The sequence below is a fragment of the Camellia sinensis genome, chromosome 10 (assembly GCF_055761805.1).
Source record: "Camellia sinensis isolate YWXY chromosome 10, ASM5576180v1, whole genome shotgun sequence".
NCBI classification, from domain to species: Eukaryota; Viridiplantae; Streptophyta; class Magnoliopsida; order Ericales; family Theaceae; genus Camellia; species Camellia sinensis.
This window is the reverse complement of record NC_138970.1, coordinates 120,670,616-120,742,704: the sequence shown is the minus strand read 5'-3', so window position 1 is coordinate 120,742,704 and position 72,089 is coordinate 120,670,616. Positions and strand designations below refer to the sequence as shown.

General features: G+C 34.9%; 1 protein-coding gene across 1 annotated transcript; it reads right to left on the bottom strand.

The window, feature by feature from the left end:
• Positions 1-12,027: 12,027 nt before the first annotated feature.
• On the bottom strand, positions 12,028-40,208 carry LOC114275511 (F-box/LRR-repeat protein 15). The gene is made up of 17 exons (XM_028217553.2): positions 39,235-40,208; positions 31,066-31,318; positions 30,839-30,971; positions 19,679-19,778; positions 19,407-19,604; positions 19,054-19,324; positions 18,870-18,968; positions 18,686-18,774; positions 18,482-18,581; positions 18,205-18,375; positions 17,151-17,303; positions 16,803-16,963; positions 16,522-16,720; positions 15,369-15,826; positions 15,183-15,246; positions 12,463-12,549; positions 12,028-12,323 (listed from the first exon to the last, which is right to left on the bottom strand). The coding sequence occupies exons 1-17, from the start codon at positions 39,663-39,665 to the stop codon at positions 12,243-12,245; spliced, it is 3,048 nt and encodes a 1,015-aa protein (XP_028073354.2). The 5' UTR covers positions 39,666-40,208; the 3' UTR covers positions 12,028-12,242.
• Positions 40,209-72,089: the final 31,881 nt, after the last annotated feature.

The following is a 72,089-nucleotide window of genomic DNA, read 5'->3' as shown; positions in this document are numbered from 1 at the left end:
ACCGAAATTGAAACTGAATTGAATGAATACATCTGTTTGAATTGCATTCTATCTGTTGATTGTTTATTTTATCTGTTCATGTTTGAGCGTTCAATTGAAGGCCATATCGGCGGCCGAATTAGAAACCGATTGATGTTCCTTGACCCTCATAATTAATGTAATTTTATGGTATATTTATTTGAAAATTGATTAGGTATGATTAGATTAGATTAAAATAAGCTAATTAAAGAGTTAGGCTTAATTACCTTAATGCCACTTAAGTGGCCCACTACTTGAATCATCTTTGAGCCTCATTACACTCATTCATACACATTCCATCAGCTCATTCCTTAGACTCAACCGACCAAGATAGAGAGTGAGAGAGAATTGAGTGGATCTTGAGTTCATTGGTAGAATTGCTTGAAGATTGAAGTATGGATTGTTAATTTGAACCTCTAGACTTGCATTCAAGGAACCTAGGTATGAATTTCATCCTTTTGACTTGTGTTTAAGTTGATTCATGCATGGTTCATGTCCAATTGTAGAGCTAAGTCATGAATTGGTTCATTAATGGTGAATTGAAGCCCAATCTTTGCATGCATGGTAGTATTGTTGGATTTTGAGTTGTTTTCATGGCAAAATGTTACATGCATGTTCATGTCTTGAGTGTAGTCCATGATTTCATCATGTTTTGAAAAGAATTGGCTCTTTAGAGCATCAAATCGAAGCTTTGAAATGGTTTGAATTCATGCATGTTTGCATGTTCATCTTGTGCTTGAAAAATGGTTTAAATTGAGTTTGAATTAAACACCCTTGGGCTTTGATTTCTTAAAATTGAGCTTTGAAACATGTTATTCTATGTATTTATAAATGTTTTCCAGAAAATGGGCCCAAGAGGATTGGTTTTGATGCATTTAAACTTGAGTTTGAGCTTGGAGGTGCAATCTGGGTTTTCCAGATTTCGCACTTCCGCTCGAGCGGGGAAAGTTACGCTCGAGCGTGGAATCCGAGCAACCAGCATCTCTCTGCACTGTTTTGCAGTCCGCTCGAGCGGAGGATTGGGCGCTCGAGCGGAGTCATGTCTCAAGCTCGAGCGGGCGTCGAGCGGAGATTTCACCCATCCAGTACTTTTACAGTACGCTCGAGCGGAAAAGTTTACGCTCGAGCGTGTACCTTTGTTGCATGTCCGCTCGAGCGGGGAAACCTGAGCTCGAGCGGAACTCTGTTTTTCTGAAAATGCTTTTAAATGTACATCTTTGCATCCTCATTCCATTCTAGGCATTCTTAGGCCTAGTTTAAGGCATCTTGTTGATGATATAGATGTAGAACACACCGAGGCATTAGGAATTAAGTTATTACCGTTCCCAATTGGGTAGCTTAGTGTGTGTTCAACCTGTGAACTGTGTAGGGTTGGCGACTGGGGAGGCACGCTCTAGCATACCGTAGCCCAAACTCTGTGAGTAACAATTGTGTAAAGATATGTTCAACTGATATCTTTTGAATACTGAACTGAACTGTTTACTGAACTGGTATTACTGAATGAATGTATGTCCTTTATTTCTGAACTGTACTGTGGCATCCTTAGTACCTACTGTTTACTGTTACTGTTACTGTTACAGAGATCTCTGTCGGTTCCCTCGTGGAGCCACTACTGTTTACTGACTGATGGCCATCATTACTGTTCGGTCTGTTAAGACCTACTGTTACTGTTATGCTAATGGATGTACCACATATGACTGTTTACTGTACTGAACAACTGAAATACTGATTGAATTGAACTGTTTTCATTACTGTAAGGACATTCATTCTAAACCCCTTTACGCTTTATGTTATTCACTGGGCTTTAGCTCACTGTTTATATATATATATGTAGGTGCTCAGCCACCAGATCGGAGCTAGGAGCGTGGGTTAGACTCCAGTTTTGTCAAGCCAGCCTTTGTGCCTCACTGCGAGGTTCCGAGTTGCCATGCTATGGCTTTGGGGTGTTTTGTTTGTTTTCCCCTGTCTGTCTCCATACTGTTTGGATTACTGTATAGACTGTCAGTTGCTAACTGTACTGTTATCAAGGGATTAGGTCCCTGTACTGTGTGACTGTAAATTTTGTATAGACTGTACTATTTGTATATGTATGAATGCATGAAAAATCTTTTTGGCATACAGACTGTCACAGCTCATTGAACATTGTTTAATCACTGTATTGACTTCCGCCAGGCCCTGTACTCTGCTTTACTGTATTACTGTTAAGCAGGCCTTCGGTAATCTCGGATTACTGGCCGGTTACGGTGCTAAACCCATAGGGCTGGGTTTGGGTCGTGACAGAGTGGTATCAGAGCGATACTTACCACGAGTTATACCGCACACACGTGTCCAAATGAGCTATAGGGTGTCCTAGAGAAGTGATTAGGGCATCTCATGAGCATGATAAGTGTGTGGTTATGTTATGACTGAATACATACTAATGTGGTAAACTGTTAAACAAATGACTGCTTATGTTTAAAACTGTTATAACTGCTTATAGTGAAATGGACAATGCAAATGAACCTGAGTCCTCATCTACTGAGGCAAGAATGGAAAGAATGGAAAGAATGATGGAACTGATAACTGCTAGACTTGAGCAACAGAACCAACAGCCTCCTCCTCCTCCGGTTCAGCCGGAACCTAATGTGAATGTGAATGATGGGGATATAATTGCTCTGACCCAGAAGTTCAGCAAAATGAAACCACCATCCTTTCAGGGAGGCCTTGAACCGTTAAAAGCTGAAGCTTGGGTTCTGGAAACAGAAAAATTATTCGAAGTGTTTCCGTGCTCAGAAGCGAACAAAGTATTGTTAGCTACCTTCACCCTACAAGAAGAGGCTAGAAGGTGGTGGATGTTGATCCGTGATACAAATACTGTTATGACTTGGGCTCAGTTCAAGGAGTCCTTCTTTGAAAAGTACTTCCCACAATGTGTCAGGGATAGGAAAGTAACTGAGTTTGAACAACTGAAACAGGGCACCACGTCGGTTGCCGAATACGAAACAAAATTTACTGAACTTGCCCGTTATGCACCGCATATGGTGGATACTGAGTATAAGAAGGCTAGGAAATTCGAAGGTGGCCTTAATGTTGCAATCCTTGATCGAATAAATGTCTTGAAACTACCGACTTTTGTGGGTGTTCTCGACCGGGCATTGATGGCCGAGTCGAACATTGCAGCAGTGAAACAATCTGAAACACCAACAACTGAATGGCATGGTAAAAGGCAGGGTTTCAAATTCAAGAAACGCAAGCACAACCCAGCCAACAAGAAACAGAATACGGGGTCGACAACTAGCCCCAGCCAAGGGAGTGGGTTCATACCACCCTGTCCTGAGTGTGGCAAGAAGCACAAGGGGGTCTGCTACAGAATATCTGGAGCCTGTTACAGGTGTGGCAAGGTGGGCCACATGGTTAAAGACTGCCCCTCTGCTCCACAAGCCAGTAGTAAAGCTGCACCAAGCGCAGCAGCATCAACTGTAGCACCAAAGCCTAACCCCAGAGCTACCGGGAAAGAGCCCATGAGGCAGGGCCGAGTGTTCGCCCTAGTACCGGGAGACGTGCAAAATACTGAGACCGTTGTGTCAGGTATTCTCTCTATTTGTACACAAAATGCATATGTATTGATTGATTCGGGGTCTACACATTCTTATGTATCGCATGCTTTCTCACGGAAATTGAATAGACCCTTAGAACCTATGAACTATCTGCTAGCCGTATCATCACCCGTAGGGGGATCCATGACATGTGCTTATATGTACCCCGCATGTGAAATCATTGTTGGGGATATGCATCTGTTTATTGATTTACTACCATTGAACATTGATCATTTTGATGTAATATTGGGGATGGATTGGTTACAAAAATACCATGCCACTATTGATTGTGTGACCAAGCAAGTTGTTTTCCGTCCACCTGGTTTGCCTGAATTCGTGTTTAATGGGAGTGGAGTAGTACCTCCTCCGTATTTGATTTCGTCAGTAAAAGCTGTTAAACTAATTAGAAAGGGGTGTAAGGGATATCTGTGCTCTGTACTGACTGTATCTACTGATGATAATGCTAATGTGAACTGTGTTCCTATAGTCAGAGAATTCCCAGACGTCTTTCCAGACAATTTGCCAGGTGATTTGATTGACAGGGAGATTGAGTTTACTATTGATGTGGTTCCCGGAACACAGCCGGTTTCTAAAGCTCCGTACCGAATGGCTCCAACTGAATTGAAAGAACTGAAAGTGCAACTGCAAGAGCTGTTAGACAAAAAGTTCATCAGACCCAGTACCTCACCATGGGGTGCGCCTGTTTTGTTTGTCAAGAAGAAAGATGGCTCGTTGAGATTGTGTATAGACTACCGTGAACTGAATAAGGTAACTGTAAAGAATAAATACCCATTACCGCGTATTGATGATTTATTTGATCAGTTACAGGGTGCACAAGTGTTTTCCAAAATCGATCTCCGATCGGGGTATCATCAACTGAAGGTTAAACCAGAAGACATTGATAAAACTGCTTTTAGAACAAGGTATGGCCATTATGAATTTTTAGTTATGCCATTCGGAGTCACGAATGCCCCTGCTGCTTTTATGGACCTCATGAACAGAATTTTTAAACCATACCTTGATGACTTTATTGTTGTATTTATCGATGACATATTGATTTACTCCAAAAGTATAGAACAGCATGAACATCATCTGAGACTTGCCCTACAAACCTTAAGAGAACAGAAACTGTATGCTAAACTGTCTAAATGTGAATTCTGGCTTGACCATGTTATGTTTTTGGGGCATGTTGTTAGCAAAAATGGAATTTCTGTTGATCCGCAGAAAATTGAAGCTGTAGTGAACTGGCCTAGACCGACAAATGTGACTGAAGTCCGAAGCTTTTTGGGACTGGCTGGATATTACAGAAGATTTGTCAAAGATTTCTCCAAAATTGCCCTACCATTGACTCAGTTAACTCAAAAGGGGACATCATTTGACTGGATTGACCAAAGAGAATCTGCTTTCCAGGAGCTGAAAACTCGATTAGTGACTGCACCAGTTCTTACCTTACCTTCAGGTACGGATGGCTATACTGTATTTAGTGATGCTTCTCATAAGGGTTTGGGGTGTGTTTTAATGCAGAATGGGAGAGTTATTGCTTATGCTTCCCGACAGTTGAGACCACATGAAAAGAACTACCCGACCCATGACCTGGAACTTGCTGCAGTGGTGTTTGCACTGAAAATCTGGCGTCACTATCTGTATGGGGTGACATGTGAAGTATACACCGACCACAAGAGCTTAAAGTATTTCTTCATACAGAAAGAACTGAACATGAGACAGCGGAGATGGGTGGAACTGATTAAAGACTATGACCTACAGATATTGTACCATCCGGGAAAAGCCAATACCGTTGCCGATGCATTGAGCCGGAAATCGATTGGAAACTTAGCCTGTTTGCTTACAGGACAGAAAGAGTTGCTTTGTGACCTTGAAAAATCTGAAATCGAAATTGTTTTACGAGAACAAGGTGGAATCTTAGCGGCTATTGCTGCTCAACCGGCGCTGATTGAGGAGATTAAAGAGAAACAACAACTGGATGACTTCTTGAAAAAGATCATCGAAGAAAGAGAATCTAAACCGAGACCGGGATTCAAATTTGAGAACAATGTACTGAAATTTCATGAAAGACTGTGTGTACCGAATGATACTGAACTAAAAAGAAGAGTTCTGCAAGAAGGCCACAATTCGAAATTGTCTATCTATCCGGGGAATACGAAGATGTACCAAGATCTGAAACAAAATTTCTGGTGGCCGGGAATGAAGAAAGAAATTGCTGATTTTGTATCCAAATGTCTTCATTGCCAACAGGTCAAAGCTGAACATCAACGACCTGCCGGATTATTGCAACCCTTACCCATACCAGAGTGGAAATGGGAGCATATCACGATGGATTTTATCGTTGGGTTACCTCGCTCCAGAAAAGGTATAGATTCAATTTGGGTTATTGTTGATAGACTGACTAAATCTGCTCACTTCTTACCTGTCAAAACAATTTATAATGCGGATAAATTGGCCGTGATTTATATTGATGAGATTGTGAGACTGCATGGAGTGCCTGTGTCTATTGTTTCTGACAGGGATTCGAAGTTTACATCGAGGTTTTGGCAAAGTCTACAGACTGCATTGGGTACTGATTTGAGGCTGAGTAGTGCCTATCATCCTCAGACAGATAGCCAATCAGAAAGGACCATCCAAACTCTGGAGGATTTACTGAGAATGTGTGTCCTTGATTTTCAGGGAGACTGGGAAAGTCATCTGCCATTAGTTGAATTCGCCTACAATAACAGCTATCATTCGAGTATTGGTATGGCGCCCTTCGAGGCATTGTATGGCAGAAGATGTAGATCTCCGATTTGCTGGGCAGAAGTTGGAGATGGGCCTTTGCTTGGGCCCGAGATTGTTTATGAAACAACTGAGAAAGTGAAACTGATACAACAGAGACTGAAAACTGCACAGAGTAGACAGAAAAGTTATGCAGATGTTAGAAGACGGGACAGAGAGTATGAAGTGGGTGATCACGTTTTTGTGAAAGTGACACCAATGAAGGGCCAGACTCGTTTTGGAGTCAAAGGCAAGTTAGCACCGAGATACGTCGGACCATACGAGATCGTGGAGAAAATCAATCCGGTGGCGTATCAAGTTGCGCTTCCTCCTGAAATGGAACACATGCATAATGTTTTCCACATTTCTATGTTAAGAGATTATCTTCGGGATCCTTTCCATGTAATAGAGCCTACTCGTGTAGTGTTGAGTGATGACTACACTTACGAGGAACGGCCTATACAGATTGTAACAGACGAATCAAGAAACTGAGGAACAAAGAGATCCCGTTAGTGAAAGTTGACTGGCAAAACCACGGTGGCGTGTATGCCACTTGGGAAAGGGAAGATGACATGGCTAAAAGATATCCTGAACTGTTTCCACTGAACCCTGTTTTCTTCCAGACTGAAGGTAACTCGAGTTTAAAGGACTAAACTCTTTATAAGGAGGGGAGACTGTAACAACCCTCATACTGTTTACCGATTAATGACTGATTAACTGCTAATTACTGTTAACCGAGACTGATTATGACTGATAGTTGAACTGATTAAAGTACTGAACTGACTGACCGAAATTGAAACTGAATTGAATGAATACATCTGTTTGAATTGCATTCTATCTGTTGATTGTTTATTTTATCTGTTCATGTTTGAGCGTTTAATTGAAGGCCATATCGGCGGCCGAATTAGAAACCGATTGATGTTCCTTGACCCTCATAATTAATGTAATTTTATGGTATATTTATTTGAAAATTGATTAGGTATGATTAGATTAGATTAAAATAAGCTAATTAAAGAGTTAGGCTTAATTACCTTAATGCCACTTAAGTGGCCCACTACTTGAATCATCTTTGAGCCTCATTACACTCATTCATACACATTCCATCAGCTCATTCCTTAGACTCAACCGACCAAGATAGAGAGTGAGAGAGAATTGAGTGGATCTTGAGTTCATTGGTAGAATTGCTTGAAGATTGAAGTGTGGATTGTTAATTTGAACCTCTAGACTTGCATTCAAGGAACCTAGGTATGAATTTCATCCTTTTGACTTGTGTTTAAGTTGATTCATGCATGGTTCATGTCCAATTGTAGAGCTAAGTCATGAATTGGTTCATTAATGGTGAATTGAAGCCCAATCTTTGCATACATGGTAGTATTGTTGGATTTTGAGTTGTTTTCATGGCAAAATGTTACATGCATGTTCATGTCTTGAGTGTAGTCCATGATTTCATCATGTTTTGAAAAGAATTGGCTCTTTAGAGCATCAAATCGAAGCTTTGAAATGGTTTGAATTCATGCATGTTTGCATGTTCATCTTGTGCTTGAAAAATGGTTTAAATTGAGTTTGAATTAAACACCCTTGGGCTTTGATTTCTTAAAATTGAGCTTTGAAACATGTTATTCTATGTATTTATAAATGTTTTCCAGAAAATGGGCCCAAGAGGATTGGTTTTGATGCATTTAAACTTGAGTTTGAGCTTGGAGGTGCAATCTGGGTTTTCCAGATTTCGCACTTCCGCTCGAGCGGGGAAAGTTACGCTCGAGCGTGGAATCCGAGCAACCAGCATCTCTCTGCACTGTTTTGCAGTCCGCTCGAGCGGAGGATTGGGCGCTCGAGCGGAGTCATGTCTCAAGCTCGAGCGGGCGTCGAGCGGAGATTTCACCCATCCAGTACTTTTACAGTACGCTCGAGCGGAAAAGTTTACGCTCGAGCGTGTACCTTTGTTGCATGTCCGCTCGAGCGGGGAAACCTGAGCTCGAGCGGAACTCTGTTTTTCTGAAAATGCTTTTAAATGTACATCTTTGCATCCTCATTCCATTCTAGGCATTCTTAGGCCTAGTTTAAGGCATCTTGTTGAGGATATAGATGTAGAACACACCGAGGCATTAGGAATTAAGTTATTACCGTTCCCAATTGGGTAGCTTAGTGTGTGTTCAACCTGTGAACTGTGTAGGGTTGGCGACTGGGGAGGCACGCTCTAGCATACCGTAGCCCAAACTCTGTGAGTAACAATTGTGTAAAGATATGTTCAACTGATATCTTTTGAATACTGAACTGAACTGTTTACTGAACTGGTATTACTGAATGAATGTATGTCCTTTATTTCTGAACTGTACTGTGGCATCCTTAGTACCTACTGTTTACTGTTACTGTTACTGTTACAGAGATCTCTGTCGGTTCCCTCGTGGAGCCACTAATGTTTACTGACTGATGGCCATCATTACTGTTCGGTCTGTTAAGACCTACTGTTACTGTTATGCTAATGGATGTACCACATATGACTGTTTACTGTACTGAACAACTGAAATACTGATTGAATTGAACTGTTTTCATTACTGTAAGGACATTCATTCTAAACCCCTTTACGCTTTATGTTATTCACTGGGCTTTAACTCACTGTTTATATATATATATGTAGGTGCTCAGCCACCAGATCGGAGCTAGGAGCGTGGGTTAGACTCCAGTTTTGTCAAGCCAGCCTTTGTGCCTCACTGCGAGGTTCCGAGTTGCCATGCTATGGCTTTGGGGTGTTTTGTTTGTTTTCCCCCGTCTGTCTCCATACTGTTTGGATTACTGTATAGACTGTCAGTTGCTAACTGTACTGTTATCAAGGGATTAGGTCCCTGTACTGTGTGACTGTAAATTTTGTATAGACTGTACTGTTTGTATATGTATGAATGCATGAAAAATCTTTTTGGCATACAGACTGTCACAGCTCATTGGACATTGTTTAATCACTGTATTGGCTCCCGCCAGGCCCTGTACTCTGCTTTACTGTATTACTGTTAAGCAGGCCTTCGGTAATCTCGGATTACTGGCCGGTTACGGTGCTAAACCCATAGGGCCGGGTTTGGGTCGTGACATGATGCGTCAACCTTGCCGGAGCTGGATTTGATCCTGAAGGAAGGCGCCTGGGTGAACATGTCGTTCACATCGCTGTTGTTGATGCAAGATCCATATGTTCTCCACAGAGTTCTAGAAACTTCTTTGTAACAGCTTCAACGAGAATGGAGATGGAATCGGTCGCAACAACAGTGAGAAGATCTTTAGCAGGAGTGTTGGTGATCGTCGCCGTCGAGCCAAACCCCTAATCTCTCTGCCATGGATGTAACGAAGAAAGAAGAGAGACGAAGGGTTTGACGAGAGAGAGACAGAGAGAGAGAGTGAATGAGAGACTCAGCGTGATATATGAAGGGACCTTAGACTATAAAAAAAAAATCGTGGACCTTTCTCATTACTAAAAGTGGGAGAGGGACCTTAGACTAATTTTCCCATTTTAAAAACTGTCATAAAAACTTGTTTAATAATTTTTTTTTGATTTATAAATGGTTGTCTCAGTTTATAAATTTGAAGAAAAAACGTAAACTCAAAAATTTCAGTTTTCAATTTTTTTTTTCAATTAAATTTTTTTTTTCAAATATTTTGTTTTTCAAAATTATTTTTTTTCAATTAATTTTTTTTTCAAATTAAATTTTTTTTCAATTAATTTTTTTCAATTATTATTTTTAATTAATTTTTTTCAATTATAATGTGTGATCCTATTGTTATAAATAATAAAAATAAATATAAATATTTTAGGTCTGAACAAACATAATTTTTAGTTTACGTTTTTAAATTTTTTTAAATATTTTGTTCAAATCAAACGCGTTTGTAATTTATGTTTTTCTAAAAATAAACAAAAATCAGTTTTATAAAATTTTTGTAAACATAAACAAAAAGCGTAAATGTTACCAAATGCTACCAACATTAATGTCTTTTGTAACAAATTTTTTACTTTTTAATCTCTAAAAACCCTTATATGTTGTAGTATATTTTAATTTCATTTTTGATTTTTTGGTGTGTGCATAGAACTCTCTTTCATTGTTTCCTTTGCTTTATTAGATGAATTTGAGAAGAAAACTGTATCCAATCATGCTTGTAATTTAGGAATTTAGTAACATAAATAACAATATAATAAGAATGATTTATACGTGAGTAACACGGGGGCAACATCAATAAAGTATAATGGAAAAAACATAAATATATTTTTCAAATGATGGCAATAAAAAGATAAAATACATTAGCTGATATTAAATGAAGATAATTTTATTATAATAAAAAGACATTATAATATAAATATATAATTTTTTTTAATTTTTAATTTTTTTTTTAATTTTTTATATTTGTCTAGTTGGGAATAATATAAATATATATATATATTTTTAGCAAACAGGTAAAAAAATGTCACAAAAGACAAAAAATAAACAAAAATAAAATTTAAAAAAACTTATATCCAAACAACACCTGTAAACTTAGAGGGAAAGTTGGTTGAGATTTGCCAAAAATGGCAAATGGCCATTGGAGCATCATTACTATAATTTGGCAAAATAACACTATTCATTACCAAATTATAGCAATAGCAATAGCAATATAGCAACCACCATTGGAGATGCTCTAAGATCAGATTTTCTTACCACAAAATAATAATTAAAAAAAAAAGAAAAAGAAATTACAGAGGTCACGGCGGTGGGTAAATAAAAAATTAATTTTAAAAATTGGCTCTTATAATTAAAAAAAAATTATAAATATTTTAAAAATAAAAAAATTATAATTAAAATACAAATTGGCTCTTATAATTAAAAATTATAAATTGGCTCTTATAATTTTAAAAATTATAAATCTTTTATTGTTATAATTTTTTATTTAACAAAATTAATAAAAAAATTAAAATACCCAATTACTCTCTTCTATATCAATAAAATTATTTGAATTGTGAGTTAAAATATTTTTTTAATATCATTAAAAATTGTCACACCAAAGATTCACTTAAATTATAAATTGACTCTTATGATTTTAAAAACTACAAATACTTTATTGTTATAATTTTTTATTTAATAAAATTAATAAAAAGAATAAAATACCAAATTACCCTCTTCTATAACAATAAAATTATTTGAATTGTGAATTAAAATATTTTTTTAATATCATTAAAAATTGTCAAGTCAAAAAGGGCAATCTATATTTTAGGAAAATTTCAAAAAATATATTTGTAATTTACCCAAGATTAATTGAATTTTTAATTCTGAATTAATTTGTTAAATCTGTTGAAATTGAAAAATTAAAAAACCCTGACAATTTTGATTTAGATTTAAAAAAAAAAAAAAAATTTAACATCTGTTGAAATTAAAAATTAAAAAATAAAAAAAAACCCTGAATTTTGATTTAAATTTAAAAAAAAAAAAAATTAACATGGACTGTTTGGCATACTTGGACAAAAACTATTTCTCGAAAAAGATGAACATTATATGAACAAACAAATTTTACAAAACTTTCTTACATTAGTTGTTTCTATCACAATATTCTACCAAGGCCCGTTTCAAATATTGAAGTAATATTACTGCTTGCCACATATGTGAGCCAAGTAAAGTTTGTAAATTTGTGTAGCATTTTTTTAAATAAAAAACAATAATTTATAAGTAATGGAGAAAATTTATTGCACCACATATATTAGACCAGAACATGTAGCAGTCATAGAACATGGAGTAGTCATACAAGCCAAACACCACAACAAAATGGAGGCCACAAATTTACAAGACAGAGTTAAGAGCATGCAAAACAAAACAAAGCAAATAATGATATACGAAAGCATTGTCTTAGATCACACCATCATCATCGTCATCATCATCATGTGGGTGAGAGACTGCTGTAGATGCGCTTCAAACTTGAGCATGCTGCCCGTATCCTCCCCATGCTCTCATGGCATATCTATACACAACATCACAATATTCATTTATTTATTTAATAATAAAAATAAATAATAAAAAAAAAGGAACTTTTCATGTAAGCAAAATATAACACCAAAAAAAAAATGAGAATCATTGAAATTGTAATTGATTTTTCTCACCTTTGAACAAAAGCGGACATCAAGGGTCTCCAGCATGTTACATTGTGATACAGCAGCTTCAACCATTGCTTTATCGATGTTGCACGACTAAGGGTTGACCAGATGGATAATAGATAGTGCAGCCACCAAAGTTTAAAAAGAAAATTAGAAAGCAACACAAAAACAAGTAGTAGATTCCAAGGCCATGTGTTACAGAGTCCTATAAAATGTCCTGTGAAAAATCAGTTGTGAAAGTATGCTTGCATTGAATAACAAAATACACAACATCATGCCAATTTTGGTGGTCCAAACATAATGATATGGGACTTTCCACCGAGGAAGAAGTTTAACTAGTGTATGTTGGTCCAAACATAATGACAAGGGTCTTTCTACCAAGGAAGAAGTTAAACTTGTGTATGAAAGTCATACCGCGGAAACATATGCAACAACCACCGTGTGAGCGGGAGAGAAACCTTTAAAGAGGAGTCTCCAGAAAAGCAAGTGGAAGGTAAGATACAAGTGCGCACAATATAAGGGATTAAAAAAAAACTACTATCATATAGTTATGGCTGTGCAAAACCCTGCCTGGCCCGCTTTTTCTCGCCGGCCCCACCAGTTTGGGAGGGTTGGTCATGCAGATTGGGCAGTTTTGATCTATTTTTCAGCATGTTTGTTGAACATGCAGTTAAAAATAGCGTAACACGTGCCGACCCCCCTTGCTATATTTGTACTACGTCTTGTATATATATTTTTTAAACCATCCTAACACCCAATTACTCCTCACTCCAAAACCAAAACCCAAACCCTATCATTTAAACTTCAAAGATCATTTAGATCATTCTAGATACAACTCAGACTCGATCACAGCCTAAAAAGCACCAACAGTTATAAGAAGGTGACGTGTCTATGTTGGACACGTGTCGGAAACCAACACTCCGTGGACACTCTCGGACAAGTGTCGGATATTCTTTTTTCTGTGTCCATAATTAAAAATAAAAATATAAGTTTCAGACCATTTTGCAATGAATCTGTCACTTCTTGGCCATGTGCATCACTAAAAAAGAAACATGAGACCAACATTTCTTGGACATTACTAGCGTACAATTTTCAAAGTTCTGAGAATTTCACATAAATATCTTATATCCTTAAAAAAAATTATAATTATTAAGAATAATTCTATAGAAGTTTCACAAAAAATTAAATGAAAAATGCAAAAGGAAGCATAAATGTCATAGTAGATGGCTGAGGATGAGGCAAAAGTCACAATTATATATGTTTGCTATAGTTCAAAAACTCATGCAAGAGAATTAGATACAACATTTAATATAAAGTAATTATTTAATTCTGTATATATTATGCACATATACAACTATATAATATCAAGATAAAAAAAAAAAAAAAAAAATTGGCGTGCCCAAACTGTGTTTGTATCCTACGTTTTTGGAATTTGCCGTGTCGACATGTCCGTGTCAAGCCATGTCATATCCATGTCCCGTGTCCCATGTCCATGTGATGAAGAATATAAGAAGCTCAAGGATGAATAAATTCAAAGAAGCGGCAATATTTGAAAATTGTCATGATTTCAAAGAAAAACCAATAGGAACTATACATAATTATATTTCTAGTATTATTAGTCTTAATTTTTGATCATTTTTATGCTTTCTACTATTTTTAGGTTAGGTATTTTGGTAATTTTCATATTTGCTAACATGGGTTGTAAGGATCACCCATGAGTTGTCTTGGGAGTTAAGTTATTTAATTGATTTTTACTTAGATTTTTTTATTTGGTCTTAAATTGGTTTTGGAAGTCAAAGTATTTATGTAGTTTTCTTTTTTGGTTCTAGTTGAATAGTCAGTCTCTTAAGTCCATATAAAGTCATATAATGATTATAATTCAATAGAATTGATGTTTTGGAGAATTTCAAAAGCTTTGATGCTTTTTTATAAATGGTGTGATACAATCAAACCTAACTGTGATGCTTAAGAGATTCTAAGAGTGATTCCTATAACTATTTTCTTCTTTCTTTATTTATTAAATTTCAACACTTCCACAACCCCTGTTTTGATCTCTTTCCTTTCCTTTCATCAACCCTAAACCTAGTTCATTTCATTCATTAATTGAAACACTAAATTCCCGCGTTGTCCTACATATAGTGTCTATGCTTCATAGATCACAGGTACTCTCTAAGTCTATCTCATACTCTGATCTCTCTCCATTGTCACAAATCAACGGTGGGTCTACCCCCTCCAGCTCCCACTAGCTCCCCATTGCAATTGACCATCACCCCTCCCCACACCACTGCCCCTGCACCATCACCCCCTCCCCACACCACCAGTGGCAACTCCAGAAAATTTTATAGGTGGGGTCCCTCAAAAAAATTAAGTTCATAAACTTTATTAAAAAAAAGGCTAATTAATATTTGAACTTCTCCACCTTCAAGTAAAATTTTTTTTAATAAAATACTATCGTTTTAACAAAAGAAAAGATATATATAAACTTTTACAATCGTATTCAACGAGGTGTCATTTTTTGGAATTATTACATAATAACCTCATTGTCCAACACATCATTTTCTATATAGTTGATCAAGCAACTATTTAACCATTGATCTCTCATTTGGTTTGAGTTTAATAAAGAATGACTAGGTTCTTACACTCCATTTGTTTCGGCAAAAATATTTTCTGCACAATTATTTAAACAGCCAAATCCAGTAAAATAATAATAACCGGAAAAAGCATACCTGAAGAAAGAGGCTAGTTAACTTTGGACACTTGAGTTTCAAAATTTCCAAGGAGCAACAATTGCTGACAACATAACATAAAAATAAAAAATAAAAAAATTAGAAAAAAAGTAAAAAGAAAAAAAAGGGTCTAACAGTATTTAAAAATAAGAAATTAAAAAAAGAAATAAAAAAGAGAAATTGTACCTCAAATTAAGAAAGCATAAATTGAGACAAACAACATCAACTTCTTTCAAATTTGCAGACAGAGAAAGGTTAAGTGATAACAATTGGAAGCACCCTGCTGCTGGAGGAATAAGAACTTTTTTAATGTTTGGACAACCAACACAATTGAGGTTCTGCAACAAACGATTAGGCTGCTCCATTGGAAGGTGGGCATCATCTTGAGAAAACAAGTCAGCTGAACCACAAATGCTAGAAAGCCGATCACTACTAAAACCCCAATCTAGGTCATGCATATTCACACATCCATTCAAGCTCACATGAGTTAGATGAGTACAGCAAGCCAGAAGTTCCTCTATGGCAGACTGACTGAGGCTTCCATATGAGAGGTCCAACTCATAAAGGTCTGGGAGAGCACCTTCTTTGTAAAGAGGCTCCAGTGATGAGTCATCAAGATATTTGCATGCCTGCAACTTTATAACCTTGCAGAAGACAAGAAAAGAAGCAGTTGAAGTGAAAATAACAAAGAAAAGGCATTCTAACCTTGGAAGAAAAATTAACTGGTTGAGATTAACAAGCTGTATTAATCTATTAATATTACTTATTTGTTGTGTTTGGTAGGGAGGATATGCAGGCTAGAAAAACAATTCCCCATAACATAACGTCAATGGTGAGACCCATCAGCTCAGTAATGAACCATATGGCTGTTTCTCTTTTGTTCCTTTCCCAGATATCAACTTTAAGGTGCCAATCCCCATCAATTTGCTCAGAGCTAATCATTGGGAACGGAATTTTGCACACTGCCAATCACTAGTTGACAGCCTTACACGAAACCAACCCCCCCCGGGGGCGGCAAATTTATCTATCAGCCAGTGGTTCAGATGGAAACCACAGATCAACCCAACCATGGGTGATCGTATTCCATGAAATGTGCCATCTTCGGACTCACTTGTTAATGCTCATTGCTCAGAAAGATGTAAGAAAACCAACCAATTATAAGCCCTAATGAAGGTCCACTAGCAGTATAGTATGAATGAAATATGACCACTATAACATTAAAGCAATTAAAAACTCTCAGAACAATGCATATTGATCTAGATATTTATGCATGCGTGTCGGCATAAAACTCAAAACCCATCCATGTTTATGGTTCATATACTTGGATGATGAAATTCACCTTCAACTGCAAACAGGACTCAAAAACAGGCTGCAAGTTCATCAAAAAGGTATAAGATAAATCAAGTGAGGTCAAATTTGGAAGCCGCCGCAAAGAAGAGAGTCCTTCAGGACCAACGGATGGACATGACATTAATATTAGTGATTCAATACACGGGCATGAAGCAGTTGTTGCAGATAAGCAGTCATCTTTCAGTTGGCTGTGCATGTGAAATAGAATAATGTTAGCTTGAGGAGACATAGACAGGGAGAGAAAAAAAGAAGGGAAGAAAGAAGTTAGACCTGCAAAAGGAAGCATCCAGAGAAGTTAGAAGAGGACAATTAATAGATGCCTCAGATAATACGCCACATCCTTTCAACTCAAGCAACTTCATATGTGGTGCTTCAATATGGAGTACACTTAGTTTAGGACATATTCCCAAATTAAGAGACTGAAGACCAACCTGAATTAAAAACAATCACTTTGAGCTTGAAAGGTTGATGCAAAAGCATCTCAATGTATAAAATCAAAGGCATAAAAGGATGGACTGCAGTGATAGTGACTTTTATGCCCCAACTAACTCATATATAATAGTCAACAATAATACAGCATTCTAATTTCAAGAGAGAGATGCAATTGTTTCCACTCACAGTGCAAAATGATGCTCTTTCAAGATGATCACAGCCATCCAAAGAAACACTCTCAAGATAAGGACATGTGAGTTCAAGAGAAGTAACAGCACGACAACCAGCAAGAGAAAGACTGACTAAAGAATTACTACATAATCCCACAGCCGTTAAGCTCTGAAAAAGGAAAATTAACCACATTCAGTCATCATAACATAAATTGAAAAAAGAGCGCATATTGCAGTATACGTATCAAGCAGTTAACAGAACACCATGTGGTGCAGCAACCACACAGGCTTAAACAAAAATAATAAATAAACAAATAAAAGAAGCATCTGGTAGAACTGAGAACTCAAATTCAGTAAACACATACGAAAGGAAATCTTCCCATATATGCTTATGAAGTACATCCATAACCATTTTGCATCTGTCTGGTTTAGTTTTTTAAAGTGTTTACAATTGTTGAAAACATAAAAATGAATATGAGACACATGTGAGTAGAAATATCTACCTCAAAATTTCTACAGAGTGGTGCATAAGCAGCTTCCATTGCTTTTTAATTTTCTTTGTTTTTTTTTTAAAAAGGGTGGTCCATTAAGAAACAAAAACAATCCAAAAAGAAAAGAAAAAAATGCTTTTCAAAATTTTCATTGATCCCATTTTCCAAAATTAGAAATGAGAAACTCCAATTCAGTAAACACACATGAAAGGAAATCTTTCCAGATATGCTAACGTAGTACATCTACATCCACAACCTTTTTGCACAATGTTCACTGCTCTTGGAAACAGAAAAAATGAATATGTGACACATGTCCAAAGAAGTATCTCCAACAAAATTTCCTCAAAGTGGCTGGCTTAATTGTTTACCAAAAAAAAAAGTTCCATTAAGAAACAAAAACAATTACATTTCATAAATTAGAAATGAAAACTTAAGACGAGAATGAAAGGAAAAAAAACAGTCACAGCAAGATATGAAAACCCAACAAATCATATAAAGCTACATCCTCAATTGAACATGCAAAGGACTTCAACTAAACTACAGAAACAGAAAAATGCAAAGAACTATGTTCACACACACCTTGCAGTTGTCAAGAACTAATGATTTTAGCATAGGGCATCCACCACCATCACTGAAAACTTCGCAGATAGAATTTGTTAGAGATTCACAATCTGCAAGGTCCACCGCTTGCAAACATTGGCATTGGAATCCCAAAGTTGTCAAGCTTTCTTGCTTTTGCAGCACTAATTTCTGCATAAACATAAAACCAACCATACCTTCAGGATTCATACCTCTCTGAAAACAAAGGACAACATGGAGAAAAAGAAAATAATAAACAATTTAATGAAAGACATACTTGTAGTGAATTTGATGTGATGTTAATTCGCAAGAGAGAAGGGCAATTTGACACTGCAATAGATGACAGCATGATACTTCGTAAATTTAAATCAACAAACCTGCAGGCATTATAATAACATGAGTTACTGTCCACAACAGTGTACCAAAAATTTAACTAAGCAGTTCCCCTGCCACAATATGAGGTTAGAGCAGCAAAATATACTTGCGACAATGGACGAGTCTTATATTCTGCAGGCGTGGAAGATCCAACGACACTGCTGCCAATAAGCTGCAATTGTCAAGCTCCAAGACCTACATCGCAACAAAATTTTGATTTCATTTACTATTCACACATTGAATAACGCCTGGGCAATGCTAACTTATGAGACAATTAAGAGGCTTCAAACCTCCAACATGTAACTATGAGATATTGCCGCCATTGAAGCTGAAGTTATGCCCTCACAGCTGTGAAGCTTGAGAACTGTCAACATTGGTAGTCTCACAGACTTCAACAAAAGCAACAAATCGTGTCAATTTAAGGCATATCCAAACATAACCAGCACAGGAATAGTCAAAAGTAAGATCACTGACCTCAAGAGAGATGTTTGGGCAGTATGACGCATTAAGAACATGGAGATTACCACAAGTAAGGGCTATTTCACGTAGCGTTTCATCACTCACACATGAACAATTTGACATATCCAAAGACTCTAAAAGCGGGCATGATGTTGCTGCTGAACGAATTGCAGCATCTGAAAACTTGTGGCAAGAGGCTACATCAAGATCATGCAAAAGAGGGCAGTTGAGCACTGCGTGAGCCATACTACTGCGCTTCAAAGACAAAGTTTCAAGTTGTGGGCACCTGCATAGCATGAAACTTAGCAAAAAATTGAACAGGTTAACTAAACATTACACTTCTGTCCGATTAATTACTACTGTGTCACCTGACGGAAATACGGAGCACTCTGCATTTCACAATTTGAAGTTGTCTCAATCTATCATGGTATACAGGTATATCTTGAATACCATTACCAAGGGTAGCATCAATAATAGCAAGACTCTTTAACAGTTGGCAATCTGTTAGGGCTTGAAAAAAAGTTTCCCCTAGTTGTCCTTTTCCCAAAGTTAGAGCCTCAAGATTCCTGAAAAACATCAGATATATCAGCAGCGGTCCTAACAAAATTATCTGTCTTCAACAAGATGAAAGACCATATACCTTAATGATGAAACTGCTTTCATAACAAGCAAATGAATAGCAGGAGCACCATATACGTTCACTTCAATTGCATTTGGATACCGCTGACACATATCCTCAACTGCAGGTGCACATAAACGGTGAACATTACTGTATCCATTTGGTTATATTGGAAACTAAATAACCCATAAATATGTATTGTCCCTAAAGTTCAAGATAGAAGGACTCAATACAATGCATAAATGCTTTCCAGATTCCCATGGTCTGAAAACTCAGTGTATTAAAGAAAACAAACACAAGTTTTCTTGCCTAAACTTAGGGGATGTTAATTAATTCAACTCCATCATGGTGTGGCAATTGCATAAGCTGTTGGTTGTATATTAGGTAGAAGGTTAGTTTTGTAATTTTTTATAGATAAGTATAATATAAGAAATTAAGGGAGAAAACCCTAATGTTATCATTCTCTCCTATTTTCATACAACATTATCTCTTCTCTTTTTCATTCTTATTTTATTCTCTTCAAATCTGATAAAACTTTCTGTGATCGACTAGGAGAGCTCACTCACCCAATATTTTTTGTGTTTCCATTGGACAGGCCTTACTATGGGTTTCCCAATTTTTTCTTACTTTTAGCAAAAAAAAAATATTGAGTATTTTCAGATCTGTCTATTGAAGCATTCTAGGAACAATTTTATTGGTTCTTCAATAAGAGAAGGGCCCGACTTACACTCTAGAAGCATTACCAAGGGTTCTTGAGAAGTGTTGACTGACTTTTGAGGATTTGAAGGTGTTTTGAGGCATTTGGCTGTTGGTCTAAGGCTTCTTGTGCAATGTAACAGTGAACTATTTTTTTGTTTGTTTTTTTTTTTTTTTTGGTACACTAACCTTCCCAGCAGCAACTTCTTTTTATTGGCCCTCTTCTTTGGTTTGGCACACAACAGGTCTCTCCTGAACCTTTTAGTTTGGTAAACTTGTGATAATTTGTTGGGCCGCTAAAAAATGTCAGAATGAAGTGTGGTTTCTCAACAGTCAACAATCATTGGCTACTTCTCTCCAAACTGTAACGCATAATCCTACCTTACAAAGTACCATGGTGAAGCTTAATGGGCGCAATTATTTGTCTTGGTTTCAATCAGCCAAGTTGTTTATCAAAAGTAGAGAGAAAATACGGTACGTAACTCGACAAATTGTGTAACCAAGGGACAACAACCCACGTTATGATTAGTGGGACTTCCCGAATTCCGCTGCCATATCATGGCATCTCAACTCTATAGAGCCTGAAATCAATTGCAGGCATTTTTTCATGGATACCACAAAGGAGATTTGGGATGCAGCTGCACAGACCTACCCAAAGGAAGGGACTATGGCACAAGTGTATGAATTGAAGTGCAGGATTCACAATACTAAGCACAGTTTTTAAAGGCGAAAGTGCAAGGTGAGGCATTTTACACCTGAAGATGCAAGGCATAAACCTTCTGAATTCTGTTTCTTTTTTTTTAATAAAATATAAACATAAATAAATAGGGAATAAAAAATAGGGAATAACAAACAAAATTCATAAAAACCATTTCATACATATACATAAAAGCAAAAAGAATTAACAAATCAGCCAATATGCGAGACAATAACACTAAAAAATAAATAAATAAAAAAGAGACCAGTTATGCAACAAATACAAGAGTCCAACCAAGGTCATTTAGGCAAAATAAATACTCCACCAGATACGGAGAATGTCATGTCACAAAAATAGTTTGAAGACTATTCAACCAAAATAGAGAGAGAGAGAGAGAGAGAGATTATGTGAAAAACCTACTTCGTTGAAGAAGAAGACATGTCAATGTCGAAGTCAAAGTAATTTGGACTATAAAGAAGGTCAATAGCATTAATGGCATTTGTATCTTCCTCTTATTCGAATTTGTACGCTTCATTCGTTGATGTGTGGAAAGTGCAAAAACCGTTCCAGATGCAAATGCCTCTGAGGTGTTGAGTTGCACATAACTAGTGCTTCGCCTAAAAATCAACGCACAAGTGTGTTTTCTTCACGCCTTCGATGTGACATTTTGGCTATTTTTGGATTTTTTGGCCAAAAAGTTGGCTGCCAAATGGGGCCTGAGTTTGTGGTTCTTACCAAGGACGAAGTGGAAACCTTCGTCACCTTATGCCACAAATGGGTATCTTATCCTCTACATCTGTTTTTTTCCCACTCAGGTAATGCTTCTATGAAAAATGCTTGGGAGCACTAATTAGTGCTCCCACTAATTAGGTGGCAAGTGGGTCCCGTTATTAATGATGTGATGTTTTGGTCTTGGAGTTGTATTTTTTTTTTTTTTTTTTACTTTTTTAATGCATTAGTGCTATTAGTGGTGATGTTTTTAGTGGGATGAATCATTGTTGTGCTTCTATTGCATCAAGTGTTCCTGACAATATTCTTACCTTCCTTGGATTATTGATTCAAAGGCTTCTGATCATAAGACTGATTTTTCCCACTCAGGTATGTTAAATAGCTTATGGTACTCTTTCTTTTGTGTCTGGCAAAGGTTCAACTTATGTTACTCCATCCATTCCTCTTTCTTCTATGTTGCACATTCCTAATCTTTGTAATAATCTTCTCTCTGCTAGTGGTCTTACCAAACCAAGCCTCCCATCCAAGGTTTTAAAAAGCGGCCGTAACCATTACGTAACGTCGTTACGTAACGGTTTGGGCGGTTACCGCCACCCGTTACGGCCGCTTTTGCAGTGTAATTGAGATTCACAGGTGTGTCGGCTGTAGCAGTCGTAACGGTGCCGTAACAGCCGTAACGGCCTGTTACGCACCGTTACATAACGGTTCCAAACTGTTTCTTTCGAAAAAACACACAAAAAAAGCTAAAAATGGAAGAAGGGGGATAGAGAGAAGAGGGAAGATAAATAGAAAAAATGGAGGAGCAAGAGATAGAGAGAGAGAGAGAAGAAGGAAGATGAAAAACATGTTATTGATTTGTTGAAACTATAAAACCTATGTTATTCTATTCAGCTGCTATTACTAAACCATTTTGTTTATGTGTATCTATCTATATATTGTTTGAAAATAATAATAATAATAAGTGTAATCATTATCTATTTGGCTTGGTTAAAATATGTATATATATATATATATATTTAGACTCTTATTTATTCTCTTACTTTTGTCATTGTTTATCTTATATATAATAGTTAGTGATTGATTTTTTGTATAATATAAAGTCATTAATTATTAAAATAAAATGTAAAAAACTCAATTTGTAGTGATTTAAAAATATGAAATATATTGGATCATACTTAAAATTTGCAAAAATTGATCAATATTTATTTTTAACCCAATAAATATGATCAAGGAAAAAAAATATGCATATCGGTAAGTTTTTTTCAAATTGTGTGAAAAATAAAAAAATTCACAGTTCCGGTTACCGCAACCGTTACACTACGACCTTTACACCCCGCTACAGCAACCACGTCACCGCCACCGTTACGGCGACCGCAACCGCTTTTCAGAACCTTGCTCCCATCAAATGGAGTCGGCTACATAAATCTTTCTTCTCCACTTGATTCTATCAAAGGCTATTTGGTTAATCAAATAAAAGTGATTCATATCACTATTTACTACACTAGTCCACGTCAATTTAGGTTTGCCCCTTCCCCTAACACTTTCCTCTACCATCATTGTAGAAGCTTTGGCTCATGCATCGAAGATTAGGACTAGGGGGTGTTCAAAAAACCGAATCACCCGATAAAACCGACCAATCCAAATCGAACCGAATGATTGTGGTCGGTTTCAAAGACACTCCACGGTCGGCTTGGATTCCGTAGGCAAGATTCATCAATGTTATAGTCGGTGGATGATTCCACTCCTTTGGAAACTAAATAAACCCGGACCGTCCGAAATAATAGTCAAATAGCAATTAAAACTCTTGGGGCTTCGTGTAATAATAACATTAAAACTTTGAGTCCGTACCAGTTACAGAGAAGGTAGCACAAGGTTCAAAAAAAATTGTCAGACTTTCATTCACCGTTTCATTTCAAATTTCAAATGCAAGTAAACACTCCAATAAATGCTTGACCAATAGTACAGTACTAAAGTGCCTAACCCTAGCCTATAATACACAATCATTTAGGTTTGATATTTTCTATGCATTGATACATGTGATTAATAAGTACGGTTACATACATATAATATAATATAATATAATATATTACATGATTATAATTATATCACCACACATACATGACATATGTTATGATATACATGATGTCTGGGTTATATATATACTAATATACAAAGGTTTATGTATGCTAACTCTTCCTTTCTTTTGGCGGAACTTTGATATTCCTCTCTCCTTCATCCGACCTCTCCTCTCGCCAAACCCTCTCTCCCTCAACCCCTCTTCAATCCTCACGGTTTATTGCATCTACATCTATTCGGTTATCAACAAGCACCATGGTCTTGGGTTAGATCGAATAGTTATGCATGTCAACATCACACAACAACAGTCTTCTCAGTTTCTTCATCTCTCTCAAATCTGTTTGTATATGTGTTTGTGTGACATATAAAAATGAGCTGCTAATGGGAATCGAGAACTCGACCAAATTTGACCAACAAACCGTGAGACCCGACGCATGCGACATTGAACTGCCTATCAGTTGAAATCGGATGTGCAATTCTTCTACCCGCAATGATCGGTTCGGGTGACGGATTAATACTAGAACCGGTACGAACTGACCCGTGAACACCCCTAATTAGGACATCTTTCATTTCTATTGTTAAGGAAATTTTTTCCATACTTATTTTCTCAATTAGATATTTTCAAATTTTGTTGTGAACTTGCTAAACACCATCTAGTGCCGTTCCTATTAGTATTAATAAAAGTACTTCTCAATTTATAGTTATTCAAACTGATGTTTGGGGCCCCACTCAAAAAGGTTTCAAGTGTTATCATACTCCTTGTGGTAGATGGCTTGTCTCCATGGATGTCACATTTTTTAAGGCCATGTCATATTACCCTCTTGAGACTTCTCTTCAAAAGAGCAGTTGAGTGAAGATTCGTCTCCACTTGCCCTACCATTTGTGTCATTAGTCAGGGTTTTAAGAAACCTAAGCATGAGACTTATAAGGAACCTGAACTTGATCATGAGACTTCTTTTCAAAGAGTCGAATGCCTGTACGAGAATGTTGAAGGTAAGACTGGCTCCCTTCCACTCCCTTGCAATTAGATTCCTCTAATTCAAGCTACGTTACATGAACTCGGGTACGAATGTCGGGTACACGTATATAAATCTAGGGGTCAGACTCAGCAAATCTCTAAATGAAGGAACCACAGATACATCTAAAAAGTTCCCAAAAATTATATACAGGTACATGGATACGACTAAACATAGATGCGTCAAAAAAAATCCAAAATATGTTTTTTGATTTTGGATGGCAACTCAAAATATTACACTTGATGTTAATTTTTATTTTTTAATTTTTTTTTACGTGGGATCACCTCATTAGTAACGTAACCAATGTTTCAATAAAAGTAAGTGAAATAACTAAGCATAAAATATTAAAAATAATAAATAGCTCGTGATAGTAGGAAATATTTTTTATTGTCTTCTCTCTCCATCGTAGGCTCTCTCTCTCCCTCTCTCTCTCTCTCTCTCAAGAACATATGGATCGCAGCTTTGAATTGAAGCCGTAGGGACCTTAGTTGCAGGAATCGTGCAACTAGATGGCGATTCTAATCGCGATTCCGTGTTTCTTAGAAACGTGTAAGAATCGTGTTTCTATGGAGAGAGACGCGATTCAGTCCAAGATGGGATCGTAAAGGGGGGAGAGAGAGAGAGAGAGAGAGAAACCCTAGCCTTCGACGTCGACATAAGAAGAGAAAGAAGAAGGATTGTTGAGAGAAACTTACAGTGGACCAGTAGTAGCAGCTTTGTAGTTTGATTGGATTAGGGCTGAGATTAGGACTTTTATTAGGGCTTTGATTGTCTTGGTCACTCTCTCCTCTCACTATCGATCACAATCGTCTTCGTCTCTGTGCTTCTCTCTCTCTCTCTCTCTCTCTCTCTCTCTTCGTCTCTGCTTCTCTCTCCCTTTGTCTCTCGATCTGTTCGTTATTCTCTCTCTTCGTCTCTATGTTTTAATTGATCATATATAATATATATAATAAATATAATTATCATATATAATATATATAATAAAATTTATAAATTATAATTTTTATCATATATAATAAAATATCTAATTGTTATTTCTTAAAATATTATATATGATAATAATTTTTATAAATTATTATTTCTTAACTTTTTAATATATAATAATAAAATAAATCATCTAATTATTTAAAAGAAATCTAATTAAATCATATATAATAAAAAAAAATTATAAAATAAAATATCTAATCTTTCTTTTTATTTATTTTAACATAATTTCTTATTCCTTATTTTATTATAATTTTTTATTTATAATATATATATCAATTAAAAATAAAAAATAAATTAACAATAACACATTATTTAAAAAATATAATAAATAAATAAAATAATTAATGTGTATTAAAATAAAAATATTTATAAAAAAAATTCTAATGTGTATTAAAATATATATATATATATATATATATTACCGCCCCTCGAGGTACTCCCAACCTAAGAAGCTTCTATCGGCTCACACTTCCTCGCTCCCGCTCCAGCTCCTGCCCCCGCTCCCGCCCCCGCTCCCGCTTCGTGCAACTAAGGTAGGGTCGTTTTCTGGGTGGAATCGACTTCGTGAAGTTGGGTTTCAACTCTCCTTCGATTGGGTCGAGTTCGCAACTAGGGTTCGCGTTTCGATCTTGCTTCGCAAAGTTGGGCCAGCCCCCTCCTTTCTCTCTGTTTCTCTCTTTGACCCTCCTATTCAAACCACAAAAAGCAGTCGTATCCGTTTGTATTTAGTCGTATCCCAATCGTATTCCGCACCCGTACCTATGTCGTGTCATGTCATGTCGACACAGGTAGCTCTCAAAAAACAAAGAGTCCGTGTAACGTAGAATTCAGGTAATCCTAGGCCACGTTTGGCAAGTAAAGAAAAAAGTCAAAAAGTCATTACAAGTTGTCACGTCATTCTCCTTGTTTTTCTGCACATCTTTTTGTAAAAAATCAATAAGCCAACTAAAATAGCTAATTCCAAACGAGCTTCTAGTTTTGTTCATAGTTGTGAACTCTTTGATTTCGACCTTGGTCCTAATTTTGATTATAATCTTCATATTCCTATAGATCTTCGTAAAGGTGTGAGATTGTGTACTCAATATCCTATTTCTAATTTGTTTCCTTGCATCATCTCTCAGCTTCTAATGTATCTTTGTATATATGATCCACAAAATGTCCACGAAACATTATAGGATCCCAAGTGAAAGAAGGCAGTGCGTGAAGAAATGCATGTTCTAAAGAAGAAGAATATTTTAGAGTTGGTTGAATTACCAAAAGGGAAGAACCCAGTTGGATGTAAGTGGATGGTCACTATGAAACATAAGGCAGATGGTTCTGCTGAGAGATACAAGGCTAAGTTGGTGGCCAAAGGATTGACCATAACCTATGGAATTGATTATTAAGAGACATTTGCACCGGTAATAAAAATGAATCCCATTAGTCATTTTGTTTGCAGCTAGATTGGTCTCTTCGATAGCTTGATGTAAAAAATATAATTTCTTCATAATAACACAAAAGACGAGGTACATATGAATATTCCACATGGATTCTACTTTCCCAATAAAAGTGGAAACGTTTGTAGACTTAAAATTTGAAATTGTCATGACCCAAATCCACCTTAGATGGATTAAGGCTTGACCAGCCGATAGTCCAAGCTACCAAGGCTGACCTATACCAAGTGGAAGGTGCTTTTGGAAATCTAAGAAATTTATTTAATACTTTGCTTTCATTTAGCAGAAGTATAGAAATATAAAACGTGTAATCCCAATGGTACCATAGCCATCATAGCAAGTGCTTAAGTTTCAATATTGCCAACTTGAGGCCCAAGCACAAGAGATGATATCTATATAGATTCGAAACATATTTCCAAACAAGTAAACATCCATGGATTTTCATAGCATATGAATGAAATGAGCATTTAAAACATAATACCTTTGGAACATTATGTAGATACTTTGCATTGTACAAAACCAAGTATAAAATAGTGCTCAAGGTACAACATTACTTTAAGTGCCCACAAAGGAGTCACCCCACACAAGCAATTGCACAACACATAATGATGCTCAAGCCCAAGTATAGAATATTAGGGCAACTTTTCCTTTTAGTAAACCTTAAAAGCTTTTAAGGTGAGCTAGGGTCTACAAGACTTGTTAAGGCTTAAGCAGTTTCATTTAGACCTAATTAAAATTGTCATCAATGTCACTTAGAACATGCATTCCATAACGTAAATCACAAATGTTAGCCTTTTTTTGTAACATTAATCAAGGTTGTTTGTATAAAGGAGATGTACACATTTAAGGAAAAACTCAATCGGCAACGCCAAAAACGGAGCAAGGGAAGGAAGGGAGAGAGAGGGGCAACAAGGAGACCTATAGATAAAAAAAAATTGTCTAAGGAGGACTTCCATATATAACAAGACACTTTTGCTTCCAACTTGTGCTTCTAGCTTACATCCTTCATTGCTAAGCCTGCATGCTAAGAAGCACAGAGACACCAACATGAAAATTTTCAAAAAATAAAGGATATGACACGTGAACGTTATGCACTAAACATATAGTACTATATGCTAGAAAGCACGGATAGTCCAAGTATCCATGTTCATGTCCAACACGTATTGGACACCAACACACCATAGACACACGTCCACATGTCGACTAGGCCATGCCCAATTTTTCAATTATTATTTTTTGCAAGACAAGTTGTGGATACTTCACAATAAGTGTGTCATGTGATTGGACATGCCTCAAAACACCTTTGTGGGTTTTGTTTATAATTTCAAAAAGTTGATTTGGGTTCAAAGAAAAAATATATGAAAACAAAGAGGAAGAGTGCAAGAAAACAAAAACTACACTCACATATACATTGATGCCTCTTATATCTCTACATCCTAAATTTATATCCATATACATATCAAATAAAATATGTAAAAATATTTTTTGTCATATCACCACCGTGTCCATATCCTAATTTTTTTCAAAATCATTTTGTCCCGTGTTCATTTGTGTGTCCATGCATCTTAAGATTATGTCATATATATGAATATTTCATTCAACGATAATAAACCAAATGCTATATAACAGTAAATTCTAAAATTTAAACAAGGGGATTAATAGGTATAAATCTATAGTATTTTCTTTCATAACTTGTATCCTCCAAGTTATTTTGTTCAAACTTACAATGTGCTTCATATGTGCCTAAGCAATAGACGCATGTGTCCCCAAGTGTCCTAAGTGTATCCAGGTTTTAAAATAATAACGGATAATGACACTTTTGGAAGTGTTTGATGAGTGTCCGTGTCTAACATGAAGTGTCTGTGCTTCTTAGCCTAAATGTTTGGCCGATGTCATCATTGACTTACCCATAATTAGATGAATGAATCAAATCAAGTGTGGTTATGGCACATTTCAAGGAGATAGTATTAACCATTGAGCCCCATTGTTGCAAATGCATGAACCAGCTCAAAGACTATGAGCAAGGCCACTGACAGAGGTGACCTGGACTAGCCCCTAATCTAGCCACCAGTCTTTAACACATTCTGTGTTACACGGACTCTTCTATTTCCCCCACAATACCCGTGTCCACCGGATATGACATTGGTAAGGGTGTGGGATATGTGTCCGACGCTCGTACCCAATTTAAACACTCAGATCCTTTAATTTGTGACAATACATGAAGAAGAAGAAATTCATTTTTGTTAGTAAAGCAATATTTTTAGGCTCCCACATGAATTAGATATAGAAATTTCATATTTTTTCTGAATCGTATTTAATTTCTAATATATTTCTACAAAATTTAAAACATCTCATCTGAGAATATTATATAATATGCAATATATATGTACATATGACGTGTCCCCGTATCCCAAGATCCTAAGATTTAAATTTATGAAGGTCTGACGCTTGGATATACACCCGCACCCGACACTCGTATCCAAGTCCATGTAACATAGAACACATTTGGACATCTCTCCACTAGTTCATCAAACCCACAAAAGGCCAATCAGTGGGTAAACCCTAGCCCCAGTGGAACCCTCAGGCCTGCTCCAGACAGAAGCAAGCAATAAGCACCAGAGTGCAAGTGGCAGATCAACCCTGAAGGGAAGTCTTTCTAAGATAAGGTCTACTATCCAGGACAATATTAGTTTAGGCATTAACAATTGGGGATGCCTGTAACGCTTAGACAAATGAATCCCTAATAGGTGAAAAATATTTGTGGCAACTCAGGATCTCACAAGGAATGCCCACATGTAAGGCATCAATATCCTGGAATGTTAACTATCAACATCGTTTTACACAGAATATGCAGATTCGTATTGTTTCTAGTAACATAACAGTTTCCCTCACATGCAACAATAAAGTGCTTAAAAGTAATTTATATGCTAAATAATTTGATAATATAAATATTTAAAACAAATTAAAAATAAAAATTGAGGGTCCTAGTTCGATTAGTCCACTGCTCCTCAAAATTACTTATCCCACTCTTTTCTGTAAAAAAATTGACACACTTATCACAGAAAGTGAAAATCATGGGTTAAATTGAAATTTCTTAAGGATTCTTCACAAATCCTGGAGAGACAGTAACCAATTATGGGTCACATTATAAACTTGAATTGAAACCCATTAACCTATACCCATTATAAACTTCTACTGTAACCATTTTCAAGATTGATATCAACTGGTAATATTGGGACACTTTCAATATTCTGGATAAGGTCTCCTATAAACCACGTGCTAACCAGCTCAAGTAGCACCCCCCTGACATCATTTTGGGTGCAACACGGTTTGAGTCCCAATAAAGTGAGAAGGGACGGAAGAACTTTACAAACTTAGCTTATGGGCAAGGCGGGGAGAGGAAAATATCAGAAGTAAGAATAACTGATAATAGTTTTCCCAAGGCACAGCACATTACAATCTCAAACTTTGCCGCTAATAAAATGTTACAAATGGTAAGTAAATAGGACAGTAGTTGAGGATTAAATACACATCACACCATACTCACATTGTTGCACAGATATGTTCCGATTCTCAAAGTTCAAAAATCTCCAGAAATCTTCATGAACACTTGCTGCCCGCCACTGCCTGCAGACCATGGCTGCCATACAAAGATCAATGTGCTTCAAGAAAGAGAAAACCTGACAGCCAATAAGATAATATGAGTCAGCATGAGCCATGACCTAGAAGCAAGTAGCAAATAGTAATATCCTAAAACACAAAAGCAAAGTATACCATATGTAATAAGTCATCTGTAAGATCCATCCGAACTACCAAATCTTCCATTCTTGAAATACTGCATGCATCTCCTCCATCTCTCCCAGCAACAGAATCAAGAGCACTGTCAGCAACCGCACCATTTAACAGTGGAGAAAGATAAAAGGTCTCATTTTTTAAGAAAGATCCATTTGTATTGCTGTCTGTTGTATGAAAATTAGAACTGTCGGTTTCCAAAGAAGTTGTGGCTGCAAGATGGCACTCCCAGTCTCTGAAAAGGTACCCGCCATCAGCATTCAACAAGTCACTAACAGTATGCAACGCATTATCCATTTACATAGAACAAGGCCATAAGAAACACTACGACCAAACAAGCATGGATACAAACATAGGACACATACAAAACAATATAGTCACACTAACACATAATTTTTCACAAAAAAAAAAAAGACACGACACAACAGGAACAATTCATAAATATACATTTTATATATGTGAAAATAATCTTTTTTTTTCTTCACTTTTCACATTGCAGTTATATTTAAATTTTATTATATCAAAATAGTAAGAAATCAGTTTCCAGATTTCATATAATAGAAAAGAACAGGAAACAATTGAGAGCATTGCCAATGTATCAGACACCTCTTTTAGCAGTCAACAAATCACAAGTTGCTAACAGAATGCAATGCATTATCCGTTTACATAGAACAAGACCATAAGAAACTCTAGGACCAAACTAGTGTGGATATAGACACAGGACACAAAAAACAATATAGTCACATTAACACATAATCCCCCCCCCCCCCCCCCCAACACACACAAATGGCACGGCAGGAACAAGACAACAAATAAATATGCATTTTTATTTATGTATGTTTTCTTCCCTTTTCACATTGCAAATATATTCAAATTTTACATATACCACATGTCCTATAATGAAAAAGAAGGGTAAACAGTTGAATTTATCAGCCACCTTTTTAGTATAAGTAGTTAGTGTGGCTGAGGTGAGCGTTTCAACAAAAATTGGTGCTACTATGCCATTGCCAAGTCATGGCATTTCAACCAAGACTAGTGCTACTGGTGCTACTTGAGGTTTGTCAACCACTTCTTATGAGACTACATTCTCATAACTACCACCGCCAATGATCAAATCACAAACTTCCTCCTATGTTGCAGTAGTGTAGAAGATATTGGTTCTCAACCAATATTCTTCATTGTCATGCTTAAGTATGAGAAAAGTTTTCTTTATCATAAGAGCTAGACCATCTTCTTCTCCAAAATCACCTCCAATTACCCAGTTCCCCACACCTGAAGCACTTAAAACCTTCCTCTTGGGACTGGTTTTTAGCTCCTATAGTGCTGGTATTAGGCTGATTTCAAGCTGGATCATATGCCTTATCAGATCAAATGTGTAGCTCCACTTTTTCCAAAATAGCTTGGAAACTGTTGTCCAACTCTGGAACTGCCTAGAAATTGTTGTCCAACCCTTGAATTACACCAGTCTGGTATTTTTTCCAACCAACAAAGCCATGTTATAAGCCTCCAAAACACTCCACGAAGTTGGTAGATTGAGGAAATCTTGAATTGAAGGTCTTAACTCAATTATATACCTTACAACCATTTGATCTTCACTCTTAAATACTCTTGCAACGAGTTGATAGAAGGCTTCCATATATTCTACACTAGTTTGCATATAGTTGAAAGAATAATTTTTCTTTCCTCTTCTTCATTCTGTCCCAATCTCTAATCTTTAGTTAGCCTCTCCTGTGTCCACTAACTTGCAATTGTTCCCATTGAACAGCAGCTCTTCCTTTGAGGCGTATACACATCAATTTCACCTTTTTATCTTTAGAAACTTCACAATATTCAAACTCTCTCAATAGTATTCAGCTAATTAACAAATTCATCTGACCTTTATGAAACATGGATAAATTCCTAGCAAGGTTTTAAAAAGTGTAACTTTATTACGTAACGGTTGTGGTGGTTATCGCCACCCATTACAACTACTATAGCGGTGTGATAGAAATTCACAACCGCAACGGCCACAACCGTTATATAAAGGCCATAACAGCCGTTACATTGCCACTACAGCACCGTTACAACCGCTACACCTCTATTTTTCAATTTTTATTTTTTTTAATAAATTTTGTATATAATGCTATTTTCTCTTTTTATTTTCTAATTAAATAATAATGAAATTTTGTAGAACTAAAAGATTGAACGTTCAAAACATATATAGTTAAGACTTTTACTTGAGTTTTTTACTTAATTATATTTGAATATTCTTAGGGGTTGTTTGGGATGACCTAAATAAGTGCACTTTTTGTCTTTTTACGAAAAGATGTGCAGAAAAGTAGAGAGATGATGTGATGGAAAAAAGATAAAAAGATAAAAAGTGTGTACTTATTTTGGGTTGCCAAACTTGGCCTAACTTATATCTATTTCTCCTATGTTAAATTTATTGAGCAAAATTCAGATGTCATATTATGTATTTTTACATTATTACGTTTGTATTTTGAACTCACGTTTATGAGATTATTATTTTAATATTAAACATACTTCATGTTTTTTCTTAACAAATTGGAAGTTATCCATAAGTATATTAGTAAAGCAAAGAAAATTAAATAAATCCAACAGTAAGAAAATTATCCATAGCGACTTATAACTAATATAAAAATTAGTATATCTATTGGATCATATTTTAATACTAAACAAAAATACTAAAAATCATTTTGAACCTCACTAAGGCCTCGTTTGGGAACAAGCTTTTTTATTAACTTTTTGGCTTTTTAGCTAAAATGTGATGTAAAAAAAACTAGTATGTTTGGGATGACTTTTTGACTTTTTACGAAAAAATGTGCAAAAAGTAGAAAGGAAAGGAAATCTTTGACTTTTTGGTATGGATTGTTGGCTTTTTGATTTTTTTAGTAACTTTTTGGCTTTTTGGCTAAACCGGTCGCTTCCCAAATGAGGCCTAAATGTGATTCTGAAATAAAAACATGTGTATCGGTATGTTTTCCTAAAGTTGTGCGAAGAATTAAAAAAATCACAGTTCACATGTCAACACTACCGCTACCGTTACTGTAACCGCCACCATTATTTAAAACCTTGATTCCTAGGTCTAAGATATGAACGAAATTACCCAACATATATATGTACCCATAACATCTATGTTAGCTTTTTGTCTTAACACATTCAAAACGGCTCACTTTCAATATGATCCCTCTAGAAGAAGGTGATTCACAATCTTTCTAGTTCCCTCATTCTTTATTTCTATTTGAAACAAAATAATCCTAAGGACGGACTTTGTTTCTACAAAACTAAAACATGTCAATGTCTCAAGTAAACCAAAGTCATCGTTTTTTCCAAAAATTCAACTTTGATGTTATTATTCTCAACATTTGGTATATTTCATTATGGAACACCAAAAGGATTCTCAAATTAACTGAGTATCCTCAAAACATTTGGTTAGCCATTTTGTATGTACCACGTGTACAATGTTGTGCCCTTTTTGGCGCCTATCTATGATCATTCAGATCTAGATGGACAAAGGGGTATTATTTGCACCACATTTTGAGCGGGCTAAAATGGCATGTTGGGTTTAGTAGCAAGAATCTTCTACTCAAGTGGCGTTTTTTAAGAAACGTGATTCCGTACTCCCAAGTAAGAAACTTAATCTTGTGTTACATGGACTCGGCGGTTTAGGGCAGAGTACCCGTGTCAACACGACACGACACGGGTGCAAGTGTGAGATATGTGTCAGATTAGGCATGGTTTTCTCGGACACGGCTAACATGAGAGGAGAAAGAAGAAGGGTTGTTGAGAGAGAGAGAGAGAGGGGGGGGGCTGTGAAACTCGCCTTTGCGAAGCAAGTCGAGTCGCGAACCCTAGTCGCGAACTAGGCCGAATCGAAGGAGATCTGAAAATCAACATCTCAAAGCCGATTCCACCCTAGGGCTTCGATTCCCCTCTGGTCTCGACCTCTCTCTCTCTGTCTCTTCTATCTTCTTCTCTTCTCCTCTCTCTCTCTCCCTCCCTCCCTCCCTCTCTCTTCTTTGACCGTCTTCTCGTCCTTTCCCTTCTCTTTCTCTTGTTTTTATTTATAAATGATATATTAATATAATAATATATAGTAGTATTCATATAATATAATATTTACTCAAAAAAATGTTGTATATTATAATATATTATAAATATTATAATTTTTATGTTTAAAATAAAAATAATTTGTTTTATCATATATAATATAATTTATTTTATGTCTAAAATAATTTTTATTTATTATTTATATTTTATTTGTTATTTTTTTAACAAAATTTGTTATTTCTTAACTTTTTAACTCATCTTCATATAAGAAATATATTTAAAAAAATAACTATTTAACGCATCCCCGTACTCATATCTAAATTTGGATCCATATGCACGTATCCCTAATTTTTAATTTTGAAGTGTCCGACCCTTAGATACGCACCCACACCCGACTCTCGTACACGAGTCCGTGTAACTTAGACTTGATCTTGTCAAGAGAGAAACTAACTTCCAACTAAGATACAAACCTCTCAAACAAAAAAATCTCATAGAAACAAAAAAAAAAACAAGTAAAACTTATTCTAGTAGTTTATATGTACATAATATTTATTTGGGACAATTACAACCAAAAAAAAAAACCTAAAGTTTGAACCATGTAACAAAATAAACCCTGAATTTTCAATTTTGTCAATTTAAACCCTAATATTTTAATTTGTTTTCAGTTTAAACCATCCACCGATGGGAAAAATAATTTTTTAGTCATTAAACTCAATGTAGGTATATATAAAATGTCTAAAATACTCTTTTTCATTGAGTTTAATGATTAAAATACCATTTTTCAATCGATTTTACTTGAGGAATATAAGCAAATTGTTTAGATTGAAAACAAATCAAAAGTTTAGGGTTTAAATTGATAAAATTAAAAGTTCAAGGCTTATTTTGTTATAAGGGTCAAACTTTGGAATTTTTTTTTTTTTTTTTCCGTTGTAATTTCCCCTATTTATTTATACTTAACAAAGACGATTTGTAATTGACATAAATCTCTAATATTTATTCATATTTTATTACATATATTACAACTAAGCAGCAAAAAATAATTTTTAGAATATCTTCATATATTTAATAAATAAATATATACACGATGCTATAGGCACTCCCAACCTAAGAAACTTCCATATGCACTCACTCCTCTACACCCGCTCCCGCTTCCACTCCAACCCCCGCATCCGCTTCGTGCAACTAAGATATTGGGGGCATGACGCATAACTCTCTCATTTTAAGAGAAAAAGCAACACTCTCATTTTAAGATAAAAGGCAGTATGTTACTTTGTAAACATCATCTTACCAAAAAATAATTATGTAAAAAATATCAACTCGACTCCTGTCATGGTGTTCTTAAACATGGAAATTAGATAAATTCGATAGACAAATAGGGCACCTGACACACATACCCAAGTCTATGCAACATAAGCATATGCATGATAAAAGTATAGAATCTAAATAGGAAATCGGACAATGGAGTAATTGCCAAGGATATGACCAATGTATCGACTTCAAATTCAAAAAAACAATGGACCAAAAGATAGGTAGACTAGTAACTATAGCGTAACTATTGATAGAGCCTAACAACTATTGATAGAGGACAATAATCATCATCCAAACAAGACTTGTATCTGCCGCAAAGTTGGTTCCTAGTAGACGTAGAGTAGATCTTCTTTATTTCTAGAGTTGTTTTGACTATCTAACTTTTTGTTTGATTAAAATCAAGGGTTAATAAAATTTATTTTATTCATTAGTTATTCCTTTTGATTTGTTATTGATGTCTATCATATACTTAAATCTAAGATTTCTTATCCAAAATATATATATATATATATATTAACCAATCCAAAGAAGTCTTGAAACTAAGCTTTGAACCTCAAGAAATCTCTTAAACTTATGATTGTTGTGTTGAAAGGTTTCCACCATTTTGACTAAGAAATTTTATCCAGCATATTATATATTATTTTAACCTCAATCAATCCTTTAGTTTTTATTTAACCAAGAGGGCTCACAATATTATACATTATTTTTGGGTATAAAATTCAAATAAATCAATAAATCAAACCAAACCTTAAGTCTCATCAAATAGGGTCAGCTGCATGAATCCTTCTTCTCCACTCAACTCTATCGAAGGCCATTTCATCAGTTACATTAAAGAGATACATATCTCTATTTACTACACTAATCCACGTTAATCTAGGTCTACCTCTTCCCTAAATACTACCATCTACCGTCACTGTATCGCATCTCTTCATTATTGCCTCAGTTGATCTCCGTTGTATATGACCAAACCATCTCAATTTATTCTCTCTCAGCTTATCTTCTATCGGTACTATTCCTACCTACTCTCGAATATACTCATTCTTAACTCGGTCTTTTCTAGTCTTGCCACAAAACCACCTTAGCATTCTCATCTCAGCAATACTCATCTTATCTAGATTTTAACGTATGGTCTATTGTGTGCAAAGACAAGATAAACCCTTTACGAACCCCCCTCCTCCCCAAAAAAAAAAAAAATAATAATAATAATAATAATAACAATAATCACTTTGTTGTGTTTCATTTTCAGATTTTGTTTTTTCAAAAATTTTGAAAAAATAAAAATTGATTTGACGAAAATAAACACCAAAAAGATATTTTCATTTTCGACCCAAAAAAGATAAAAATATATGAAAATTATAAGGGTTTTTATTTTTTCATTTTTTTTTTCACCAAACCAGTTTTTAGATAAACAGGATGAATAATAATAAAATAAAGAAATTTATGGATCCACCGCTACACAGAGCAGTTATGCTCAACACCAAAAACAAGAAATGTGAATCGAAGACCCCTTATGTTTGGATGGACCTTTCTAGAATTCCATCCCTCATTAATGCTTATGGTTAGATTAGATTATTCAAGTGAAATAGAACTTTAGACCCACCCAATTTCAAACAATGGATTTGATCAACCTCAATTTTACGTCTTTTAACCTTGTGGCATACTTCTATATGGAGCAGGATGATCAAAACATGATCCAGTTACAATTTCAAAAGAATGCATTAAAGTACCAATTTCGCTTCATTGTGCTATTAGATGTTTCAAATTCCTCAGTAAATTATGTTTCCATGTTTCTACTGGGTAGATAATTCAACTAAGGCCAAGTTTGGCATCTTCAAAAAAATCTAAAAAGTCAAAAAGTCACTATTCTATTTAAGTCACATCACCTCTCTATCACATCACTTCAAACCCAACCCACACACAACCCATATTTCATAAAAAGTCAAAAAGTGCACTTATTTAAGACATCCCAAACAACCCCTAAGTGATTCAAGGTATGGGGCAAGGGCCTACAAAAAACCAGAACATATTAAGCTAGACACTATTATATGGACACTAGAGCACAGCAAAACAACATTTTTCGATTAGCACTGTATTTCCAGGATGATTTGAACTATTTATCTAAATGGCATACCAAAAGAGCTACCCATCCTTAGTATTACAATACATAAATATCATAGAAAAAAGGCAATTTACTGGAAGGTTTGATATTGCTGCCAACCAGCAACATGTTAAGTATTTGAGAAAATGGGACTAGCTCCCTTCAAGACTCTACCCTCTCCATACCCCTCAAGACTCTATTTTGTGGGTTCCATCGGGTCCACATCAATGATCCAAACCATTCATCTCGTAGGCCTCAAAGATAAGAAGATATACACAAAACATAACTTATTTTATTTCGTTTTATAAAGTGTACAATTATAGCTTTTCATAAAACAAAACACGGATAGTTAATTTGTCTATCGATGTCCAAACAAACTGATTTTTTTTTTCATATATGTTCTTCTCTTCAAGAACTACAATATGAACAGTTCAGATTGAGTCTCGTGGGACCCCACAAAATATTTTTTTTTAAAAAAATTAAACAATCAATGAGAAGTCTTGGAATGCCTATATCATTATATGATTATACTTTGGTCTAATAAGAAAAACGTATATAAATAACCATACTAAAGGATAGAGAATTAGTATGATTTAGTACACAACAAGTTAATTATTCAAATCTATGTTAATCAGAGTCCAGCTCCAAATAAGAAAGTAAGGGGAGAGAGAGAAAGAGAGAGAAGGAGATCTCACAGGGAAAAGGAATGCACTTTAGGCCTTTTATTGTGAGAATCACGATCACATTCCTCTCTGTCTAATGCAGCTGAAGAGGGCAACAACTCTTCACCCAAACCTAATCTCAAATCAACCTCCATCACACCCTGACCACTACTTGAAGCAAACCGGTCAAAACCCTGCGAACTCCCAACTGTGGAAGAAAACCCAGCACAGGCACTAGCCCCAACCCCGTCTTCTCTCTCTCCAAGCTCCGGCCTCGCATCGAGCACCTGCGACTGCAACTCATCGAGGCTCCCGAGCGAAAACCCTAACAAAAAACCTTCAGAATCATAATTTTCCATATCCTTGGCTTTATCCTCGCTTTCTTTTCCGGAAATTCCCCCCCTCATTGTCCGTTTCTTATCGTCTTCTTCTTCGTCAAAACAGAAACAACACCAAATCTTCATACAATCGCACAACAAACAACGATTACAGGCCCAAAGACGAGCCTTTATAAACCCTAGCCCCAGATCGCACAAATTTCTTGACAAAATACAAAAACCCTAACTTTAACTTTCCCTCAAAATCAGCGAACAAATTGCGAAGTCAAGAAAACCCTAGAAATGGCACATTGATCCAACAAATTGGAATCAATGAACAAAAACATTTGACCTCGTAGACAAACAAGAGATGAAATGGATCTTCTTGCTCTGCAGCTAATAATCGATCAAAGAATCTGCGGAGTTTAGAGCGACAAGAAGGAGAGAGATTGTAAGGCAGATCTCTGATCGGATCTTGGGTTCTTCATCAGTGAGAGTGCCTTTTTCTTCTCTTTCTTTCAAAGATCGGCGGTAATGTAATGGAGGTGATATCTCTGTCCCTGTTAAACGAAACAATACCAACTTCTGTCGTATTTTAACAAGGTTAAAAGTTAATGTGATATCTCTCTGTCCCTGTTAAACGAAACAATACCAACTTCTATGGGAAACACTCAGGCCTCGTTGGGAATGTGTTTTTAGTAAAGTTTTGATTTTTTAATTAAAATATGATGTAAAAAAAGTTAATATATTTATCATGTTTTTTTAATTTTTTATAAAAAGATGTGTAAAAAGTAGAATAAAAATAAATTTTTTGATTTTTTTGTACAAATTGTTGACTTTTTGATTTTTTAAGTGATTTTTTTACTTTTAAACTAAAAAGGTTGCTTTTCAAACGAGACCTTAGCCAGATTTTAACAAAGTTAAAAGTTAATTTTTAAATTTTTGTAATTATATATGTTTTTAAAAAAAAAATTAAAAAGATAACTTTTAATTTATTTTCTAAAATAAATTTTAGGGGTGTTTGAGAAATAACTACTTTTTTGGCTTTTTTGTATTTTGATTATTTTAGTAAATTATTTTAATTTTTATATTTAGAGAGATGAATTGACTTTTTGTTGAATTTTTGTATGGGGTAATGTGTTTGTAATGATTTGAGATGCCATGACGAAAATATCCCTATAAAATAGTTGTAATTTCTAAACAAGGCATACAAAAATAGGGACATTAATGTCATTCTGCCCCCTATCCCCCCTTGTGCCCACTAGTCTGCAATGTCACTTTAATCCTCAGATTGGTGGGTTGACTTTTTACTTTTTGTAGTCTTTAAGCGTTGTTTAAGATGTTCTAAATAAGTATATTTTTTAATTTTTTTATGAAATATGAATTGGATTTGAAATGATGTGATAGAGAGGTGATGTCACTCAAATAAAATGATGTAACTTAAATATAATTGTAATTTTTTGATTTTTTAAATTTTTTATGAAATGCCAAACTTGCCTTATTTTCACTCCAAAACCCACTCCCCAAACACTCCGTTATTATGTGTTTTTATGGTGCATGTCACCTATATAACAGTTGTTATGTTGTTTTATTTAGTAGAATTAGGATAATTTATAATTTATTAAAAGTTATAATAAAAAATATATGTAACAGTATACAAAAATAAATAACATTATTATAAAATATATAATTTTATTTTTTAATCATAAATTATTTTAACTTTATCAAGAGAAATACATATTAATATTTATCACAAAAATACGTAACATATATTATAAAAATATGTAACAATAATACTATAACATTACGCTAAAAAAATATTTATCTAGAATTAATTATATACAAAAAAATTCATATATAAATTTATTCCAAAACTTTAATTCGATATTCTAATACTTTGGACAATACATTCTTAAATTTAAAATTTTATTTATTTATTTTAAACAATTCAAATAATATTCATTTGACCATAAAAACTAGGGGTGCAACTCGGGCGGGTTCGGTTGGGTTGGGGGTCTGCCCAAGCCCGACCCGAATTGTATTTGACAGTGCCCAAGCCCGCCCAGGCCCGACCATGAACCCGAGCATTGCTGCCCAAGCCCGGCCCAAGCTTTATATTTTGAACTCGGGTTAGCCTGAATTGCCCGAATTGCCCGAGTCCAGAAACCTGTAGGTAGATCTAAAGGTAGACATAAAAGATGCTAATCTAATGGTAGAAGACTAACCAAAATAAAAATAAAAATTAAGACTAACTCTTTTACTTAATAGAAGACTAACCAAAAAAAAATAAAAAATAAAAATTAAGACTAACTCTTTTACTTAATTTATATATATTATATAATTTATTAAATTCAATTCGGGTTCGGGTTGCTCGGGTTGGCTATTGGTTCTGCCCAAGCCCGGCCCGAATTGCAATTCGGGCATCAAAAATCTGCCCAAGCCCGTCCAGATTACAAGATATAGTTGTCCAAACCCTAAAAAAACTCGGGCTGGGCTCGGGTTGCTCGGGTTGAGCCCGCCCGAGTTGCACCCCTAATAAAAACCCTAGATGCTTTCTTAGGACACCCCATACACACGACAAATTGCACCCAGCTTACCCATGACAACACCCTCATTATTGTTCAAACTCTCAAATCAGAGGTTCCAAACAAACAAAAACAACAGTATCGTCACATACCACTGTCATTAAAAAATTGAAATGTATGAAAATACAAAGCCGAACATATATATTTTGTTCAGATATGAAATACCAAGCAACATTGAATAATTCGGAAACACATTGTCAAAGAAGTAAAATTTGTTTGGAAACAAATTTCCAAATAAATATAATTTGTTTGGTACTAAATTTTCTAACAAAGTTCGTAAATTTAATACCCAAAAACGAAGAAGATAAACAAAAAAAGTACCTTATCTATTAGAAACAGTTTCAAAATGTTTTATTTATTTTCAATTGTTGACTTCAATATGAAATGGAATGCGAGAATGATAGATTCAAGGGAAGTTGTCATGCCCCAAAATTCTATTCTAAGAGTTGAAATTTAGGAAACGCCACCAATAAGTCATTTGGTCAATAATCAAATAAGATCCCGAGAAAGGTTAGAGGAGCCCAAATAGCCTCCCTTCTAAGTCAAATCTCCTTAGATAGTAAAACTACATTTTTGACAGATCTTAACAAGGTATTAAACACAAGGACCATACAAGTTGACAAGAAAATAAAAGATAGGTCTACACAAAATGATATATGTATATAACGGACAGAAAACAAATCCAGGGCCGTCCTAAAAACCAGACGTGTGGAGGGCCTTACCACACGTGCTCCCTGCACGTGTAATTAAAACAGAAGCAATATTGGAACAATGGAGACTTGGCTGCATGTGCGGCCGTGTGGCGGGTTGGGTTCATTTTAGTCCAAAAAGTTTGTTCTGAATTTGGAACTCAAGTTTTTCAAAATCTAACTTCAATTTCATGCAAATCAAGGCTCAAAATCCTTAAAAACATCATGAATTTAACATAGCTAACTTCAAATATAAATCATAATTCCAAACCAAGACTCAAGTTACCAAATTAAGGGTCAAATGCTTGAAGTGAAAAATAAAATCACAAAACATGAACGTTTGAGTTCCAAGCTCAAAATTCATCATTTCAAACTCAAAAACCGCGGAAGAAAACAAGTATATACTCAAAAATAATGCCATGTATGCAAGGACAGATCCAAGATTATGATTTTGGAGGGGCTACTATAGAGTTTAAAAAATTGGTGGGGCTACTCTATATAATTTTGAAATTATCTAAAAAAAAATTGAGGATACGAACTTCTATAATTTTAGATTATTTTAAAATTTCTAGTACAATATATGATATTTTTCAAATTTTTTGGGGTGCGGTCGCCCCCCTAGATCCATCATTGCATGTATGTCAAAACTTGAGCTATTCCCTAAAATTTCGCCCTTTTATGATCTTATGAGTTACCACATTAAGTTACACCACCAAACCCCAAATTATGCATGATTTCTTCGTAATCAAACTTAAATTCAAGAGGATGAAAGTGTAGAACACTCAAGTCTAAGGAAGTAAGAGAGAGATCCTACCTTGAATGAATGATCTATGGAGATTTGCTCGAACCCCTTTTTTTTTCTTCTTTTTCTTTCTCGCTCGTTTCTAGAACTCTCTCTCTCTCTCTCTCTCTCTCTCTCTCTCTCTCTCTCTCTCTCTCTCTCTCTCTCTCTTATTGTTGAGTTCCCAATATAACCAAATATCTATCTCCAATTAATATCAAACTTGAATTACATTAAATCAAGGGTAAATTACATTGACACCCCTTAAGGTTTATGTTTATGACAGTTCTCCCCTCACCTTTTGGAAATTACATCTCCCTCTTTAAGGTTTAAAGTTTTACTATAGATTCTCCCCTCAGCAATTTAATTTTTTTTAATACCAATTTTGCCTTCACTGGGCAAATTACATTGACACCCCTCACATTTTAGAAATTACAATCCCCTCCCTAAGGTTTAAAGTAGCATTACCAATTGCCCACTCGGTTAGTATTAGTTGGAAAAAAAAATTAATTGGAAAAAAAAATATTTGAAAAAAAAATAATTGAAAAAAAAATTTGTTAGTAAAATTTTTAAATTCCTGTTTAAAAACCAACGTAAACTCATTTTTTTAATTTACGTTTTTTCCTCAAATTTACAAACTGAGACAATCATTTATAAATCAAAAAAATTATCAAACAAGTTTTTATGATAGTTTTTAAAAATTTTGTAAATATAAATTGAAAACTGAAAACGAAATGGTTACCAAATAGGCTTCAGATGGTAAAAATATCGTAAAATTAACAAATAATTAAATAAGTTACCAACTTATGAAATGACTTATTAAAAGATTCTTAGGCTATGTATGGTTTGATTTTTATAATTTTTTTTAAAAAATTAAAAATTAATTTGGTTAAGAAATAAAAAATAAAAAATAATTACTCCCTCCATCCCAAAATATTACTCCCTTATACCATTTTTCATTATCCCAAAATATTAATCCCTTTTCAAAAATAAAGTACAAAAATAATATAAATTTCTCATTTTGCTCTTCTTTTAAATTTATTAGCAGCATAAAAAAGTACAATTATGATATTAATATTCCCCAAAAAATGTACTATCAAAGGGTAATTTTGAAAAATCAATTTTTTTAAAGTGCAATAATTGTACTTCAAAAAAAAAGTTGAATTCCCCAAAAAGGACCATTATTTTGAGACAGTGGGTGTATCATTTTTATATAATTTTTATCTTTCGTGGTTAGAAATAATTTTTTACAAATTAAATTGAAACAACCATAGGTATGTATATAACATGCCCAAAAGTTAAAATGATAATTATTTTTTTACCCTTAAATGATAATTATTATTTATTTTTTATTTCTTAACCAAATTAATTTTTAATTTTTAAAAAAAATTTCTAAAAATTAAACCATACATAGCCTAAGAATCTTTTGACAAGTCATTTCTTACGTTGGTAACTTATTTAATTATTTGTTAATTTTACGATATTTTTACCATCTGAGGCCTATTTGATAACCATTTCGTTTTCAGTTTTCAATTTATAATTACAAAAATTTTAAAAAACTATCTGTAGACCACCCGAATTCCGCTCCGTGCGCGAGGGCGCGAATTGTAGTTCTAGCTACTACAGTTCGGACTTCTGTCACGGTTCTGAATCTAATCTCACAAAGTGCAATGTAAGACTGATAAATCACCAAAGAGTCCAAATCTGGCAAATCGTTTTGGAAAATCGATTTTAGTCAAAAAGCGCCAAACATGGACTGTTTTGCAGATTTCAGAGTCGTCACCTAAATATTTTATTTTGGAGAAATTTAGGAAACCCTGACTCGTGCCTAAGGCCATGTGTCCGTCATCACCAAAGTTGTCTCGGCTCGAAAACTTGGGTACGAGAGGGAAAGGTCTTTAAATGAGCACCCCCGCTCGCCCGATCAAAGATCGGCCTCTACTAACATGATATGTTGTTTTTGAAAACACATGTGTTCTTATTCTGATTATTAATCTAGAATTACTATGTGATGCGCACAGCATACAAGTATAGACTAAATCGCTCAAGTTGGAACAAAACATCTCATGTTTGTTTTTCGAAAATGGTTTGAAGTTGCTACCCTCAAGTAGGCTAAGTCGCGGATTTGCCACCCTCAAGTGGGTTTAAAAACATGATGATTTGCCACTTCAAGTGGGCTTAAAACTCGCATTTTGATGAATTGTTCGAATTCAAACAATAAAGCCTTCATCCACAGGCATTCATGTAGTTATAGCAGTTAAGCAAATAGCCTCATGGCAAGCATGCTATCATGGCAACATACACATCTCATGCAGTATGTTAAAGCGTAAACATTTACAGTGTACTCCGAGCCAAAACAGAAAACCAGTTAGAAATCAATGCATGATCCTAACTATGTTTGAAATACCTAATGCAGCACATGCAAAATGCAACTAAATAGGCTCGGCTATCTAAGATGGCATACGAATGCAACACTTGATAACATGTATTCAAATAGGTATTGAAATACAATGTAGTTTGAATGATGCGTCGAGCCCGGTGCATGCAAGACAGATGAATGAATGCACGCATACAAAGCATAAGTATGCTAATTGAAATATGCCCTAAAACTAACCATCAAAAACTGGTAAATAAAAGGGAGAAAGACGTGGGGTTGGAAGACATGCATCAGACGCACGAACACTTATTACAAAGTTCGCCCTCTCGACGGAGGGTCTGAATAATAAGCTAACTAGCTAATCTAAGCTAATTAAACTACTTATTACATCACAAAACTATAAACTTATCCTAGTTAACTAATTAGTTATTACAACACAAATTGAATAGTTAAGCGCATTAACTAATTAAGTACAACATCAAAGCATTATCTAGCTAAGTAAAGAAACTAAGTAAAGCAGTAAAAGAAGAGGTCCTTAGGGCGAGAAGTGCATGCATGCTCGGTCGCCTCTTTCGGAAATCCATTGCTATGCCCAAACTTGCATCTATTTGCATTTGATTTCAAATCACTACACAAACCTCCAGATAGCTTCTACTCCATCATAGGAACCTCCAGGAGCATTGCCGGCCACTTATTGGTGGTGTAGACCACCTGCCGACCACTTACATTTGCTGCAGACCAGAAAATTCTGCACACTTCCAGTTTGTTGCAACAGAGAACAAGAAGGGGCATGGCAATGTATTTGCAAGATGTGTGTGCACAACCACCCTTCCTATCATTTCTTGAGCTCAAGGGAGTGTAGTTCTCGACTCTCGGGCCACCAATCGAGCATCGCAATGCACGATGGCCGAGAAGCCAATATTGCACAATTCAATGTAAATGAATGCACAAATAACGTATAAGGGCCTTAAACTGTATCATGCATGATCAAGAGCGTCGGTGACCGAGAAATGAGGTACGTTTCATCACTTCAAGTATGAAACGTCCCTTGTTTCTCGTGTTTGGATTAACACCCTATCCAAACACAATGCAATGCAACATAATCAGTCTATCGATGTTAAAGGTATGCAAACAATGCTAATGCAACATGAGCATACAAACACAATGCAATGCAACATGATCAACTTATCTATGCTAATGGCATGCGAACAATGCTAATGCAACATAATCAACCTAGCAATGCTAATGGCATGCAAACACAATGCAATGCAACATATGCATGCAAACAACAATGCAATGTAACAACATGCAAACAACATGCGAGCACAACGTAATGCAACAATATGCTGTATGGACTTAAACCGAATATGGACAGACCTCAATCATGCCCAAAACAGTGGCCATAATGCTATGAAAGGATGGTATGAAAGTCAAGATGATGCATGCACATGCATTGGCTCACCAATTAAGCATAAGAGCACAACTCTCAAACATGAGCAAGGAGTGACAAATATGGAAGTGTGACAACACTACAAGCTCTGAAATCCTGTATGAAATGATGCCAGACCATTCAAACAACCCAAGTATGTCATGCAAGAGGGCCTAAGACACAAGGCTACTCAAGGAGACTACACAAGAGGCATGCTATACATGGCACAAATGATTGAACCAATCATGGACAGAGCTCAAATAGGTCAAAACAAGGACCAAAAGATGCTGAGATGGGAGTTCACAAGTCTAGGCAACCATGCATACGCATTGGTCCCCAAACAAGGCAATAATGCACAACCCTTGAAAGCATTCAAAGAGTGAAAAAGTGGAGCATGGCAATGCTATATGCTCTAAAATAACATGGTAGATGATGTCAAATCATGCACATGTCATAAATGAAGCATGCTATGGTGCTCAAAACTCAAAACTAATAAGGCCAATTGCACTACAACTATGCAATACATGAACCATATGGCCAAGGCAACCCAAAACAGTCCTAGAGCATATCAAAATGATGCTAAAACATGTATGGACTAGCGCAAACACATGCTAACATGAAGGGCATGAAGCATGAAGTATGCAAGGCCAATAAGGAGGAGTATACTACACCTACCGAAACCAAGCATGAGATGACTTCACCAACAAAAATTAGAGTTGTATTATGGCAAAACAAGACCAAAAACACACTGAAATGGTGGCCCAAAAGCCTAGGCAAGGTGGCATGCATAATGGCTCATTTTTAAGGCATAAAGCACCAACCCTCCAAAGCATTGAAAGAGTGAAAGATGTGAAGACATGGCAGTGAAACATGCTCTGAAATTATATACTAAATGATGCCAAATCATGCAAATAGCCCAAGCAATGCATGCTAGTGACTTGGAAACTCAAGGCTAGTGAGCTAGAATGCATTATGGCTATACAAAGCAAGGCATGCATGACCAAAACAACATAAAACAGAGCTCAAGCATGGTAAAACATGAACAAAAGCTTCTTTGAATAGAGCCAAAAGCATGCTAGATTGATGGTCAAAAGCATGATGCATGTTAGGCTAGATTGCAAGGTTACACTACAAGTGTAAGGAGCATGCAAGATGCCATCAAACCAACCTAAAACAGAGCTAAGGCATACTAAAACAACACCAAAAACATGTTGAGATAGAGCCAAAATAGACTAGCAAGACATGCTAAAACATGAGGCATACAAGGCTAGTTTGCAAGGATTACACTACAAGTGTATAAAGCATGCAAGGGTGGCCTAAACTAAGCCAAAACAGAGGTTTGCCATACTGAAATAAGGCCAAAAATATACTGAGATGGGGCCAACATATGCTAGATAAACATGCTCAAACGTGAGGCCAACAAGGCAAGCAACCAAGATACAAGGAGAGAGACCTCAAAACACCCTTTCCACCACTGAAATTTCTCTGAGTTTCAGTGGTGAGAAGGTCAAAAAGAGGTGGTCCCAATAGCTTAAAAAGATAGCACAAAACAAGGCCAAACAAGGCACAAGAGGGAGTGGACCACCCCCAACACCAACAAAGCCTTAAACAAACATGTTAAGCACTTAAAATTAGAACTTTTTGCAGTTGAGTGTCAAGCCAAAATAAGCATTCAAAGGTGGCCTAAGGCTTAATCAAAAACCATGCTTTAAGGGGTTAGAAACTTACCCTTGAAGAACAACTTCAAAGCTGCAACTCCAGCAGCTTTTCTGAGCTAAAACTAGTCCAAAAACACCAAAACCAACTTCTAGGTGCCTCAACTCTAAGAGTGTGGTGTTTCACTATGTGTTTGTGTGCAAAAGTATGAAGAAAAGGGACTTTCAAGCACAAATATGAGGCAAAAGGAGAAAGATAGAGATAGAAGTATATCTATAACTCTCTAAACAATTTTCTGAACCTGGAGAAGGGAGAGAGGGCCTCCCTTTTATAGAAAACCAAGCCTCAAGCTTGTTAAACAAGCTTGAAGCTAGATGCAATCCCTCTATACACGTGTATGGAGGATGGTTTCTGTGCTCACCAGTTGTCACAGCTGGCACCAAAATATTTGCAGGAAACTGTAGGAAAGTTGCCGACCATTTTAAGTGGTCGGCCAGTTACTTGTACTGGTCGGCCGACCAGCACAAGTGGTCTGCAAGAATAAAAAATGGTCAGCAGGGGGGGAGAGGTGGTCTGCACCAAGAAAGCAAAGTGGTGGAATAGCTGCCGACCACTTTTGGTGGTCCAAAGACCACTAAGACCAGTTGGCCGACCAGAAAACTGGCTGGCGGGGAAGAAAAGTGGTTTTTAGGGAGAAAAACTGGTCTACAACCCTTATTGCACCCTCCAAGCAAGGAAAACAAGGTTTGTGCCAAAAATAAACCAAAAAGGATGAAAGACGAAAGTCCGCGAGACAAGGCACGCAACCAGAAGCCTAGAAAACTAGTCTACGGGCACCCAAATTGGTCTACGGGAGGGAAAAGTGGTCTACGGCCACAAAAGGTGGTCTACAGGACTTTTGAGTCCCTCTAGACCAAGGCAACAAGACATGGTCCAAAAATCAAGCCAAGAGGAGAACGTTAAGCGGTCCCGAGACAAGGCGTGCCGCCGAAGGCTCCGAAAATTGGAAACTAGCTTACAAGAGAGAAAAGTGGTCTACGACCACAAAAAGTGGTCTACGGACGTCTCTCCCTCTCCAGGCAAGGGAAAACAAGGCATGGTCTACAAACCAAGCCAAAACACAAAGAGTTCCGAGGCCCGGAGGCAAGGCACTCAGCCGAAAACTCCAGAAACTCAAAACGAGCACAAACATGCGCAATCATCCAGCGCTCAAACGATGACGTCTGAGTCTTAAGGTCGGTCAAAAATGGGGTGTCTACACTGTCATAAAAACTTGTGTTGATAATTTTTTTGGTTTATAAATTGTTGTCTCAGTTTGTAAATTTGAGAAAAAAACGTAAATTCAAAAAATAAATTTGCGTTGATTTTTAAACAGAAATTTTAAAAAAAATTACTAACAAAAAAATTTTTCAATTAATTTTTTTTCAATGAATTTTTTTTCCAACTAATACTAACCGAGGGGGCAATTGGTAATGCTACTTTAAACCTTAGGGCGGGGATTGTAATTTCTAAAATGTGAGAGGTGTTAATGAAATTTATCCAGTGAGGGCAAAATTCGTATTTAAAAAAATTAAATTGCTGAGGGGGGAATCTGTAATGAAACTTTAAACCTCAGGGAGGGAGATGTAATTTCCAAAAGGTGAAGGGGGAAACTATAATAAACATAAACCTCAGGAGGTGTCAGTGTAATTTATCCTTAAATCAAATTAACGCTCACTAGAATCTAACTAATAAACTTAGTTGTGCTAAGGCAAATTTAGACTCTAATTACTTAGTCCAAGCATTTAATTTAACCTTATGGTTTAACGATTCAGACAGGTCTATTTCATATACTAACATATCTGTCAATCAAAACATAATTCAAATAGTTCAAGTTACATAATTAACACTCACATAAGCATATAAGTCACATATAAACACATAATTAAGGTAAATCTACAAAAGTAACAGTTAATTAAGGAGGTGGGTGTTACACATATTTTGTGTCAAATGATTTTAAAAATATGTATATTAAAAATCATAATTTATCCAATAATATGTTAGACATCATCAAAATTAAACCATAGGGATTAACAGATTTAGTTGAATGGTAAAGAAATAGAGGTTGTTTAAGAGGTTTAAGTAGTGTTTAAAACATGAGTTATAGGTTAGTTTGATTGAAACTAGATTGATTATTAGTACAAACATGCTTTCATGATTCTAGGTTTTACTCAATTTTTCTTCCTTAATTCAAGTAATATGTTTTCAAAAGTACATCACATGTATATCAATATGGAGTGGCTAGCCATGTGCTAGGATTTTGAGGGTTTTTCATATTTTTTTTGTACAATTATATTTATTTATGTTGTAAATATTTGTGGAAAAGCATCATTATAATGAAGTGTACTTATATATGTATAAAGTAATGAAATCAAGACTAAAGTGCCATATTAATAAAGTATGAGGGCATGGATTAAATTTATAAATTAAATAAATATTTCACATATAGAATTAATTAAAATAGAGGTAGGAAAGATAATTAGGATTGCGCTACTTTGCTATAGAATAAAAAGTGCATAATTGAGCGAAAACGACAATAACCATAAACTAGGGTTTAATTCACGAATAAACGAGAAACTAAGAACTTTATTATAATAATTCAAAAGTCGGGGCCTTAATAGGGTTTACAAAAATTAGGGGCTTCACAGAAGTATGATTGAGTGAAGATGCAAGGTGAAGAGAGTGAGAGAGTGAGAGAATAAAGAAGAGAGAAGGGAAGATTAGTACTGATTATAAGATGTTGTGTCTAAAGATACTATAATTTACACTTTTTACAATTTTAAGTACTTTTTTTATCATTTTAAATAGGGAGAAAATAATAATAATTTTTTTATTAAATTAAAGTGTTCAACCAAAATTAAGGATGTTCATTTTCTTTCATCCCGTTAGTTCATGCCTTGATGAGGAAATAAGGCAGGGTGGATTTTGATTTCTCCACCCCATTCTACCCAACCCTACCTCGATTATACTTATTATAATTTACTTTTTTCATTATAATAAAATTAAAACACTAAAATACTATATTTAATATTATTTTGAGAGATGGACCAATAAACCCCATATTTTAGACTTGTGATCCATATAATTCCATATTTTTTCTTGTGATCCATTTAGTCCTTTGGGATGTCTAATGACTCATTTGCCCACCACATTGGAGTGTTACATTTGAGAAAAATACACTAAACAATCTTTTAGTGTTGGAATGTTATGTTTAGGAAAACTACACTACGTAGTCTTTTAGTTTGTTACGTTTTTAGAGTGTCACATTTGAGAAAAATATACTAAAGAGTTTTTTAGTGTGTTACGTTGAAGTGTTGAGATGTTACGTTTGAGAAAAGTACACTAAGGAGTTTTTGTGAGTGTTACATTGAAGTGATGGAAATGTGATCCAAAAATTAGATCCAACTTTCCTAAGATATCATTTTCCAATAAGAAAGGATAGAAACGTTCACCAAATCATACCAAAATTTAAAATAAGATCTCATGATAAGGTTGTCAAAACAAACAAGACTTATCAATGTATCAAAAAATCCATAGAACTGATTGGAGTAATTGATTCCCATATGAAACTTTCTAATAATTTCTTATTATCTTTTACTCAATTATTTTTCATCTTATATCTTATGCTCTTATTAATTATAAATCATTCTCCGTAATATGCAATAGTAGCTAGTGGCCCATTCAGCTAAAGTCTAACTACAAACGCCAATGGTGCTCATTCAAAGTTAACTAGAACTGAAGCAATCAAGGTGTAGAGTGATGGTCCCTAAGTAAGGTTACAAAGGAATAGAGCCGTTTGTGAACAAGCTCGAGCTCGACTCAGTAAGAGCTCGTTCGAACTCGGTTCATTACTTTTTTTTCTTTTTTTTGAACTCGAACTCGTTAAAATTTTAATAAACAAGTCCAAATATACTAAACCTCGACTCGTAAGCTCATATCGTTAGTTGACTCGTTTAACATTTATGATTTATATATTAAATAATGTAAAAAGCCGCCCCTTTCTCGCTTTTTACAGCCTCGTGGACGAATTTGTATAAAAAAATATGATAAATATGTTATTTATATATTTAAAAAATATAAATATAAATAATAGCTAACTATAAATGGTATATTTTATAACAGTAGTGGTAGATATTATTATTTTAATAAAATGTTGACTTTTTTTTAGTATGTTAATATATATTGTATAATTAAAATTTTAATTGTAACTTTAGTCTCATACGCAACTATAAATTTATAAAGGTCTTATGGTGAAATCATTGTGTCGAAAAAGCTACGTGGGAAATTGAAAGTCAAATGCGAGTCAAATATTCATATCTTTTTGCAAATAAAGATACGACAAGTTTGGGGACAAATTTCTATTTATGAGGAGAAAAATGTGACACCCAAATGTTTAATTAATTTTAACACCATGCTAATATCCATTAATCACGATTAGAATTATATATATATATATATATATGATTTTATAATTGTATGTGATAAAATGTGTTTTAAAAAAAAAAAAAAATATATATATATATATAATAAGGGTCATTGTGTATTATCAACAAAGTTATTTATTTAAGTTATGAGGTAAAAAGGTGTAGACTCCCCATTTTTGACTAGCCTTAAGACTTGGGCGCTCTTTTTTTATTCCCAATGATGAAGACGAGATGCATTAATCTTACAAGTTCTACTACAAGAAGTCTAAGGATCAAACTTTAAAACCATCCAATACCTGTTTTGGACAAATTTCAGCCAGAATAAAAAACCTTCTTTCAAAACAAATTTTTAGTGGGGTAATTCCAGACATTTTCCTTAGTATTTTGAGGCTTATATTTTCAAAGTTAAAGCATTGTATCCTTTCAAACAAACTGAGCAGAGGATGTAACAGAAATGAATGAAAGGGATGAAATCCTCTGAAATTCTTGTTTCTCCTTTCAATTTAGACTAACATTTTCTTGTTTATCTAACAGTGTGCCTACTGGCTGGCCAGACATCATATATTGGTCGGCCAAAAAGATGCTTGGTCGTTCACCAAAGGAACACCTGGTTGAATGTTTCGGGTATAGAGTATTTTTGAAAATTTTAGCTTATTTTTCTTATGTACCACAAATATCTCAGATATTTATACCCTGGGCTCTATAAATATAGCTCAGCAGGCCCTTTCTAAGGGTTAAAAAATCTTTCCCAAAGCTTATAGAAGCTTTTGGACCTCTCCCGTTTCCTTCCTTACTCTCTACCTACCACCTTCACTTTCTAACATTAAAAGCTCCATTGAAGCTTGATCATAAGCTCTGGACAAAAGGACTTGGACATTAAATAACAAATCTAAAAGCTCTTGAGGGAACCAAAAATGGAGCTTATGAACAAAAAGACTCACCCTCTTTAAAAGGTGAATTCTTTGCAACTTTAATCATTTTTCCACTACTCTTTCTTTAGTTCTAACTTCATTTTAATCATGTGATTGTTGTAAGTCCTCATGGATGTGGAGGGAATAGAATTTAGCCACCCATCCATTGAGTTAATAGCTTTTTCTTCATTTTCTTGTTTTGCTTAGCTTTAACTTCATTGTTATTTTGCATCTTGGATCCTTGTGGATGTGTTTGGGAGTAGCTATTAGCCATCCCTTCGCAAGTTCAATAAGTAGAATAGCTTTTCTTATTATTACACTCCTCTCATTCATTTATCATATCTCTTAATTGCATCAATCCATGTGTTCCAACTCTTTGCTCAATGTTTATGGGTGCTAAGGGTTGTTTCATAGGATTGCTTGAGTGATCCATGGGATTTGGTGCTAAGAAATTGTGTCCTTACTTTTCTTTAAGCATTTTGGAAGTAAAACAAGAGATTTTGGGTTAAAAGAAGTTGAAACCTTCTTTCTTAATTAGTTATGAACATAGAAAGGGGTGTAACTATCCTTGTTCTATGACTAGATGAGGAGTTTTTAATAAATTTGATGAATCCCTTGTTTTAATAAGCAAAACTTCTACCAAGAAATGATTTGTATTAATCTACGCTCTCCACTTAATAGGATAGATTTGGGTATTGATCTACCCTTATTCACAAAGAGAAGATGTAGGTTCCTATCCATTTCTTGGACTTGAATTGGTTCTTGATTTTGATTCATCTCTTTGTTAATTTGTTGCAAAATATCTATTGTATATATCTATTTATATCATTGTTAAGGGTTGTAGCCCATTTATCTCATCCCTAAGTGATCCTTGTGAGCAAAGGTTTAAAAGGGGTGAGTACCTCCCAAAAAATGTCTTTGGCCTTTGTTTTGGAATTCTGCACTAGCCTAAATCCCAGCTGCAGGAAGAATTCGGCTCACCACTTCCTTGTTCGGCTGACCCATTTTGTGTTTGGTTGGACATCTCCTTCCAAGAATAGAGCAAACAGTTTATGGGAAGTGCTCCCTTGGATGGTTCTTGAGCTTCTAGATGAATTATTTAGTATGATTTGTTAGATTCAACAAAAGTTTAGCTGAATCAATTCATTGTTGTAATAATCTCTCTCTCTCCTTCTTTCTCATTCGAATTGTTGTAATAATCTTCCAACCCCACGTCTTTCTAACCTTTTTATTTACATGCTTTCAATACTACATCATGTTTTATTGATCATACCTATATATTGCATCCATTTTTTATGCATTCGGGTCCTGTTCATCCGCATTTATGGAATTTATTATTTTCAAAGCTAAATACGTGTGTTGTTCTATGTCTTGAGATGATATTCATGTCATATCTTAGTATTCGGACTTCTAGGTGCATGTCATATATGTATTATATTAGTCGTTTGTATATAGGATCATGCATATAAGTGTATATATCTAAACATTTCTTGGGACCCACCTCGGAGTATTAGGTGAGGAATTTTGGCTTTAGCATATTGTATGTGCATGTGCATGTTTCTTATCATATCTGTTGCTATATCATGAGGCTAAGTGCTTATATGAGGTATCTATTTGAATGACAGTGGATAAAGGTTGTGTTGCTTGTATTGAAATGTAGTTGATTTCTTGTACTGTTGAGTTTGTACAAAAAAGACTTTTCAAAAATGCATGAAATCAAGACATAACCAAAATAAATGACACAATCTATACTTACCTGTCTCAGATAGTAATGATAGTGCTATTAAAACCATAACATGAATATATGTTGATTATAAAAACCACATCAGGACTTAGTAGAGGCCAATCTTGTGATTAGGTAAGAGGGGTTCTCAATTAATAACCTTCCTCTCTCATACCTAAGTTTCCTGAGTCGAGACACTTTGGTTATGATAGATGGTGGCCTTTGGCATGAGTCACGGGTTTCCTAATTTTTCCCAGAAGAATAGGTGGCGACTCTGAAATCTGGTAATGTAGTCCATTCCTGGCAAATGTTTTTGTAATAAAATGGATTTTCTGTAAAAATTGTTAGATCTGAACTCTCATTTTCTGTTTCATATTGCATTAGTGATATTACATCAGAAATCGGGGTCTGAACTGTTAGGCATGCTTGGTAACCCCAAAGGCATCCCACAAAAGGTAATAGTGAAATTATTGGGCTAAAGTGCAATAAGACAAAATGGTGGCAATATCTTAAAGAGCAAGGTGTCCCTAGTTTCAACAGCAGAGTGTCTTGCTTTCGGAATCCTCCATATTAAGAATTGAGGTAAGTTCTTAGCAATTAAAAGCATAAAAAGAAAAACGATAACTAAAGCAATGGGAAAGGAAGAGTTAGCAAGAGGTTTCAGGAAATGAGAAAACAATATGAGGTAATTTTAAAAGGTGAGTTGTATTATACATTGAGTAACCATATATTCTTTTATGCTTTGTAAATTGTATTTGCAATTTAAATATGTCATTTATTTTGTGAACCTTATTTGTTTGAACGGTAAAACCCCATTGATATAATTGTTTATTAAGTATGATTTTGATAATGTGAGCAACTATTTTGGAAGTACCACCACAGATGTTCCATGCTTAGGGGACTTAACTAACCATAGGCTCTGTCATTAGTCACATAGTGACCCTCGTTTGTCATGGACCCATTAATCCTCTGTTCTATTCTATACTGTGGTTATGATTATTTTGCTTATACAATTTCTGCATTATATTTCTGTTATTTAAAAGAATATATTTGTTCGAACTGAATTATTCACTATTTAGCCTAAATAATTATCCATGGTAATTTTTTGTATCTTTGTGCTCTCTGTATAATATTTCTTACACTGTTATGTGCTTATAGCTGTTATACCTTTTTAGGTAATGAAACTTAGGTAGGGGATTTTAACCCATAAAGCAATACCAAGGCTTGGAACAGATATAGTGTTTTTTTTTATTTATAATTATTGTCTAGCTCTTATTAAATGAATAAAAGCTCCAATGTACGTTTTAAATAAAATAAATATTTATTTACACTTTTTATTTTACCCTGCTACGTTATTAATTTGTTTAATTTAAAATTGATCCTTAGAAATTGACTAGTTGCGATATCCAACCCCTAGGTATTGGGGTTAGGTTGTGACAAAAGTGGTATCAGAGCGATGGTTTAAAAAAAAAAAATCATTGGGACATAGGACATGTGCACAATTAAGAAATAGGATGAGGAAAAACTTTAGTTCGTAAGTTTGTCATTTTGTACGTTCCATAGCTAAGTTTGATCATCATGTTATGTAACAAATGTCAAAGCTTAACTTCGGTGACTCATTCTAGTATGGGCTTGAGCCACCAAATCTCGAGGAGGTTTTTGGAGGACATAATAGCTATCTCCTAGACTTGCCGAAGGAGTAGGGAGATTCATAAGACATAATTAAACGATCACAACCGACCCTTAACCGACTTTTATGTAACACCCCATATATAATTCCCATTAAATAATTAAAGAACATGCTCATACACCTAAACAACATAATTCTATTCAAATGTTTCTCTTTCTTATTGAACTATAGATTCACTTTACAAAAATTACAAGATACAGATCTCAGTTCAGTAAGTTAGAGAAACTTACAAAACATTTACGTTGTGCCCCCTTAATACAAAAATACAAAACTCAACTTAAAATTAGGAAAAGAGTTCCTTGTTACATTACACTTACAAGATCACAAATTTAGATTTTTAAAGAGATAGTCGTTTTTCTCTTTCTTTTTTATTGGCGAGTTTGGGGCTCTTCATGTCCTGAAATGTTAGTAAATAGGAATGAGCAATTGTCTAGTAGAGAATAACTTTAACCAAGTATATAAATATTTGATTTAAAATATGCATGACCTCTATCAATGCCCATGAATTTACATTGGTTTAAAAATTATCACACAACACATAATTCAACATTCAATCTCCACATTTTTTTGTTTTCACACGGATGGCCAGTGGACACCTCAAACCTTTCACTTTTGTCATCTTCACATGATCGGCAAGTGGACACCTCATAACATTCGTACATTCGTCGCCCTCACGCGAAACGGGCAAGTGGGCACCTCAAACACATTTCCACATTCGTCGTCCTCACATGAATCGAGCAAGTGGGCATCTCAAACACATTCCAAAACATTAACATCTTAAGCACAACGCATGAAATCACAAGGACCCTCCAATTTTACTTATCAATTATCCATGAAGTCAAAATCAAGAACAACCTTTAAGGTTACACCTTTAAAATTTGGGGCTTTTTCTTCAAAGCATTAATTTCCCTTAATTTATATATATTTGCTCATTCTTCCATAATTGAATTCCAAACCCATCATCAATTTCACGCAAAACACCTCATCAACACAACCATCTCAATAGTCACATACACATTAAGATTTACACACATTTAAACCAAGTATAAATATACAAGGGTAAATGTATTCTTACCTCATGGGTTGCAAGATGAGAGATGGAGATCTATGCGATGAACTTCCGAAATACCACGATCTAATCGATTCAAAACGTAGTTCTTGATTAGGGTAACAACTTTAATGAAGGCCCAAAGATTGATTCTTGCTGTTACTAGATGAAATCTAAAGTTTACAAGCTAGGGTTTTAGAAAGAGGGCTGTTAGAGAGAGAAGAAGTGTGTAAGAAATAAATTAGAAAAGTGTTTGGATCACTTTATAACTCTGCTGCCCTGAACAGACCGTTCAAGCAAATTTTTCATTGCTTGAGTGAAGTGCCAAAATACAAATAGACCGCTTGAGCGAACTTTCTACCGCTCGAGTAGTAAACACATGGTCTTAGAAGTTTTGCAGAGCTACAGTCGCCTGCAAACTTGCGAGATACTAGGAGCTGCAATTCTACGCTCGAGTAACCAAATGATTGCTTAAGCGGTCACCCAAAATTAGCTGTTACGTTATGGATAGGCTTGTATACCTACGGGCAGACCCGGTAGATATAGAGCTGTTGTGGTGGAGAGACAGCAACACATTAGGCAGATACATAGAACCAACCAGAGTTGTGGGCCTCACCTTAGATTGTAGGCTACCCTCACTTCATGGTGGCACCATTACCCTTACAATTTGTGGCAAAAAGAGGGAATGCATTTCCTAGTGATAATATACACACCATTATCCCTCTCTCTCAGGACATTATCAATGTCCAAACAGTTGATTTTAGTGACATCATGACATAGGTACCAGTGCATCACTGGACGTTGGTTTTGGGGATATGAGGCGTGTATTTCCATCTACAGGGTTAAGATAGATTGGCTATGCTTTGACATCGAGCAGAGTAGCTGGAAATTCGAGTATTGTATGCAACGACATTTTCCTTGGTTATTCAACTTCCTAATCTAGACCCCAGGTGTAGGAGACTCTTTTTTTGTTTTGTTTTTTATTTGTTTTTGTTTTTGTGAGCTAACAATGTCCTAGTTGTAACACCCCCAAATTATTAACATCTGATAACTTTGATTAACTTATCAATAATTCTCAATCCTCATTAATTATGAATCATTTACAATTTAATAATCATATATGTATATTCAAGATATTTATATTAGTGATGTAAAGGTTCTGTATGCCTTTATACATTCATAACTTCTAAGATAATAATTTACAACATGTATCAAGGATTCAGCATAAATTAAAACACAAAATAATGCCCTTACGGGCTACACGTTCCGAGGCTTAAGCCCGGTTATAGGTAAATGATTTTCTAACTAGTTGTGATTGAGAGCTCTAAAGGAACTGCTCTAACAGCAGCTCTAATGAGCTGGCATGGAGTATAAAAAAAAAAGGAAAAAAAAAGGAACATACATCATATCAATAGTGAGTGGAACCCACTGCCAGCTCATTAGAGCTGGCTTTAGAGCTCAAGAATTAGAGCTCCAAAGCATTTTTCTTTTCTAATCCATACAAATGTAGCTCTTGGCTTATCAAAATAAAATAACAAGAGATAAAAGCCTCTTACTCTCAAAACAATTCTCTACACCTGTACTTTGGCGAGATCACAACAAACTTTCTTGCAACAAATCCACTAGAGGTGAGCACGAAGGCCAGTAGAGAATTCTTAACAAAATATATACATTTTACACATTTTCACAAGATGGATGCACATACCATGCCATGCTCAAAATAGTTTTTCTCTTTTTAAAATCTCATGAAAATGTGTATTCGAAAATATAATATATACATTTTACACATTTTAAAATCTCATTATACACCCCCTAACCGGATTTCCCTATATCATTTTAATATATACATTTTACACATTCTCATTATACACCCCCTCACATTTTAATACATACATTTTACACATTTTCAATCCAATGATTTTCATATATCAACAAGGAGTGGTAAATACGACTCAGGCAAATCCTAGGGCTAGTGTTTGCAAGTAGGTGTATCAAGCACTATCAAATCATATCTTATCAGCTTCTAACCGGAGGTTAGGCACTCGCATACACTTGTTTATGGTCTTACACTAAGGATACTCATGCCAATTTAATTTTCAAACTGCACCTCCTAACCAGATTTCCTACCGTATTTACCTCAAAACGGTTCAATAACAATGTTTGATCCACAAAACCATTTCCGTTTCAAAAGTGATCTTAATAATACCAGTTCAAGAGAAAACAATGAACATGAAATGAAATGTCAATGCAATATATATCTATATTAATGCCTTGGACTTCTCAAATTTCTCAATACTTCTCATTCCATCTACATTATCTTACATTGTAATCAAGTTTTATATCTCTTCTCAATATATATTCCAAGAAATAGTTAAAAACACACTACAAGAAATTAGTCCTTTAGAGACTAACTAAATTTGTCACTAAAAGATTATTTTAGTGACAAATTTAAACATAGGATAATTTACTTATAAGATTGTAAAAATAACTATTAATATTCTCACTTAATATTTACATAATTTTTTTAGACCAATAAGTTTGGTTGCTAATATATTATTATCATCTTTAGGGACCAAATATTTTCGTCATTATCGATTAAAAACATTTTGAGACCAAATATTTTTATCATTTTAACAATTAAAACGCCGGGACCTCACTTTAGCCCTAACTTGTTCATTCTCTCTTCAACGGGTTTGCTTAATCTTCAGCCCTAAAGTTGGGAGCTCCAAGCTAGATTGGGAGCTCAATCTTCTTCAAATTTTGGTGCGTCTCTCTCTCTCTCTCCATAATTGATCTCCATAATCAACCTGTAAGAGCTCCAATTCGAACTTTCAATTTCTTATCGAAATCGATCTCCGTAATTGACCTGTAAGAGCTTTAATTCAAACTTTTAATTTCTTATCGTAATCGATCTCTGTAATTGACCTGTAAGAGCTCCAATTCGAACTTTCAATTTCTTATTGTTTCACAGATTGAACTTTTTTTGTGCGCATATATATATATATATATCTTAATGCGTGTTGGAATTGAAGAATTCTTTACATAGATTGAACTTGTGTGTGTGTATATGTATATCTAATCTAATGCGTGTTAGAGATGAAAAATTGTTTTCTCGCATAGTTTGATCAATACTGTATTTTGTATGCTGTTAATTTGTTGTTTCAGTGAGTTTGTAGGTGTTACACTATCATTTTCTTTTTTTGATTTTCAATTTCTGATTATTACATAGATTGAACTTGTGTGTGTGTATATATATGGCCTTCTTCTCTATTTTCTCTCACTAGGAATAAGAATGATGAATGAATCGTCTCTCACTGGGCCATATGTATGTAGTATTGCTATCAAACTCTTGAGATTTTAATGACAATATATTTCCTACTACTCAACTAATGACGGTAGTAGTAGGAATGACGATTTTTGAACTTCTAACAATTGATCTTAAACATTAGGAATGACGATTTTTAAACTTTCCCCTCTGGCGAATCACAAGAGTTAATGTCCAGGGTAGTTTCACCTCCCTTTTCCAATTTTTGGTTATTCATAATTTTCTCATTTACGTATTCTTGTTTTTTTTTTTTTTTTTTGGCTGCTTACAGGATAAAGATGTGTCTAGTGATATATAGAACATTAGAATCATATATGTTTCTGTTGTTATTTTTCAAGCCTCTTAGTATTGCTTTTGAGACATTACAGGTACTCTTATTGGGAAGTCTTTTCATTTTCATAATGTATAGATCTATCTATAGATCATGTAACATTTTCCCCGTGGAGCATATAATAAACACAGGCTGAAGGTTCTTTGGTCTGCAAATTGTTATTGATGGCACTTTGTCATTATGTGCATATCTGGTGGCTTCATGGCATGAAATTTCATCTTGTGGATGTAGTTCTTTTCCTAAATATATGTGTAAAGTTTCTCGCTATTTTTTCGTAGCACTATATTGACATTCATTTGACTTGGACTTTTCAACATTATTATTTCATGTTTATTTTATTTAACACTTCATATTAGTGACCAGGCCTTGTTAGGTGCAATTGTAAAACGTATCAAAGGATTTATTAGGTTGAAGATAGCTTTAGGTGCCCTTCATGGGGCACTTCCAGATGCAACACCTAAGGAGATTGAAGCATATGATGATGAATGTGCTATCTGTAGGGTGAGCTTGTTAGCTTAGTTCATTCTCGATTCCCTGTTTGATTTTCTATTAATCTCCAAGCTATTTGATAGGTGGGAAAATGATAGGAACCAATAGCAAAGGCGAAAAGACTATCTTGTAAACATCTTTTCCATTTAACATGTTTGAGATCTCGTATGATCTATGTTGCTTGTTACGATCTTGGACACCCCATCATGAGCAGAGAGGAATTTGAAGCTCGGAAAGCTAATCTATGGAGGAAGCATGCAACGGAATCTATTGCTGCAAAGGTACTATCAATAAGCATCATTCCTTATTATTTGTTATTATTGCTTGAGTTTTTGTTCCTAGAAAATTTAGCAAGAAATAGAACTTAAAAAGTTTTACTAGCAATAATGCTTCCTCATATTTATATCTATTTGTGGAAGTGGATATTAGATGCTACTCTATTTTTGCTGCATAGTGTGAGAATACTGCTTCGAGTTTGTAGGAAGCTACTTTCTGCAAGTGTAAATGTTGCCAGAGGTTACTCCCTCTATTCATAGATTCTAATCATGCCATTAATTTAACTACGCTCTTCAATCCAAAATTGAATCCCAATCAACAAGGGTCCATCTTGGGCCTGTAGGCCTGCAATGAGTTGTTTACATGTGCACAACTACAATGACAAAGATCCTAATCTTCCATTGCGGTGTAGCTTAATTAGATGGTAGTTCATAGATTGAATTCCTCTGTCTTGTCATAAAGGGGTCCATGCCATTGAGTCGTTTACATTTTGTTTTATTGCCAAAAACCTAAGACTGGCTTGACAAGTGACAATAATGTGAAGAGATACTTATTCTTAATTGCTTTTATGTGTTGTACTTTGTACAGGAAGCTGTCCTTTGTTTTGTTACATGTCTTTGCCAATCCTATGCAAAGCACAAATAGAATCATTTAGGATCACAAATATCATTTAGCTATAACAACCACAACTAGCTAAGTCCTATTTAACGAATTTGGAATCATTTAGAAAAACAAATATCATGAATACATATATAAGTGATAAGCATGTGAAATCACGAATGCAAGTTGCAACTTAGCATATTTTGTAGTTTATCTAGCTGAATGTACACTTACATATCTTATGTTTGTATTATCAGGATGCTGTATATATGAAATGACTTCTCATAAGCTTGCATTTAAAGCATTTATAAGTTTCAAGAACTCCGTTTCCTCGGTTTCTGACAGAATTATGTGGTCAAGCTTTCTTGCGAGTGTCCTGTGGTAAATGTTCTGTTAGTTAATACTGAATATAGTTCAAACTGACCATGGGTATGGCTATTTTGTTATGTAACTTTGTGAACAATACAGGTGATAGGGTCATACAAAAACATTGATTCATAATTTTAAAAACATAATTCATTTTATGGTTTAGTTTAGTTTGCAAACTTCTAAGAGTGTCTTAATTGTTTCCCTCCTCCCTACTATAATGCATGCACACACAAATTGGTCTTCCTTTTCATTTTAGTTTGATAATTTAACATTGTAATCCTAACCTAGCTTGTTGATCCAAATCCTTACAATTAATTATTGTTCTGTGCTTTTGATCCTTTCACAGACATATACCTAACAGTTGTTTTGATTAATTGGCAGAATGGAATGCATTCTCTTTGTCTTTCTTAGTTATGCCCGGAAATCTTTCAGTAGGTTAACAATTCAGTGCAGAATCAGTTATCAAATTCCAATCTTAGAATTATAATTTATGATTTCAATCTATATGTTGAATGTCTTTGCTCCATATGTTTTTTTCTTTTGACCTTGTCTTTGCTCTATATGTGAGTACTTATATTAAAACTCTTTCTCTCTGACATACTGTGGTTACATTGTCAGGTTTTTGAAAGATCCAAATGCAATTAAGGTTTGATTCCCTCACTTTCAATAATATTGATTGGCTTCTTTTCCAAATCTAAATCCTTTTTCTGGGTTCTGAACATACATATTGTTTCAACAGGGCCCTGGGTTGTCATTTACATTGTCTCATTGGATTGGAATTTAAAAGTTTGGCCAATTCTAACATATACCTTAGGTTGTTTTTGTTAGAACAACTAAAATAAAATTTCAAAAAACTAGTTCAACAGAGCTAGATTGAATAGTACATATACAACAAATATCATATAACCAAAGCTATAAAATAGTTAGCATGAAGTTTTAGAACAATTCTTCAACATTTAGTTTCATTTCTACATTTAAATCCTTTTTGTGGGTTTTGAACATCCATGTTTAATCAGTTTTTAATTTACGATTTCATTTCCCATTGTCTCTACCACAATTGGAATTTAAAAGCTTGGTCAATTCTAACTTACAGCTGAGGTTGCTTTCAATTTGTTCTTGCAGATGTTTTGCTTGGTATTCGATAAACCTGTTGCACCCACCTCAGAGCTCCTGAAGAAACTTAGGACCTATTCAAGTATATTGAGGCTAATATTTTTCTTTTTCTTTTTGTTATCTTTCTTTGAAAAACTTCTTTTCATATGGAAAAACTAGTCTCACCGATTATGTACCATTTTTACTTTTAGTCACCTATATGAATGAGTATTTAGATGAAGCCTTGAAATCATTGTAGCTAGAATAGATGTATGATAACATTAAGATTTTACTAAGCAATTGACAAATCGTGATGATTATTAGAGCTCTTCATGGCTAGGTAACTGTCTAATGTTTATCACATTTTTCTTCTCTAGTGTCAATGAAGATGAAGGAATGCCAGGCAGGAGCAGATTGGGCAGGAAGGGTAAATTTTGGTTTTAAATAATTGTGTCTCTTTCTACCTTAGGGAGCTTTGGTGTTTGTGATGCTGACAACGAGGAGTCCCTTGATGAAAAGTATAAGAAGCTTCGCTGTGACATTGCTCTGCTTCCTCATGATAGCAACGATTATCGGTTGATTGAGAAGTATTTGATATGTCAATTTTTGGAATCTTTGAATTTGAAAACTTTTTAAAAGTATTTTGAAAGCTTTGAGTTTGAAAACTTTGAATATACAGAGCTATGTACTCATTATGATTTGGTAATATAGTGCCTTTGATGTGTGGATGTCAATTTTTTTCTTTTTTTTAAAAAATTTTATTATTATTATTATTATTATTATTATTATTATTATTATTATTATTATTATTATTATTATTATTTTATTTTATTTTATGATTGGATGACATTTAATTTTTATGCATTTTTAGCTGTCCCAACTTTGATTTTTAGCGACGAAAATGTGTTGTAGAGAAAGTTATTTGTCTTTTAGCGACCAAATATTATTGTCGTTAAAAATGTCATTATTTTGTTTTTTACGATCAAATTAGGACATTTTATGACGAAGTATTAGCGACCAAATGTTTAGTCTTGTAAAATCAAACATTTTGTGACAATATAAAATTGGTCGCTAATTGTCATTTTTAGCAACATTTTCAAAAATTCGTCGCTAAAGACTTTTTTAGACGCACTTTTTGTAACTTTTTTAGTGACGAATTTAATTTTGTTACAAAAATCATTTGGAGACTAAAATAATGGTTTTAGGGACCAAAATACTTGGTCGCCAAAAGTCTTATATGTTGTAGTGACACATCACCAAATACATTTTTTTTTCTCTTTTAATCAAAGAAATCTCAACATGATAATCATTATTCTCAATCTTCATCTTTTCACGATAAGTATAACAATATACTATTCACTATTTTTTCAACATCAATTTTTCTCTTGCATGGAATTTCAACAAAAGGGATGAATATATCAATTTCTTCATCATTTCTCAAAATGAATCTTAACAATTCATGATTTCACAATGTGATGCCCCAAAAATCGGGTACATTAGAGAATAAATTAACAAATAAATACAGGGTTTATCTAAGGTTACGAGTTTAGGAAACGTCACTGATGAGTCTTTTGGTCGCCAAGTAAGATCCCAAGACAGATCGAAGTAGTCAATATAGCCTCTCTTCAAAATCCAATCTCCTTAGATAGCAAAACTACCTTTTTTTTTAATTATTATTATTATTATTTTTTTATAGATCTTAACAAGATATTAACACAAGGTCTACATGAGTAGACGGAAGGATAATGATAAGTTCACAAAAGATATACGTATATATAAGTAAAATAATAGTTATAAGATCATATCTTAATTACGACAAGAGTTTTAGCACTTACAATCCCAAACACATGACTACTAATTCCTAATTCTTTTAGAATAGCCATATGTCTTCAAATGTTTCTGTTTCGCTGTTATCTGCGTAAATTTTGTCAATACTTGGCATGAAACACCATGAGTTTTTGAATGCCCAGTAAATGCACACACACCCCGTCCATTTTTCCCAATCCAATATACCATCACAATTATAATAAGAAAGTAATGAAGTATGATATTCAAGCCAATAACAAAGGATTACAAGGTTAGATATTAGTAATCTAGAAATCCCTTAAAGAGATTTCATCCTCCCAATCGCAAGAATTGGACTCGAATTATTCGGTATTCCCCCTTTTTTGCTGGTTTGCAGAACTTACCTTGGATGTCTATCAATGGTTACATACCGCCAACCGAGGACCTCAAAATAGATGGTAAAAATAAGGGCCTTGCTTATAACCTCCTCTAACCTTATTCGTCATGAATATCTAGGGTCCAAATACAACCAGTCCATTTAAGGGTTCCGAAACAACCTCTCACGCAAGACTTTTCTTTCAACTAGGAAACACGTCCCATCAATTCATACTTAACACATTATCATCTTATCATTATTCAAGTGATCAAAAGTCCAATACCACCCCAATTAAGTTTTCCCTTGAGTTAGATGTTTTAAGTTAAAGTTATAACAACTTATCAAGACATTAATTTCTACATAAGCATGAGTATCATCAAAGGACTATGATAAGGAACATAACCATAACACATGCAAATATTATACCAAGACATGAACAAGTGCTAATAAGCACATTCATGAAGTGAAGAACATAAGTTCATCAACAAAAGTAAATTTTCAAATTTGGTTCACTTTAGAGATTGCAATTAAAGAGATAGTTTTAGATTTTTCCTAAACTTGGCCTTTCTATGATTTGTAGATAATTTTATCTAGTTTCTAGAACTTTTTTTAGAAGTGGCATAACTTTCCTAGATTTTTAGTTATTTAATAAATACTTCAGCGCTGTCCAGATTCTTTGACTGTTATGAAAATCGGGTTTTCTCTCAAACCACTCACTCTTTTCAGACATAATTTTTTTTACATGAAATATAACACTTAAAGGAAGGTTTTGAAAAAAAAAATGAAGTTAAGGAGATTTTTCTACATTTTTCTAGAATTTTTGGAAGTGGCTTGTAAATACCGGTTCTTTGAGCACAGAGCTTGAAATAAGAGAAAAATTAAGAAAAGAGCGTAACCATGGATAATTTTTCATTTCTATTGTGATGAAAGAATGCTAAATAATATATATTAAACTCAGAAATTTGGATTGAAGGTGTGCCTTTGGAAATTATGTGGGGTAAGTGTAAAAGAAGATAGTTTTGCACCTATTGGGAGAAAACACAAGGGTGGAACAATGTTCAACTCTTTTTATTTTTAACACAAGAACACCATTAAAACACATTTGAAAGTTATGTTTAGAACCTCTAAGAACATGTATTTGAAAGAGGAAAATAGAGGAAGGGTGGTAATGTGGTTACTTGTTGCCTAGATGTTTGCACAATTCTTTCCTCTCATTTCCTCTCCTCCACCACCAAGCTCTCTCTCTTCCTCTCTTTTCTCTCTCTTAGCCGTGGGGTAGTGTGTGAGTGTGTATGTGTGTTCAACTAATGGGGGTGGATGTTATATTTATAGAAAAAAAAAGTGATAAAAAGACTATTTCGCCTTTGGTTTCAATTCAATTGAATAATGCCTTAATTTAGTTGGAATATAATGGAATGAGGAATGATTAGAACCTTAATTATGTACTTAATTATGATCTAGTTGGGTTTAGGGCTAATTAAACACCTTTTAGTTACAAGTACATACATACATATATATATATATATATATATATCAAAATCTAAATTGGTACCAAAGTAATTATTTCTTCCAAGATTTAAGGGATTTTGTTTCCATTTGTACATCCTAGTATATCCTGGGGGGGGGGGGGGTGGTGGCCGGCCATCATGAAGATTTGGAGGAATTTTATTAACTTATTTTGTGTACAATTTTATAAAGATCTTCATGTACAAACTTATTTATTTAGGAAAATTGGTACAAGTATATATATATATAAAGCTACAAAATCTTTCCATATATTCCCATATCTTTCAATAACTCCCATGTCTTTCAAAATCTTTCCATATATCTCCATACACAATTTCTTGATTAATACATAATAATAAAAGAGCGTAGGCCTAGATACAATATATATGTATATACAAATAGCATGTATTAGGCCAAAATAAGTTAATAAAATTCCTCCAAATATAACCTTTGGCATAGTGTACAAAGTGGTTACCCCGAAATTTGAACCCATAATATCAAAATTATTAGGCCAAGGTTTTAACATTGAACTAAAGGAGGGGAAAATGAATTATAAAAGAAATTTAGAGAAGGGATGATGGTGGTTTACCTTTGATAAGCAAAAACTCAACAAACTTATTTTTTTCTTTCTTTCCTTCTTTCTCTCTCTATATATATTTATCAAATTCACTCTTTCTCACTCCTTGGGATCGACTGCATATGTGTATAAGAGGGGATGAAAGGGGGTGTGTTTATAGAGGATGGAAAAGGATTAGAATTGGGGACAAATTACCTAAATTTGGGAAGGTCAGGTACACAATTTTTCAATGTTTTCCATCAAAAGACCATCAACGCCATTCTCATCACATGGCCAGCCGCTCTTCTTGTCATGACCTGAACCCGCCCTTATGTGTCAAGGACACAACCGGCCAGTAATCAAGGGATTACCTACGACCTCAAACCATTTAAGACATAACTCATCAGAGTAAAGGGGCCAAACTTAAGTAAATTTAAAACTTTATCCATAGAGCTGTGCTTATATGCACATCATAACATTTCACATAAGTATTCGTTAATAACTCACATCAAAAGGGAAGTTACCATATAAACTGTACATACAGGATCATTCAAGTCTAAGTCAGTCAAACCCAAAGTTTATATACAAAAGTAGTTCAATGTTTTCACCGACGTAACAAAACTATAACAAAAGAACAAAAGAGGCGAAGACAAGTCTTGTGCGTGAGACGTTGGGCTGATTTTTCAAAACCTTGACTATTTCTCACATATTTCACCGAGGCTAGGTTTGGACATCCCTTGGCTCACCTACATACACATGAATGAGCTTGAGCGAAAGGCTAGGGAATAATATCAAATAAAGAAAGTACACGAATGAGATTCACATATATCAAACGGCCTTGGGCCCATTTAGTATTCTACTCTGTGTATTATTCAGTACATTTGGCAATTCAAGCCCGAACATATCAAACGGCCTCTGGCCCACTTTATCCTTTGACGAACGGCCTCGAGCCCAATTCATTCATGTATATCAAACGGCCTTCGGCCCAATCATTCATATCCAACGGCCTCCGATCCATTCATTGGCCCATTCATTCATATCCAACGGCCTCTGGCCTATTTATTTATATCCAACAGCCTACGGCCCATTCATTCATATGTCAAACTATCATTCGTATCAGATGGCCTTTGACTCAATCATTCATATATCAGACTATCATTCATGTCAGACTATCATTCGAGTCAAACTATCATTCATGTCAGACGGCCTTCGGCCCATTCATTCTTTTATTCATAGCAGGCGGCCTTAGGCCCAACCATATGGCATAGCAAACATTTGTCCACAATTCAAATTAACAAACTTATAAGACTTATAGGGAAATAAGTAATTGGACAAATAACATACTTTAAAATATCTTTATTAAGATATTACTCACAGTGTTCTGCGGGCAGATTTGTCCTAGAGCTCGACCCAACACATTTCATGAACACAATGGGTCACAAACAAATCAATATGTTCTTAATTCATACATCCCTCTTAGGCTTCTTTCTTATCCTTTTAACTTATTTATGATGCTCAATGCATGCCTAAGAGTGCTTAGAAATGAAAGAGAACGGAAAACGAAGCACAGAACACCTTTACAAAATTTCTGAAACAGGGGTCCCCGCTCGAGCGTAAGTTTCCCCGCTCGAGCGGACCCCTTTGGTCTGCAAAAGTACTGGTTGCCTCAAATTTATGCTCGAGCGTGACTTCGGACGCTCGAGCTGAAATTCAAACTACATGGCTTGGTGCTCGAGCATGAATCTCCCCGCTCGAGTGGACATCATGTCTGTAAAACTTTTGGGAACTAGCATTTCACCCTCGAGCGGCCCTTCCCCCGCTTGAGCGGACATGCGAAATTTTGGAATTTCCAGAGCAGTTCTTGAAGTTCAAACTTGATATTCAAAGGATCAAAACTTATGTTTTTGACACAAAAGCATGGAAAACATTACATAACATAAGGACAATAGCAATATGAGACCAATTCTTCAAAATCATGATTTTAATTCTCAAGTTTACCACCAAAACACATTACTTCATGATTAAACTTCAATGTACATATAACCAAACTCCATAACTTCATGGATCATTAATGCATGTGTATTATAGATCTCAATATCATTTCAAATGGCACAAATGATGCCCATTCTCATGAAACTCAACAAAACCATGCTTGCATGTATGATTCAACACTCAATTTCTCGTATTCAACTTCTTACATGCTTGATTATGCAATTTCATGGCAATTCTATACATGCATGCTCAATCTAACTTCATATATAACTTAATTCACACTTTTGTTTACAATCTAGCTTCAAATTCTCAAAATTACAACTACAATTTATGAATCAATGCTCAAATACTCACCTTGGAGTTCCAAGCTTCGCATTTCTAGCTAATTCTTGGAGTTAAGCTTCCAAATTCATAACTTTGAGCCAAGATACACAATTCTCCCTCTTCCTTTGTCTAGAACAGGCCTCTCTCTCTCTCTAGAGTGTATAACCGGATTTGAGTTCATCAAAAATGAAGAGTTAA

What these genes read in the sequence shown, in the direction of transcription:
- LOC114275511 (XM_028217553.2), bottom strand. Translation starts at nt 39,665, where the DNA reads ATGAAGATTTGGTGTTGTTTCTGTTTTGACGAAGAAGAAGACGATAAG. An exon ending in GTGCTCCGTATTTCCGTCAG is followed by an intron (nt 19,325 to 19,406) that starts GTGACACAGTAG and finishes CATGCTATGCAG; the next exon opens with GTGCCCACAACTTGAAACTT. An exon ending in CTGGATGCTTCCTTTTGCAG is followed by an intron (nt 16,721 to 16,802) that starts GTCTAACTTCTT and finishes TCACATGCACAG; the next exon opens with CCAACTGAAAGATGACTGCT.